This window comes from Triticum aestivum, chromosome 3B (assembly GCF_018294505.1).
Source record: "Triticum aestivum cultivar Chinese Spring chromosome 3B, IWGSC CS RefSeq v2.1, whole genome shotgun sequence".
Classification (NCBI taxonomy): Eukaryota; Viridiplantae; Streptophyta; class Magnoliopsida; order Poales; family Poaceae; genus Triticum; species Triticum aestivum.
In genome coordinates this window covers 161,181,813-161,253,100 of record NC_057801.1, presented here as the reverse complement: position 1 = coordinate 161,253,100, position 71,288 = coordinate 161,181,813, and the positions used below count along the sequence as shown (strand labels likewise).

Genomic DNA, 71,288 nt, shown 5'->3' with positions numbered 1-71,288 from the left:
AAGAATCACCATTAAGAAAGCTCGACTTGTCGTTAAGATGTTTTCCGACAAGTTCAAGGAGTTGACTACGGTGAGGCTTTCTCACTCGTAGCCATGCTAAGAGTCTGTTGGAATTGAATTAGCAGTTACTGCATTATTTATGAAATCTTGCAGATAGAATGTCAAAAACATTGTTTCTCGACAGTTTTCTTGAGGAAAGGTTGTATATGATACAACCAGAAGGTTTTGACAATCCTGAAGAACGCTAACAAATATGCAAAACTCCAACAATCCTTCTAAGGACTGGAGTAAGCATCTCGGAGTTGGAATGTACGCTTTGATGAGATGATCAAAGATTTTGGGTTTATACAAAAGTTTATGAGAAACTTGTATTTCCAAAGAAGTGAGTGGGAGCACTATAGAATTTCTGATGAGTATATGTTGTTGACATATTGTTGATCAGAAATGATGTAGAATTTCTAGAAAGCATATAGGGTTATTTGAAAAGTGTTTTTCAATGGAAAACCTGGATTAGGCTACTTGAAGAATAAGCATCAAGATCTATAAGATAGATCAAAATGCTTAATAATACTTTCAAATGAGCACATACCTTGACATGATCTTGAAGGTGTTCAAGATGGATCAGTCAAAGAAGGAGTTCTTGCCTGAGTTGTAAGGTATGAAGTTAAGAGTTAAAGCTCGACCACGGCAGAAGAGAGAGAAAGGACGAAGGTCGTCCCCTATGCTTCAGACGTAGGCTCTATAGTATGCTATGCTGTGTACCGCACCGGAAGTGTGCCTTGCCATGAGTCAGTCAAGGGGTACAAGAATGATCCAGGAATGGATCATTGGACAGCGGTCAAAATTATCCTTAGAGGAATAAGGAAATGTTTCTCGATTATGGAGGTGATAAAGAGTTCGGCGTAAAGGGTTACGTCGATGCAAGCTTTAACACCTATCCGAATGACTCTGAGTAGCAAACCGGATACGTATAGTGGAGCAACCATTTGGAATAGCTTCAAGTGGAGCGTGGAAGCAGCATTTACAATATGACATAGAGAATTGCGAAGTACATACGGATCTGAATACTGCAGACCCGTTGACTAAAACTTCTCTCACAAGGAAAACATGATCAAACCCCAGAACTCATTGAGTCTTAATCACATGGTGATGTGAACTAGTTTAGTGACACTAGTAAACTCTTTGGATGTTGGTCACATGGCGATGTGACCTATCAGTGTTAATCACATAGCGATGTGAACTAGATTATTGACTCTAGTGCAAGTGGGAGACTGTTGGAAATATGCCCTAGAGGCAATAATAAATTAGTTATTATTATATTTCCTTGTTCATGATAATCGTTTATTATCCATGCTATAATTGTATTGAAAGGAAACTCAGATACATGTGTGGATACATAGACAACACCATGTCCCTAGTAAGCCTCTAGTTGACTAGCTCGTTGATCAATAGATGGTTACGGTTTCCTGACCATGGACATTGGATGTCGTTGATAACGGGATCACATCATTAGGAGAATGATGTGATGGACAAGACCCAATCCTAAGCCTAGCACAAAGATCGTAGTTCGTATGCTAAAGCTTTTCTAATGTCAAGTATCATTTCCTTAGACCATGAGATTGTGCAACTCCCGGATACCGTAGGAATGCTTTGGGTGTACCAAACGTAACAACGTAACTGGGTGGCTATAAAGGTGCACTACAGGTATCTCCGAAAGTGTCTGTTGGGTTGGCACGAATCGAGACTGGGATTTGTCACTCCGTGTAAACGGAGAGGTATCTCTGGGCCCACTCGGTAGGACATCATCATAATGTGCACAATGTGACCAAGGGGTTGATCACGGGATGATGTGTTACGGAACGAGTAAAGAGACTTGCCGGTAACGAGATTGAACAAGGTATCGGCATACCGACGATCGAATCTCGGGCAAGTACAATACCGCTAGACAAAGGGAATTGTATACGGGATCGATTGAGTCCTTGACATCGTGGTTCATCCGATGAGATCATCGTGGAACATGTGGGAGCCAACATGGGTATCCAGATCCCGCTGTTGGTTATTGACCGGAGAACGTCTCGGTCATGTCTGCATGATTCCCGAACCCGTAGGGTCTACACACTTAAGGTTCGATGACGCTAGGGTTATAAAGGAAATTTGTATATGGTTACCGAATGTTGTTCAGAGTCCGGATGAGATCCCGGACGTCACGAGGAGTTCCGGAATGGTCCGGAGGTAAAGATTTATATATGGGAAGTCCTGTTTTGGTCACCGGAAAAGTTTCGGGTTTTATCGGTAACGTACTGGGACCACCGGGAGGGTCCCGGGGGTCCACCAAGTGGGGCCACCATCCTCGGAGGGCTGCATGGGCCAAGTGTGGGAGGGGACCAGCCCCAGGTGGGCTGGTGCGCCCCCCCCCCCACAAGGCCCAAGGCGCAGGGAAGAGTGGGAGGGGGCAAACCCTAGGGCAGATGGGCCCTAAGGCCCACCCCAGGTGCGCCTCCCCTCTCTCCCCTTCTGGCCGACACCCAGATGGCATCTGGGGGTTGCCCCCACCCCTGGGGAGGGAACCCTAGAGGGGGCGCAGCCCCCTCCCCTTCCCCTATAAATAGTTGAGGTCTAGGGGCTGCCCAACACATGAGTTTCTCTTCCTCTTGGCGCAGCCCTACCTCTCTCCCTTCTCCTCTCCCGCGGTGCTTGGCGAAGCCCTGCAGGATTTCCACGCTCCTCCACCACCACCACGTTGTTGTGCTGCTGCTGGACGGAGTCTTCCTCAACCTCTCCCTCTCTCCTTGCTGGATCAAGGCGTGGGAGACGTCACCGGGCTGTACGTGTGTTGAACACGGAGGTGCCATCCATTCGGCACTAGGATCTCCGGTGATTTGGATCACGACGAGTATGACTCCTTCAACCCCGTTCTCTTGAACGCTTCCGCTTAGCGATCTACAAGGGTATGTAGATGCACTCTCCTTCCCCTCGTTGCTGGTTTCTCCATAGATAGATCTTGGTGACACATATGAAAATTTTGAATTTCTGCTACGTTCCCCAACACGGACGACGAAGAAATTCAAAGCCCACCCACCACCCACTTCGTAGCCACTGTCGATGATTTAACCGACATGCTCGACTTCGACTCCGAAGACATCGACGGTATGGACACCGATGCAGGAGACGACCAAGAACCAGCGCCTATAGGGCACTGGAAGGCCACCTCGTCATACGACATATACATGGTGGACACCCTAAAGGAAGGGAATGGCGATGGAACAATGGAGGATGACCCCTCCAAGAAGCAGCCTAAGCGCCGGCGTCAGCGGTGCCGCTCTAAATCCCGCCAAAGCAAAAACGGCGATTCTGGCACGAGAGATAATAACACCCTGGACAGCGCCGAAGACAACCCCCTCCAGCAGGATTCAGCACAGGAAGATGGAGAAGCCAGCCCTCATGAGAGAGCGGCAAACAGAGAGGTAGAGGACGATAATTACATGCCTCCCTCCGAAGACGAGGCAAGCCTCGATGACGACGAATTTGTCGTGCATGAGGATCCCACTGAACAAGAGCGTTTCAAATGCATGCTTATGGCCATGGCGAGCAGCCTCAAGAAAAAATAGCAGCAGCTTAGAGCTGACCAAGACTTGCTAGCCAACAGATGGACTGAAGTCCTTGCGGCCGAAGAGTACGAACTCGAACGCCCCTCCAAGAGCTACCCAAAGCGCAGGCTGCTACCCCGATTAGAGGAGGAAGCACCTAAACCTACATCACCAGCGCACGACGCGGCCGACCAGCCACCTCGTGGCCGCGACAGAGAGGCCTCTCGGCCATCCACTCAAGCCGCACCCCGGCGTCGCTCAAAAAATACCAAGGCACGGGGAAATGCGCCAGACCTGTGAGACATATTGGAGGACAAGGCAAGGCAAACAAGATCGATCTACGGATCACGTGGGCGCCCCACGACACGTGACGATAACCGTCACGCCGGATATGGCAAATACGGCCAGGCCGAACACAGCAGACAAAGCTCATTTGAGCTACGTCGTGATATAGCCCAGTATAGAGGCGCCGCACACCCACTATGCTTCACAGATGAAGTAATGGATCATCAAATCCCCGAGGGTTTTAAACCCGTAAACATCGAATCATACGATGGCACAACAGATCCTGCGGTATGGATCGAGGATTATCTCCTTCATATCCACATGGCCCGTGGTGATGATCTACATGCTATCAAATACCTCCCACTCAAGCTTAAAGGACCAGCTCGGCATTGGCTTAACAGCTTGCCAGCAGAGTCAATTGGTTGCTGGGAGGACCTGGAAGCCGCATTCCTCGACAATTTCCAGGGCACCTATGTGCGACCACCAGACGCCGATGACCTAAGCCACATAATTCAGCAGCCAGAGGAATCGGCCAGACAATTCTGGACACGGTTCCTAACCAAGAAAAATCAAATAGTCGACTGTCCGGACGCAGAGGCCCTCGCAGCCTTCAAACATAACATCCGTGACGAATGGCTTGCCCGGCACCTAGGACAGGAAAAGCCGAAATCCATGGCAGCCCTCACAACACTCATGACCCGCTTTTGCGCGGGAGAAGACAGCTGGCTAGCTCGTAGTAATAACATGACCAAGAGCCCTGGTAATTCGGATACCAAGGACAACAATGGCAGGTCGCGTCGCAACAAGCACAAGCGCCGCATTAACGGCGACAATGCTGAGGATACGGCAGTTAATGCCGGATTCAGAGGCTCTAAACCCGGTCAGCGGAAAAAGCCATTCAAAAGAAATACTCCGGGCCCGTCCAGTTTGGACCGAATACTCGATCGCTCGTGCCAGATACACGGCACCCCCGAAATACCAGCCAATCACACCAACAGGGATTGTTGGGTGTTCAAGCAGGCAGGCAAGTTAAGTGCCGAAAACAGAGACAAGGGGCTGCACAGCGATGACGAGGAGGAGCCCCGGCCGCCGAACAATAGGGGACAGAAGGGCTTTCCCCCACAAGTGCGGACGGTGAACATGATATACGCAACCCACATCCCCAAAAGAGAGCGGAAGCGTGCACTCAGGGACGTATATGCGTTGGAGCCAGTCGCCCCAAAGTTCAACCCGTGGTCCTCCTGCCCGATCACTTTTGATCGAAGGGACCACCCCACTAGCATCCGCCACGGCGGATTCGCCGCATTGGTTCTAGACCCAATCATTGACGGATTTCACCTCACTAGAGTCCTTATGGACGGCGGCAGCAGCCTGAACCTGCTTTATCAGGATACAGTGCGAAAAATGGGCATAGATCCCTCAAGGATTAAACCCACAAAGACGACCTTTAAAGGCATCATACCAGGTGTAGAGGCCAACTGTACAGGCTCAGTTACACTCGAAGTGGTCTTCGGATCCCCGGATAATTTCCGAAGCGAGGAGTTAATCTTCGACATAGTCCCGTTCCGCAGTGGCTATCACGCCCTGCTCGGACGAACCGCATTTGCAAAGTTCAATGCGGTGCCGCACTATGCATACCTCAAGCTCAAGATGCCAGGCCCTCGAGGAGTCATTACGGTCAATGGAAACACCGAACGCTCTCTCCGAACGGAGGAGCATACGGCGGCCCTCGCGGCGGAAGTACAAAGTAGCCTCTCAAGGCAATTCTCCAGTCCGGCTATTAAACGTCCGGACACCGTCAAGCGCGCCCGGAGTAACCTACAACAAGACCGCCTGGCACGTTCCGAGCAAGCGTAGCAGTGCGGCCCCAACCCCAGCCCTCGCGAAATTGCGAAACCAGTACCACGCGTACATAATTACGCTCTGGAAATACCATGGGCATAAGGGGAGGGGCACAACCACGGCACGCCCAAAATGCGGCTCAACCGCACTAGGGGCTCCCGATTTTGTCATTTCTTTTTTCTTACTTTCAGGACTCCACTCTCCGGAAGGCCTGTCCGGCAGTACAATCGCCGAACACACGATGCAACAGCCAGGGAGGCAGCAAGCTACGTCGAATGTCCAGGTGGTCTCTATAACGAGCTAAATACCTGTCTTACATAAAGTCTCGCAGCTTGCCCCTGGAGGGGGACATGTCAAATAATCCCATCTCTTGCTTATCGCACTATTTGTATCGTTCTGCTTTCACAGCAGCCTTTTAATAAACAATACATAGCTCTTGTCTATTATTGCATTCATTTTTTATGTAAATATGTTCAGTTATGACATTATGCAACCGTACACTTTGGTACGGCCAATACACCAGGGGCTTAAGTACCCCAGAATATGGTGTGAGAAGTCCGAACACTCTCACGAGTGCGGCACCCCGAACTTATAGCATTATATGCATCGGCTCCGAATCATGTCTTGGGTCAATAGTTGGGTTTGCCCGGCTCCCATGTTTTGGTACCTTACGTTCCGTTATATCGGCTAAGGTAGCGCTGGGAGAACTACTGCGATTGTGCCCCGGTTGAGCTGGGTTAAGCACCTCAGTAGAGAAAGCTAAAACTGACCGTCATGATAGGGCGAGAGCCGGTCGCTGTTCGAGAGGTTTTCGAGTCCCTAAAGACTTATGCCGCTTAGAGCGAGGAGCTGGCTTTGTCCGGCCTAGGCGTGGATAGCGCCCCGAACTCGGTCTTCCGAATACTAGGGGCTTCGCCGAAATTTAAAATTATAGAATTCTATGGCTAAGTGAGAGTGATAAAGCATTATAGTCCGATTGCCTTGTTCGTTGTGCTGAGCGCCTCCCTCGAAGGACCCAAGAATGGGAACAAGAGCGCTCAGGTTTATCCCGAACACCCCAGCACTCGTGGCATGGGGGTAGAAGCCGACGACTCGCCATCTCTCAGATTTAATAAACGGCCGCACAGAAGGTAATATTTTAAATTCAAAAAGCGTTGCTTAGCGCATATGAACAAGTTTTCAGCGCACAGGATAACACGAGCGAGTTTACTCAAAAATTACATCCTTGGAACACTCATTCGCCACAAGGCAGGCACCCTTCAGGACGCCCTCATAATACAACTCGGGCTTGCGATGCTCCTTCCCCTCCGGTGGCCCATCTGTCACCAGCTTCTCAGCATCCATCTTGCCCCAGTGTACTTTAACACGGGCAAGGGCCCTACGGGCGCCTTCGATGCATACGGAGCGCTTGATGATTTCAAGCCATGGACAGGCATCCACCAGCCGCCTCACCAGCCCAAAGTAGCTCCCAGGCATGACCTCCCCAGGCCATAGCCGGCCTATAAGGCCCTTCATGGCCTGTTCGGCTACCTTATGGAGCTCGACCAGCTGCTTCAGCTGGTCGCTCAAGGGCACCGGGTGTCCGGCCTCAACATACTGGGACCAGAACACCTTCTCCGTCGAGCTCCCTTCCTCGGCTCGGTAGAATGCGGCAGCGTCGGACACACTGCGGGGCAGATCTGCGAATGCTCCTGGAGAGCTCCGGACTCGGGTAAGTAACAAGTAATTCACTTTCACGTGCTTGCTTTGCATAAAGAATGCCTTACCCGCCGCTATCTTCTTCATCGCCTCAATTTCCTGGAGGGCTTTTTGGGCTTCGGCCTTGGCAGATTTGGCGCTCTCAAGGGCCGAGGCAAGCTCGGACTCTCGAGTCTTTGAGTCAAGCTCCAAACTCTCGTGTTTTTTCACAAGAGCGTGGAGCTCTTGCCGCACCTCCGCCACCCGCGCCTCCTGCTTTTCTCGCTCGGTGCGCTCCACGGCCGCATTGTCTTCGGCCTTGGACAGCGCTTCCTTCAGGGTCGCCACCTCGGTTGTGGCCCCTGTAATACTCACGTTGGTCCTGTCATTATTTGCAACCAGATCTTTTTATATACTTACATAAGGTACTACTTACCTTCCTTGTCCTCGAGCTGCTTCTTGGCAAGGCCGAGCTCGTTCTCGGACCGCTCGAGGCTCTGCTTCAATGCATCGACCTCCGCAGTCAGTGCGGCAGAGGTCAGCAGCACAGCCTGCATTCCCATATTGACATACTTATGTTAGACTCCTGCGTATATCTTTTTAGATCCTCAGTCCGGCTTTTCTTTCCGAACACCAAACTGAGCATCAGGGGCTACTGTCTCTGCGGTAATATTTTTACATGTCTTAAATACATACCTCAAAGCCTGTTAGAAGGCTGGCACAGGCTTCCGTCAGCCCGCTCTTGGCGGACTGAACCTTCTGGATCACCGCACTCATAATAGTGCGGTGCTCCTCGTCGATGGAGGCGCCGTTAAGCACCTCCAGCAAATTATCCGGTTCCTCCGGTTGGATGGAGGTCACCGGCATCGTAGGCTTGCCCTTCTTACTAGGGGGTCGCCTGCGGACAACGGAACCACTGAAGGTTCCGGTGCGGTGTCTGGCCCAGGGCCGGACTTGGAGCCCTTTGGGGTTTCACCCCCTTTGCGCCTGGAGTCCGGGAGGTCGCCTTGCGGCGCCTCCAGGACCACCTCCTCCTGGCTTGGCCCCTTTTGGGACTCCACCTCGGCATCGTCCGTAGGGCGAGGGGAGGTAGCAGTCGGGAGTGAAAGACTATTCACATCCGACGAATCCAGGGAGCCGCTCGACGAAGCGTCGAGCCGGGCCTTGGGCGGACTGCATGATTATATTCGGCGTCAGAAGATACTGTGCAATAAAGGAACGCCATGAGTTATTCTGGTATCCGGATACTTACGATTTTGCCAGGGGCTTGGCCCTGGATGGCCACTCCTCTTCGCCGTCGTCGGCGTTGGTGGAGTAGTCCGGAGGAAGGGTCTTTCCCTTCTTGGACCCTCCGGCCCCCCTAGTTGGGGCGGCCTTCCTTTTCTTTCCTCCCCCCGTTGGAGGGGGAGAGGCCTCTTCTTCCTCCTCCTCGTCTTCGTGGGAGGAGTGCGCTTTGGAGTCATCGGACGATGAATCCGACACCACCAGGCGCCGGGAACTCTTTCGAGTTCCCGTGGCCTTCTTCTTGGCCTTCTTCTCCGGCACCACGTAAGGTGCCGGGACCAGCAGCTTCGCCAAGCGGGCATCTGCTGGGCCTTCGGGCAAAGGAGCCGGACAGTCGATCTGTCCGGACTTCTTCTGCCAGTCCTGTCAAAGGAACGGGAGCTTAGATCCCGCATAGAGTCAAACTATGAAAAACAAGTATCCCGTAAAGGGTAAAACAAGCTTACTACGCTGGCTTGGCGCTTCACGCAGAATCCGCGATCCTCGGTAATGGGAGGGGGAACCTCGGCGCCCTTGAATAGCACCTTCCAGGCATCCTCGTGCGTTGTGTCAAAGAGCCTGGACAAAGTTTGGTGCTGGGCCAGGTCGAACTCCCACAAGTTAAAAGCCCGTCGTTGACACGGGAGGATCCGGCGGAGGAGCATGACCTGGACTACGTTGACAAGTTTAACCTTCTTGTCCAGCAGGTTTTGGACGCGGGTTTGGAGTCCGGTCAGATCTCCCGAATTACCCCACGACAGGCCCTTCTCTTTCCAGGAGGTGAGCCGTGTGGGGATGCCAGATTGGAATTCGGGGGCCGCTGCCCATTCAGGGTCACGCGGCTCGGTGATGTAGAACCACCCCGATTGCCACCCTTTGATGGTTTCCACAAAGGAGCCCTCGAGCCATATGACGTTGGGCATCTTGCCCACCATGGCGCCTCCGCACTCCGCTTGCTGGCCGCCCACTACCTTCGGCTTGACATTGAAGGTCTTCAGCCATAAGCCGAAGTGGGGCTTGATGCGGAGGAAGGCCTCGCACACGACGATAAACGCCGAGATGTTGAGGATGAAGTTCGGGGCCAGATCGTGGAAATCCAGGCCATAGTAGAACATGAGCCCCCGGACAAATGGGTGGAGTGGGAAGCCCAGTCCGCGGAGGAAATGGGGGAGGAACACCACCCTCTCATGGGGCCTGGGGTGGGGATGAGCTGCCCCTCGTCTGGGAGCCGGTGCGCAACGTCGTTGGACAAGTATCCAGCTTTCCTCAACTTTTTGATGTGCCCCTCCGTGACGGAGGAGGCCATCCACCTGCCTCCCGCTCCGGACATGGCTGGAGAAGGTTGAGGTGGGAAGTGCGGACTTGGGCGCTGGAGCTCGAGTGCGCGGAAATGGATAAGCGAAGGAGGAAGAAGGCGTAGATGAAAAAGGTGGATCCTTATCCCCTTATATGGGCGGACGAAACTATGTGCCCCCACCAGCCTGGTAAAACTCACTTATCTCCCAAGCGCCGTGATTAATGGCACGGTTGGGTTACCCACGCCCGTATTGATGAGAATCCCGGAATAAGGGGACACGATCTCTGCTTCGACAAGACGTGCCAAGGAAACCACCTCGCTAAACGCGCTGAGGTGGGACAGTAAAACGATTCGAATAAAGGCTTGGCCGTGGCGTGATGTCACGCTGCGGAATACGTCAGCAGATTAGATTTGTACAAATATTATTCTCTCTACGGTGGTATGTGGAACTTATTTTGCAGAGCCGGACACTATCCTTGTGTTCAAAATCTTCTATGAAGTATTCGGAGGAGGAACCCGCCTTGCAATGCCGAAGACAATCTGCGCGCCGGACTCGATCGTCATTGAAGCCTGGTTCAGGGGCTACTGAGGGAGTCCTGGATTAGGGGGTGTCCAGATGACCGGACTATAACCTTTGGCCGGACTCCTGGACTATGAAGATACAAGATTGAAGACTTCGTCCCGTGTCCGGATGGGACTTTCCTTGGCGTGGAAGGCAAGCTTGGCGATACGGATATGTAGATCTCCTCCCATTGTAACCGACTCTGTGTAACCCTAGCCCTCTCCGGTGTCTATATAAACCGGAGGGTTTTAGTCCGTAGGACGAACAACAATCATACCATAGGCTAGCTTCTAGGGTTTAGCCTCTCTAATCTCGTGGTAGATCTACTCTTGTACTACCTATATCATCAATATTAATCAAGTAGGAGTAGGGTTTTACCTCCATCGAGAGGGCCCGAACCTGGGTAAAAATATCGTGTCCCTTGTCTCCTGTTACCATCCGCCTATACGCACAGTTCGGGACCCCCTACCCGAGATCCGCCGGTTTTGACGCCGACAATGACCGTCATACTGGATATACTAACAACAAATCCAGTCGGGCCGAACACGGCAAACCTTACTTATTTGAACTACGTCGTGACATAGCCCGGCATAGAGGCGCCGCACACCCCCTCTGCTTCCCTGATGAAGTAATGGATCATGAATTCCCTGAAGGGTTTAAACCCGTAAACATCGAATAATACGATAGCACAACAGACCCCGCGGTATGGATTGAAGATTTCCTTCTCCACATTCACATGGCCCACGGAGATGATCTACATGCCATCAAATATCTTCCCCTTAAGCTCAAAGGACCGGCCCGACATTGGCTGAATAGCATGCCGGCGAACTCCATTGGCAGCTGGGAAAACCTGGAGGACACATTCCTCGACACTTCTAGGGCACTTACGTGCGACCACCGAATGCTGATGACTTAAGTCACATAACCCAACAGCCCGAAGAGTCAGCCAGGAAATTCTGGACTCGGTTCCTAACTAAAAAGAACCAAATCGTCGACTGTCCAGATGCCGAAGCCCTAGCGGCCTTTAAGCATAACATCCACGACGAGTGGCTCGCCCGACACCTCGGCCAAGAAAAGCCCAAGTTCATGGCAGCCCTCACGACACTCATGACCTGCTTTTGTGCGGGCGAGGACAGCTGGCTGGCTCGCAGCAGCACCACGCCAAGAAACTCCGGCACTTTAGATATCCGCGACAGCAACGGCAAGCCACGGCGCAACAGGCATAAGCGTCGGGACAATGGCGATAACACCGAAGACACGGCAGTCAATGTCGGATTCAGCGGCTCCAAGTCCGGTCAGCGGAAAAAGCCATTCAAAAGAAACAATCCGGGATCGTCCAGTCTAGACCGCATACTCGACCGCTCGTGTCAAATTCATGACACCCCTGATAAACCAGCCAACCACACTAACAGAGATTGTTGGGTGTTCAAACAAGCCGGCAAGTTGAATGCCGAAAACAAGGACTAGGGGCTGCATAGCGAGGACGACGAGGAGCCCCGGCGGCCGAACACAGGGGGGCAGAAGAAATTTCCTCCCCACGTGAAAACAGTAAATATGATCTATGCCACCCACATTCCCAAGCGGGAATAAAAGTGTGCACTACGGGATGTCTATGCGATGGAGCCAGTCGCCCCAAAGTTCAACCCATGGTCATCCTGCCCAATCACTTTTGATCGCAGAGATCATCCTACCAGTATCCGTCATGGCGGTTCAGCCGCATTGGTCCTCGACCCAATCATTGACGGATTCCACCTCATGCGAGTCCTCATGGACGGTGGCAGCAGCCTGAACATGCTTTATCAGGACACATTGTGTAAAATGGGCATCGATCCCTCAAGGATCAAACCCACCAAAACCACCTTTAAAGGTGTAATCCCAGGTGTAGAGGCCTGTTGTACGGGCTCAATAACACTGGAAGTGGTCTTCGGATCTCCGGATAACTTCCGGAGCGAGGAGTTAATCTTCGATATCGTCCCTTTCCGTAGTGGCTATCATGCACTACTTGGACAAACCACATTTGCTCGATTCAATGCGGTACCACACTATGCATACCTCAAGCTCAAGATGCCAGGACCTCGCGGGGTTATAACAGTCAATGGAAAAAGGACCGCTCTCTCCGGACGGAGGAGCACACTACGGCCCTCGCAGCAGAGGTACAAAGAAGCCTTCTCCGGCAGACCGTCAACTCGGCGATAAAAACCCCGGACACTGTTAAGCGAGTCTGCAATACTCTGCAACAGGCTCATCCGGTGCGACTAGAGCTCAACTAGCAATTCGGCCTCCGTCCTAGTCCCATCCAGGCGGCATTCGTACCGCGCGTACACAACTACGCACTCAAAATACCATGGGCATAGGCGGAGGTACGACGAGATGCAGTCCATGGTGCGGCTCAACCGTCACGAGACCCGCATACGTTTATCATCTTCTTTCTTTTTTAGGACCCTACTTCCGGGAAGACCCTTCAGAGAGTCTGATCATCGGACTCACCACAGGAAGGAAAACCAAGGAGGCAAGAGGCTTTGCGTACACGGGAATACCCAGGTGGTCTCTGTTAACGATCGTTATACCTGTTTTACATACCCACACCCAGCCTGCCCTTGGATAGGACATGTCAAATAGTCCTATTCTTTGCTTATCGCATTACTTGTACACATATGCTTTGACGTATTATGTAAATAAACAACGGGAAACAATATACAACATAAGCTTATTATTACTTTCTTCATATTTTCCCTTCACTGTTTATTTAATATTGCACCCATACACCTTGGTATGTTCAGTTCGCCAGGGGCTTTATTACGCCCCGTAACACGGCAAGAAAAGTCCGAACACTTTTGACAGTGCGGCACCCTGAACTTATAGCATTATATGCATCAGCTCTGAATCATGTCTTGGGTCAATAGTTGGGTTTGCCCGGCTCCCTTGTTTTGGTACCTTACATTCCGTTCTATCACCTAAGGTAGCGCAGAGAGAACTACTGCGATTGTGTCTCGGTTCTTCCGGACGAGCACCTCAGTAGAGAAAGCCGAAAACTGACTGTCATGATGCGGCGAGAGTTGGTCGCTGTTCGGGAGGTCTTAAATCCTTAAAGATTTTTTCCGCTTCAGGCGAGGAATCGGCCTTGTCCGATCTAGGCGTGTATAGCGCCCCAAGTTCGGCCTTCCGAATACTAGGGGCTTCGCTGAAGTTTAAAATTGTAGACTTCTATGGCTAAGTGAGAGTGATAAAGCCGAATAGTCTGATTGCCTTGTTCGCTGTGCTAAGCACCTCCTTAAAGGACCAACAATTTGGATAAAGAGTGTTTGGGTTTTCCACGAACACCCCAGTACTAGTTACACGGGGGCAGAAGCCGACGACTGGCCAACTTTCAGAATTTTATAAATGGCCGCACAGAAGGTAATATTTTAAATCAAAAAGCGTTGTATAGCGCACACAAACTTGTTTTCATATTACAAGACGACATGAGTACATTCACTCGAAAATTACATCCATGGTACATTCATCGGCCACAAGGCGGGCGCCTTTCATAACATCGTCATAATACTTCTCGGGGTAACGATGCGCCTTGCCCTCCGGCGGTCCATCCTTCACCAGCTTCTCTGCATCCATTTTGGCCCAATGCATTTTCGCGCGGGCAAAGGCTCGGCGGGCACCCTCAATACAGACGGGGTGCTTAATAACTTACAGCCGTGGACACGCGTTTACCATCCGCTTTATAAGGCCGAAGTAGCTGTCGGGCAGGGGCTCGCCAGGCCACAGCCGGACTATGAAGTCCTTCATGGCCAGTTCGGCCGCCTTGTGGAGTTCGACCAATTGCTTCAGTTGGTCACTCAGGGGCATTGGGTGTTCGGCCCCAGCATACTGGGACCAGAACAACTTTTAATAGGGTCCCCTGATACTCTGTTTGGTGTTCGGAAAGCCTGTTAGGAGGCTGGTGCAGGCTTTAGTCAGTCCGCTTTTGGCGGACCGAACCTTTTCAATCACCATACTCATAAGAGTACGGTGCTCTTAGTCAATGGAAGCGCCGCGAAGCACTTCCAGTAAATTATCCGGTGCCTCCGGCTGGACGGAGGTCATCGGTACGGCCGACTCGCCCTCCTTAGCGAGGGGTTGCCTACGTGAATCCGGAACCTTTGAGGGTTCCTGCGCAGTATCCGGCTGGGAGCCAAACTTGCTGCGGCTCCCGTCAGCATAATCCATGGGGATCTTACCCTCCATGTGCCCGGCGTCTGGGATTTCGCCTTGGGGCATCTCCAGAACTGTCGCCCCCTGCTCCGGTATCCTTTGGGACAACACCTCTGTGTCATCCGCAGGCCGTGGGGAGGTGGCCGTCAGGAGTGAATCGCTATTCATCTTTGATTCACTCAAGGACCCATCCGAAGAGGATACCTCGAGGTGGGACCCGGCCGGACTGCATATGCGTGTTCGGCGTTATAACAAACAATGAAGCTAAAACACATAAAACATACTATAGAGTATGGATGCTTACGATTTCGCCAGGGGCTTGCCCCTAGGCAACCACTCCTCCTCGCTGTAGGCGGCCGTGGTGGAGTAGTCCAGAAGGGATGTCTTTCCCTTCTTCGGCGTCCTAGCCTCCCCCTGTGGGGTGGCTTTTCTCTTCTTTTCCTCCCCATCTTCATGGGAGGAATCTGCCTCGGCGTCCTCGGACGACGAGTCTATTACGGCCCGGCGCCGAAGACCTTTTCTGGTCCCCGTGGCCGCCTTCTTGGACCCTTCGGCCTCCCCAGATGGGGCGGTCTTCCTTCTCTTATCCTTCATGGTCGGGGGAGGCATTTTCTCTCCCTCCCCCTCGTCTTCGGACGAGGCGTCCGATGTGGCCTTGCGTCGGAGACCTTTCCTGGTCCCCGTGGCCTTCTTTTTAGCCTTCTTCTCCGGCACCTTGTAAGGCACCGGAACCAGCATCCCCGTCAGGAGTGTGGTGGATGTATCTTCGGGCAGTGGATGTATCTTCGGGCAGCATCTCCGTTCCACCATCGCCACATATTCCTGTTTTGTCAGCATGGTGGCTTAGAATCCTCCCATGAATATACTGGGAAAGGCATGTTTTGTGATATTGAGAGAGCTTACCGGATTGGCAGGGCGCTTTGCGCTGAGTCCGCGGTCCTCAGAAGTGGGAGGAGGTACTTTGGCGGCCTTGAACAGCACCTTCCAGACGTCTTTTTGCATCATGTTGAAGAGCTCTCATAGCTTTTGGTGTTTGGCCGGATCGAACTCCCACATATTGAACGCCCGTCTTTGACACGAGAGGATCCGGCGGAAGAGCATGACCTGGACCACGTTGACAAGCTTGATCTTCTTGTCTATCATATTTTTGATGCAATTCTGGAGTCCGGTTAGCTCTGGAGGTATGCCCCAGGCCAGGCCCTTCTTTTCCCAGGAGGTGAGCCGCATGGGGATGCCGGATCAGAATTCGGGGGCCGCCGCCCAGTCGGCGTCGCGTGGCTCGGTGATGTAGAACCACCCCGATTGCCACCCCTTCACAGTCTCCACGAAGGAGCCTTCGAGCCAGGTAACGTTGGGCATCTTGCCCACCATGGCACCTCCGCACTCCGCTTGCTGGCCGCTCACTATCTTCGGCTTTACATTGAAGATTTGTAGCTATAGGCCGAAGTGGGGCTTGATGCAGAGGAAGGCCTCGCACACAACGATAAACGCCGAGATGTTGAGGACGAAATTTGGGGCTAGATCATGAAAATCTAGCCCATAGTAAAACATGAGCCCGCGGACAAATGGGTGAAGTGGAAATCCCAGTCCGCAGACGAAATGAGAGAGGAACACTACTCTCTCCCAAGATTTCGGAGTGAGGGTGACCTGCCCCTTCACAGGAAGCCTGTGCGCGATGCTTGTGGCCAGGTATCCGGCCTCCCGAAGCTTGGTAATGTCCTCCTCCGTAAAGGAGGAGGCCATCCACTTGCCTCCTGCTTCGGACATGCTGCTAATGGTCTAACGGAGAAGGTGAGAACTTGGGCGCTGGGGCTCAAGGGTGCGAGAATGGACGAGTAAAGGAGGAAGAAGGTGTGGGTGGAGATGGGGGATCCTTATCTCTTTATAAAGGCGGTAGAAACTGTGCGCCTCCCCACTTGCCTGTTAAAATCGCTTATTTTCCAAAGCGCCACATGATTGGGTTACCCATGCCCGTATTGATGAGAATCCCATAATAAGGGGACACGATCTCTACTTTGACAAGACATGCCAAGGAAACCGCCTCGCAATATGTGCGGTGGCTGGTTGAGAAGAAAACGGTTCAAATAATGACCGGGTCGTGGTGTGATGTCATGATGTGTAAAGTTGTCAGCAGATTTGATTCATGGAATATTGTTCTCTCTACGGTGGTACGTGGAATCTATTTTGTAGAGCCGGACACGGTCCTTGTGTTCAGAATTTGCCTTGGAGTATTCGGAGATGGAACCCGCCTTGCAATGCCAAAGACAAACTGCACGCCGGACTCATTGTCATTGAAGCCTGGTTCAGGGGCTACTGAGGTCGTCCTGGATTAGGGGGTATCCGTACAGCCGGACTATATACTTTGGTCGGACTGTTGGACTATGAAGATACAAGATTGAAGACTTCGTCCCGTGTCAGGATGGGACTCTCCTTTGCGTGGAAGGCAAGCTTGGTGATTCGGATGTTAGATCTCCTTCTCTGTAACCGACTCTATGTAACCCTAGCCTCCTCCGGTGTCTATATAAACCGGAGGGTTTAGTCCGTAGGACAACAACAATCATAATCATAGGCTAGCTTCTAGGGTTTAGCCTCTACGATCTCATGGTAGATCAACTCTTGTAATACTCATATCATCAAGATCAATCAAGCAGGAAGTAGGGTATTACCTCCATCGAGAGGGCCTGAACCTGGGTAAACATTGTGTCCCCAGCCTCCTGTTACCATTAGCCTTAGACGCATAGTTCGGGACCCCCTACCCGAGATCCGTCGGTTTTGACACCGACAGTGAGTGATAAATACAACCATCTCGTTGGATCTGGGAGTAGGGATAACCTGCCCTTGAGCAGGAAGCCTGTGAAGGATTTCCGTAGTCAAGTACCTTGCCTCCCTAAGCTTCGTGATGTCCTCCTTTGTGACAGAAGAGGTCATCCACCGGCCTTGAAGGCTGGATCTGGACATGGTCGGCGGTCCGAAGCGCTGGGGCTAAACCTTGGGTGTTGGAACTCGAGGTGGGAGAAGGAGGGGATTAAGCATGGAAAGAAAAATACAAGTCTTGGCCTCTTTATAAAGAGAATGAATATGAAACGTCCTCCGCGTGGCCTTTGAAACTTGCCTATTCCCAAGGAATCATACCAACGGAACGATTGGGTTATCCACGCCCGTATTGATGAGAATCCCATAATAAGGGGACACGGTCTCTGCTTCGACAAGATGTGCCAATAAAACCGCCTTGCGAAATGTGGAGTAGCAGGTTGGAAAAATGGTTTGAATAATGACCGGGCCGCGGTGTGATGTCACGCTATGGAAAAGCTGTCAGCAGATTAGACTCATGGAATATTGTACTCTCTACGGTGGTGTGTGGAATTTGTTTTGTAGATCCGGACACGATTTTTGTGTTCAAGATCTACTTTGGAGTATTCGGAGAGGGAACCCGCCTTGCAATGCCGAAGACAATCTGCGCGCCAGACTCATCGTCATTGAAGCCTGGTTCAAGGGCTACTGAGGGAGTCCTGGATTAAGGGGTCCTCGAACAGTCAGACTATATACATTGGTCGGACTATTGGGCTATGAAGATACAAGATAGAAGACTTCGTCCCGTGTCCGAGTGGGACTCTCCTTTGCGTGGAAGGCAAGCTTGGCGATTCAGATATGTAGATTCCCTTTTCTGTAACCAACTCTGTGTAACCCTAGCCCCCTCCGATGTCTATATAAACCGGAGGGTTTAGTCCGTAGGACAAGAACAATCATAATCATAGGCTAGCTTCTAGGGTTAGCCTCTACGATCTCGTGGTAGATCAACTCTTGTAATACTCATATCATCAAGATCAATCAAACAGGAAGTAGGGTATTACCTCCATAGAGAGGGCCCGAACCTGGGTAAACATCGTGTTCCTCGCCTCCTGTTACCATTAGCCTTAGACGCACAGTTCGGGACCCCCTACCCGAGATCCGACGATTTTGACACCGACACCGAGCAGCCGTACAGTGCGGTGGTTTTTAAGAGCTCAATGACAAACGACAAAGGAAATTTGGCTTCCCTTACAATTTTGCTCGTCATTATCGCACACGGTTCATCTCGGTCACTTCCGGAAAGAGTGTGCGTTGAGCCTATTGTGTGTTGCGCGTTATGATTGGCCGGAACCCCAGCCACGCGGATCGCGCATGTGCATCGTAGGATACGCCGCGGTCGAACGACAATCCATGTCCCTCACATCACATCCGTGCAGCTGTAGCTGGATTGGATTTATATGCGCCAAATGCCTAGAAAATGCACATAATCACTTAAATATGGTAAATGTGCCCAGAAAAATGCCAAATTTGAACACGGTGATTTGCAGGGTGTATGTTCTTCGTGGGAAAAAATACTCCATGGCAAAAAACAAAGAAAATTTGGATTCCCCTTCAATCTTGGTGATTTCCCTCTTGAAAGCATGGAACTTCCCCGGCGATGGTTCGATTCATGAAGGGCGTGCATGACGACATAAGCCAAACCTTCTCAAATTTTCACCAGGGCATGGTGAGGGTATACCATGGCACCATGCCAAGTGTCATGTTTTTCAATCATCTATTCATTTTTTCTATAGTTGAAAACCCAATAAACAAAAGTTTGTGGTTGACTATTGCCACACATTTCATTGAAATATATGTCCATTCCTTGTAAAAGGCATGAGAATTTACTAAATGGCACGAGTATCGTTTTCCAAACCGTGCTTGTGCACCCTTTCATGAACCGATTGTTTGAACTTGAATTATGTACATTAATGCCTAGAAAATGCACATAATCCCCTAAATATGGTAAATGAACCCAGAAAAGTGACAAATTTGAATGTGCTGATTTGTAGGGTGTATGTACATCTTAGGAAAAAAACTCATGGACAAAGGACAAAGGAAATTTAGATCCCCCTTCAGTCTTGGTGATTTCCCTTTCAAAACCATGAAACTTCCTCGGTGATGGTTCGATTTATGAAAGGTGTGCATGACGACATAAGGATAACATGCTCAAATTTTTACCAGGGCATGGTGAGGCCATACCATGGCACCACGCCCGGCGTCATGTTTTTCAAGCATTTATTTCATTTTTTGTATACCCAGTAAACAACACGTTTATGGTTGACTATATATTGCCACACATTTCCTTGAAATATCTGTCGATTCCTTATAAAAGGCATGATAATTTATTAAATGGCACGAGGATGGTTTTCCAGACCATTTTTGTGCACCTTTTCATGCACCAATTGTTTGAATTTGAATTATGTGCATTAATGCCTAAAGAATAGAAATAATCCCCTAAATATGGTAAATGAACACGGAAAAGTGTCAAATTTGAACGTGGTGATTTGCAGGGTGTATGTTCATCGTAGAAAAAACTCTTGGACAAAGGACAAAGGAAATTTGGATCCCCCTTCAATCTTGGTGATTTCCCCCTCGAAACCATGGAACTTCCTCGGTGATGGTTCAATTTATGGAAGGCGTGCATGATGACATAAGGATAACATTCTCAAATTTTTACAAGGGCATGGTGAGGCCATACCATGGCACCACGCGAGACGTCATGTTTTTCAAGCATTTATTTTTGTATAGTTGTTACGCAGTAAACGACGCGTTTATGGTTGACTATTGCCACACATTTCCTTGAAATATATGTCCATTCCTTGTAAAAGGCATGAGAATTTACTAAATGGCACGAGGATGGTTTTCCAGACCGTTCTTGTGCACCTTTTCATGCACCGATTGTTCGAATTTGAATTATGTGCATTAATGCCTAGAGAATGCAAATAATCCCCTAAATATGGTAAATGAACATGGGAAAGTGTCAAATTTGAACGTGATGATTTGCAGGGTGTGTGTTTATCATAGAAAAAAAACTCATGGACAAAGGACAAAGGAAATTTGGATCCCCCTTTAATCTTGGTGATTTCCCCCTCGAAGCCATGGAACTTCCTCGATGATGGTTCGATTTATGAAAGGTGTGCATGACGACATAAGGAAAACATTCCCAAATTTTTACCAGGGCACGGTGAGGCCAAGCCATGGCACCACGCCAGGATCATGTTTTCCAAGCATGTATTTCATTTTTGTATACATTAATTCCCGGTTCGTTTGGCCTTTTTATACATTATCTGAATTTCTGGGCATCTAATATGCATAATTCAAATTTAAACTACAAGCAAATGCTCTAGTGCACCAAAGTTGGTTGAGAAATCACATGTGTGTCCTTGGGTGAATTTCTAGGTTCCATGCAATAAATGGGAATGAAATTCAAACATCAGGGCATCGTGGCTCGGCTGGAAAGATTGAGAAACTTGGTTTTTTAATTCATGTAAATCCAAAACACGCCTGAAAATCATGAAACTTGGCATGGTGGCATGACATGGCACCAACATGCTACGGTAATTTTTTTGGCCGAATTGCGACAAGCTTTGGTATAAGCTGCTTGCAAACAGGAGCTTCTCTCAAGAAGGCAAAATGACATACGTATACGTACTGCCTTCTCCCGCCTTAATTTGTTTACACAGGTAGATTAGACCAAATAGAAGTATCATGCTAAATTTTGGAATTATTCCGGGTACATTTGGCCGTTTTTGTACATTAATTGAATTTCTGGGCATTTGATGTGCATAATTAAAATTTGAACTACAAGCACATGCTCCAGTGCACCAAAGTTGGTTGAAAAATCACATGTGTGTCCTTGGGTGAATTTCTAGATCCCATGCAAGAAATGAGAATGAAATTCAAATATCTGGGCGTCGTGGCTCGGCCGAAAAGATTGAGAAACTTTGTTTTTTAATTCCTGTAAATCCAAAAACGCCTGGAAATCATGAAACTTGGCATGGTGTCATGACATTGGCACCAACATGTTGTGGTAATTTTTCTGTCCGATTTGCGAAGGCGCACACATTAAAAATCAACAAAGTCATTTTGGAACAAGTGTTGTCACGTTACAAATTGGAAACATAACTATTACTGAAACCTTGGGCGTTCTACTTACCAATTACGTGCCGCCACGCGTCCCTTTTTTTATTGCCTAGGAGGTGTCGTGTGGGGTAGCTATTTGAGTACGGGAGGCGTGCGATCATACCCCTGCGCGTGCTCATCGAGAGGAGAGCCCTTTGACCCGTATCTGTCGTGCACCTCCCTCCCAATGTCTCCATTAATGGCGCCCGAGCCCGTGTTTCATGGCGTGGCTATGTCTCACTGGACTGAGATTTAAGAGAGAAAAGTGAAAAATCTGAAAAGATAGTTTTGCACGGATCTTGATGTAAGATCCGACAGACCTATATAGCATCGATTGCAACTTATCACAAGCATGATGAATATAAGGACGATGACAATAGATAATAATTGTCTTACATATCTAGGAAGATAACTAAAAAAGCCACATGCGGCTACGCCCGAAATACACAAGGGCAAAAGAAGAAGGAAGACGCATACAACGATCTGACTCGCTGATCTCTACTTTCTTGATGCGCTGCAGGTCGCGGAGACTAGTTCTCGCTGCGAGCGACGATGATCTCTGTCATCAGTTTCATGTCCTTAATACACTGCTCGGAAGCAACCGCGGATTCCTCCACCAGCCTTTCACGCTCGATGCGGAGCATGGCATTCTCGTCCATAAGTTTCTTGACGATGACGCCCGTCCTCTTCAACAAGGCAGCGGTCTCCTCCGCCTGCTCCGCCCTTCCGGTGATCTTTGGCCTCAGCAGGTCGTGGTCGGCCCAGAGTTATTCAAACGAGGCAATCAACTCGTCCTGCAGCTTCATCCAGCCGGAGATCTGATCCATCTGGCTATGTACAATCGCATGCATGCGCCTATAAGAATCCTCGCTTGCCCATGAGAGATTTTTCCCAGGCCGCCGCAGCACGGGAGGACATCTCTGCTGCATTTGCGGCATGGCAGGACATCTTTGCTGCTTCCGCAGCACGACTGGACCATTTGCTGCATCGACGGTGCGACAGGACCTCCGTGCTGCTTCGGCGGCGCAACGAGACCTCCGTGCTGCTTTAGCGGCACGGCAGGACATGTCGGCTGCTTTCCCGACTAAGCAGGGACATCTCTCGTGCTTCCGCTTCCATGCTCGCCTCTCAGTGGTGGTAATCTCTCAACCGAGAACTCAATCTGGCCATGGCAGACGCAAGAGAACGATGTTGAATGACTTGTTTGCTTTTGTGGATGAGGAGGTGAGGAAGGAATGTGCAGTCATCTTGGCATAGTACAGTATTTATAACTGAGTACTAATACGCACCTAAGTGGGAAACCGTTTAGGTTTTGATTGGTGTGAACAAGTTTGCAATTGGGAAGGTGACGGGACGCAGGCTCAAAATTTATTGACGATTCTATAATTTCTAAGTGCGCACTATTCTCGGACGGTGTAATGTGGGCACGCTTTCTCAGCCGCGTACGTGGCGTTTGGTGCACCGCAATCGGCAATGTCAGCACACATCTTGTTCCAAGAACCATGTGCGCTCGTTATTACCATCGCACACGCTTCTTTTAATTAGAATGTGTGCCCGTCTAGCGCACACACGTTGATCTGTCTAACTGTTTCTGTTTGTTGTGGCTAATCACAAACAGTTCATCTGTGTGAAGTGTATGCCATCAATCGCACACACCTTTGATCTGGCTGACCGTTTCTGTTTTGTTGCCTAATTGCAAATAGTTAATCCTTCTGAAGAGTATGCCCTCAATCGCACACACCTTTATCTAGCTGTCCGTTTCTGTTGTTCCTCCTCATCACAAATAGTTCATCCGAGTGAACCATATGTTGTGTATCGCACACGCCTTCATCTGGCTGCCCGTTTCTTTTGTTCCTCCTCATCGCAAATAGTTAATTGAAATAAACCGTATGCCCTGCATCGCACACGCAACTCAAATCTGAACCGTGTTTGATGCATCCGTCATCGCAAACATTTTAGGCATTTTTATAGTTCTCTGACACCACCATTTGCGATTATTTCATTGTACACAATTTCTCAAAGGGTCTCTGATCGTAGTGTCGCGTTAGCAGCATCCTGCAATAGTGGGACGCGTACAATGTGTGGATGAAGATGGCGCCTTGCATTCGTAAGGTGGCCTCGAAGGAGTTTGGAGTGTCCATGGGGAGGAGAAGCGAAGATAAGGATACCTTGTGGTGGAATGATGATGTCCAGAAGGCGATTAAAGAGAAGAAAGATTGCTTTAGACGCCCATACCTGGATAGGAGTGCAGACAACATAGAGAAGTATAAGATGGCGAAGAAGGCCGCAAAGCAAACTGCCAGTGAAGCAAGGGGTCGGGCGTATGAGGACCTCTACCAACGGTTAGGCACGAAGGATGGCGAAAGGGGCATCTATAGAGATGGACAAGATCCGAGAGAGGAAGATGAGGGATATTGGCCAAGTCAAATGCATCAAGGACGGAGCAGACCAACTCCTCATGAAGGACGGGGAGATTAAGCATAGATGGCGGGAGTACTTCGACAAGTTGTTCAATGGGGAGAATGTCATGCCCAAGATGCGACCCTATCCTAAAGGAACTCGAAGGTCCCACCAAGGATAGAAGCGCATCTTGAAGACGCTTTTGCAAGGTGGATATCATTACATCAACATTACATAATAGTGGGGATACATCCAATACATCCAATGACACATGAATACCACAATATATCATACATAAGGGCAACATTCGACTATGGATGAAACACAAACAGAAACTCAAACGACATCCACCCTGCTAGCCTAGGCTGCCGACCTGGAACCTATCCCCTGATCGAAGAAGAAGCAGAAGAAGAACTCCAAAACAAGCAAACATCGCTCTCGTGTCATGATCATCGCAAAACTTGTACCTGCAATTGTTGTTGTAGTAATGTGTGAGCCACGAGGACTCAGCAATCCCATTACCATGGGTATCAAGACTAGCAAAGCTTAAAGGGAAAGGAAGGGGTAAAGTGGTGAGGCTGCAGCAGCGACTAAGCATGATATGGTGGCTAACGCAAATAAGAGCGAGTAGAGAAGCAAACGGAACGGTCGTGAAGCTAGCAATGATTAAGAAGTGATCCTGAACTCCTACTTACGTCAAACATAACCCAAAACCGTGTTCACTTCCCGGACTCCGCCGAAAAGAGACCATCACGGCTACACACGCGGTTGATGCATTTTAATTCGGATCTGGTGTCAAGTTATCTACAACCGGACATTAACAAATTCCCATCTGCCACATAACCACGGGCACGGCTTTCAAAAGTTTAAACCCTGCAAGGGTGTCCCAACTTAGCCCATGATAAGCTCTCGTGATCAACGAAGGATATTTCTTCTCCCAGGAAGACCCGGTCAGACTCGGAATCCCGGTTTACAAGACATTTTGACAATGGTAAAACAAGACCAGTAAAGCCGCCCGATGTGCCGACAAATACCGATAGGAGCTGCACATATCTCGTTCTCAGGGCAACACCGGATGAGACTAGCTACGAGTAAAACTAGACTTCGAGTTTCCCCGAGGTGGCCCCGTAGGCAGCTCGGTTCGGACCAACACTCGAAGGAGCACTGGCCCACGGGGGCTAAAATAAAGATGACCCTCGGGCTCCGGAAACCCAAGGGAAAAAGGGCTAGGTGAGGCAAATGGTAAAATCAAGGTTGGGCCTTGCTGGAGGAGTTTTATTCAAAGCAAACTGTCAAGGGGTCCCACAAATCACCCAACCGCATAAGGAACACAAAATCCGGGAACATAACACCGGTATGACGGAAACTAGGGCGGCAAGAGTGGAACAAAACACCAGGCATAAGGCCGAGTCTTCCACCCTTTACCAAGTATATAGATGCATTAATTAAATAAGAGATATTGTGATATCCCAACATAATCATGTCCACCATGGAACAATCTTCAACTTCACCTACAACTAACAATGCTATAAGATGGGCTGAGCAAAAGCGGTAACATAGCCAAGCAACGGTTTGCTAGGAAGGGTGAAAAAGTTAGAGGCTGACATGGCAATTTGGGGAGGCTTGAAGAGCAAGTGATAGGTAGCGCAACATAGCGATAGAACGAAGAAACTAGCATAGCAATGATAGTAGTGAGATCCAGGGTAGCGGTCATCTTGCCTGGAATCCCACTAGGAAGAAAAACGAGTCCATGAAGAAGATGAAGCCATGAAGATGAACCAAGCGTAGACAAACGAATCCTCATGATCGTAACGAAATGGGAACTATCGAGAGAAGCACACAACATGGTAAACACACCACACGTATACAAGACATGATGCACAACCAAGCATGATGCATGACAAGGCTACATGAAGCTACTCATGGCAAGAGATGATGCATACAAGAGCAACACATCAAAGCAAGTTTAAATGAGGCCGGAAACAACATATAACAATTTCGGTAAGTCCTCATATGCAAATTTCGAAATTGGTCCAGATCTGAATAAACCTAATGTTCAAGTTGTTAAACAGCAAGTTAAAATGCACCATGATGATCTACACGAAATTTTAGTCAAGTTACATATAAAGTTCGTTTAATTCGGAGTTATGGCCTAGAAGATATGAGCAAAACAAGTTAAACATAGCATTGATGCAAAATGCATACAAACATCAAGCAAACATCTCAAAACAAGGATTCAACATGATAATATAAAACTACATGCAAAATCAAGCAAGTTTCATATAGAGCACACTCAAAACGGAGCAATGGATCAACACACACACATGAAACAAGTTTAAAGGACAAGCTGTCCAAAACAGCAACTAGGCATCTAGCAAGCATCAAAACAACAGGCTACAGCACCTCAACATAAAAACAAAAGGCATGGACATGATGTACAGGTAAAGCATGACAAAACATGAACACTGAGCTAACTCCAGAAATCACTAGAACATGCTCAAAAATACATGGCAAGATTGCAAATAATAACAGTTTCAGGCTTAGCAGAAATAACATCAGGTTGCAATGTTTAGAGCTATCAAACAACATGCTACAGGAACTTATCATAGCAAAATAAGGCATGGCATGATACTCCTAAATGCATAGAACAAAAGTCCTTTACTGACCATGAGCCAAAAAGGATTAGAAGATATGATGGCACCCATGTAAACATGGCAAATGATATGACAGATTCAAACATGGCAGAAACAATGATAAATAGGCATGTTGGTCAGCTTGTACCACTCACCACAGATCAATACATGGCATGACAAGGTGACCAACAGCAAGATGACATGTTTATGAAGCTAAGCATGGCAAGAACAAGTTCATAGGGTGCATGGATCAGTAGCAAAGCTCATGGCAAAACTGAACTTAATGTTAACAGGCTGACAGCAACATTATTTAGCAAGTTGAGAGCAAGATTACAACAAGCTACAGCAGGCTATAAATGCAACCAGGGGCAAGAATGGATAGAGCATGACATGTATAACAAAACATCCTTAGTGAACATCTCCAGATTATACATGGAATGACTTGTAGCAGCAGGTTTACATAGCATCACTAAATAACAGATTAAGCCTAGCAAAATAGTAACAGCAAGTACCCTACTTAACAAGCTCGATGCACTCAGTACAAGACTCAAAAAAATACAAGACAAGCACCCTGTAAAGATGGCATGATGTAGTACAAAACACATGTAGAGATCAACCTCATAGGATGCACACACAAAATGCAACAAAAATGACAAATCACCAAGTTCTGTTAATAGACAGCAGTTAACATCATATAGCACACTTGCAACGATGATTAGGGCATCAAGATGAAGTCAAACAAGCATGGCACAATGGAATGAAATGAAGAGCATCTCATGATGAACATTTTGACATATCATATGCATGAAACAGAGCTATATGCAAGGAGTTATGGCATGTTGAACAGGGAGACAAAATGCACAAATCTCAGGGACTTAGGAATTTCGGGGTCAACCTTTTTGGATCTAGATCTAGCGCGGCCTTCGAGGTTCGCCAGAGATGTGGCCGGAGATGTCGTGGACGGGGTCGGGTAGGAGCGGGGACGGCGGATCTGGCGGGGCGCGGGGCCGGAAGGCGACGGCGACGGGGTGCCAGCGCGGAGGGCGGCGGCCAGAGGCGGGGTCGCGAGGCGGCGGCGGAGCTCCGGCGGGGAGCTCGCCAGCTGACGCGGTAGGACGGGCGAGGAGACGCGAGCGGCGCTGGGGCGAGGAGCTTGCCGGCGGGGTCGGCGAGGGAGACGGGTGGCGGCGGCGGGAGGCGCGGCACGCGAGGCGGCGGGAAGGCGCAGGGCGACCGGCGGCAGGGATCTCCGGCGAAGGCGACGAGAAGCACGGGCGGCGGCGCGGGCGCGATGGGCCGGGCGGGGAAGCGGGCGAGGAGGCAAGGCGCGGTGCGGGCGCCTCGGGCCCAGATCGGCCCGGGGCGGGCCGCGGATGGGCTCCGACGGGCCCGTGCGGCTGGAGGCGCGGGTAGGGGCAACGGGGAGCTAGGTGGCGCTGCGGGATAGGCTGGCGGCGCCGGTTGGTTGCGGCTCAGCCTATGGCTGGCTGCCACGTAGCGCGGGTGAGGTGAGGGAGGCGGCGCAGGCGAGGTGGCGGCGACAAGTGGCGGCGGGGCTGCGGTTGGGCGCGGATCCCGAGGAGGGTGGCGGCGGGACAGAGGTAGGGGAAGGCTAGGGGTTTGGGTTTGTCCAAAAATGGAGTGGGGTGTCCATTTATAGCGGGTATGTTAGGTTAGGTGGGTTTTTGGAGCCTCCGATCTTGATCGGACGGTTCCGGACGCGAGGGGGGTACTAGGTGAGCTGCAGGAGGGATTAGTGGGTTGTGTAGAGTGGGCTTGAGCTGAGGGGAGAGAAGGGACGTGAAGCCCGGGAAGGGTTTTCGGAGACCGAAAACATCTGACGTCTGTCCGACGAAAATGCCGCTATATGTTTAACGGTTGGGCTATCAAATGGACTCCAAGAACATGTGCGATAATGTTGTGACAAGTGTTTGAACAAGTGATGTCGACACTGATGACTTCCCAATTAAGATAGGATTTCATCAGGGGTCTGATTTGAGCCCTTATCTTTTTGTCTTGGTGATGAATGAGGTCACAAGGGATATACAAGTAGACATACTATAGTGTATGCTCTTTGCAGACGATGTGGTGCTAGTTGACGATAGTCGGACGGGGGTAAATAGGAAGTTAAAGTTATGAAGACAAGCCTTGGAATCAAAACGGTTTAGGCTTAGTAGAACTAAAAATGAATACATGATGTGCGGTTTCGGTAGTACTAGGTGTGAGGAGGAGGAAGTTAGCCCTGATGGGCAGGTGGTGCCTCAGAAGGACACCTTTCGATATTTGGGGTCAATGCTGTCGGAGGATGGGGGTATTGATGAAGTTGTGAACCATCGAATCAAAATTGGATGGATAAAGTGGTGCCAAGCTTCTGGCATTCGTGTGACAAGAGAGTGCCACAAAGCTAAAAGGCAAGTTCTACAGGATGACGGTTCGACCCGCAATGTTGTATGACGCTGAGTGTTGGCCGATTAAAAGGCAACATGTTCAATAGTTAGGTGTGGCGGAGAAGCGTATGTTGAGATGGATGTGTGGCCACACCTGGAAGGATCGAGACTGGAATAATGATATACGAGATAGTGTTGGGGTAGCACCAATTGAAGAGAAGTTTGTCCAACATCGTCTCAGATGGTTTGCGCATATTCAGCGTAGGCCTCCAGAAGCTCCAGTGCATAGCGGACGGCTAAAGCGTGCGGAGAATGTCAAGAGAGGTTGGGGTAGACCAAATTTGACATGGAGGAGTCCGTTAAGAAAAACTCGAAGGATTGGAGTATCACCAAAGAATTAGCTATGAACATGGGTGCATGAAAGCTTGCTATCCATGTGCCGCAGCCATGAGTTGATCGCGAAATCTTATGGGTTTCACCTCTAGCCTACTCCAACTTGTTTGGGACTAAAGACTTTGTTGTTGTTGTTGTTGTTGTTGTTGTTGTTGTTGTTGTTGTTATTGTTATATGTTTCCTAACACTTTGTAGTATCATGATTGATTATGAATAGATTGGGAGTGTCTTTGAAAAACACATTGTACAATGTACGGGCATCATGAATATACAAGTATTTTAAGAAACAGCTCTTGGGGCACTAGGACGGGACCTCCTATTTCCCAACGAGCAATGCTACATCTACGAACAAAACTAACGTAATCTTACGTGATTAGACAGCTGGCAATTTGTGATTGGGATTAGGGAGGAGAGGGGGCCCATCCCACTTAAAATCAGGGGGGGCGATAGAATTATGAATGAAGGTTACGTAAAATTTTACGTAAGTTTTCGTAAGTCTAGAATTATTGTTTCCCAACCTAGGCGGAGAATAGAGAGTGGAAACTGTGCCCACCCCTAAAGGGAATATATGGACCGACCCATATGTTGGGCGGGGCACCTTTGTATTTTTATTTTCTATTTTTGTTCTATTGGCTACTTTAAAAATTGTTCGGTACTTCATTTTTTTTATAAGTTTCATGTTGTAATTTAAAACATGTTCACAATTTAGAAAAATATTCCCGTATTTTAGAAAAATATTCACAAATTTGGGAATGTTCACAATTTTAAAAAGTGAAGAATTTGAAAAAATGTTTTGAGTCAAAAAAAATCATGAATTTCAAAATTATTCCTGAATTTCAAAAAATGGCATCAATCTAAAGAAATGTTTCCCAGGTTTTTATAATCATTAATTTGAAAAATTATTTCTGAATTTCAGAGAATGTTCACAAATTTTTAAAAAGCTTATGAATTTGTAAATGGTTGGGAAATTTGAAAACAATTGTTTGAAAATTTGCAATTTGTTCATAAATTTGAAAAAAAATCATAGATTTCAAAAAATATTGCAAATTTTAGAAAAGTTCATGAATTAAATAAAATGACTGTGAAATTTAAAAGAGTTTACTTTTTGTCGATTAAAAACTACAGAAAAAAAACATAAAACAAAGAGAAAATACGGGGAAACCCGGTAGAAAAACTTAAAAACCGGTGAAGAAATACACAACAACTTATGGAGAGAAAAACGTAAATGGGCTGGCCTATCTGCTCAGTAGCGTGCACGAGGGGCTACGTGCAGGGTGACGTGTCTATCTACCGCGCGAGGAATAGGATTCCCCCACTTGGAGGTCTCGCTCTCCTTGGCGTAGTAACACTTGCTCGAAAGGCCAAGTCAACCAAACATGGCCCATTTAGGATTCCGGTTTCCCGTTTCTCTCCACCATAACCCATAACGCGAGAGCTATATCTCGTTTATAGCGAGATACATGCTCTCCTCGCCCAAAGCTTCTCTCCCACATTGGACAGACCCATTTCTTTTTTTATCCATTCACTGGTGACGCTTACCTTCGCTCGCTCGATCGGATTTCGCTCAGGTTCGCTCATTGGTTTTCTGCGGTTTAGTTTTTTCTTTTTGGATTTTTTCTTTTCTTTTTTCCTTGTTTCTCTTCGGCTTTTCTTACTGTTTTTCGGTTTTCTTTGTTTCTTTCTTGTTTTTACTATTTGCAATCTTTTTGCATTGGTTTTATTTGGTTTTTCTTTTCCTTCGGGTTTCTTTATTCCTGTCTTGATTTTCATGTGTTCCATTCATTTTTCTTTGGTTTTTCATTTCTTTTTCGATTTTCTCAGGTTTTTTGTTTTCTTTGTTCCTTTTTTCACTAGTATTTATTCAGTTTTCTTTTTATCTTTGTTTCCTTGTTCCATCTTTGGCTTTCGTTGATTTCTTTGTTCTCTTTGTTTCTTAGTTAATTTTCATCTGTTCCTTTTTTAAACACATGCCTACTTTTTTCAGTACAATGTACATTTTTATTGTACATGAGAAACATTTTTGTTGACATATGCTGAACATTTTTGAAATACACCGTTAGTTTTTCTTGAGTACAATTTTTTAACACTTTTTTGAAGACATAGTCAACATTTTTTCCAATACATGATAAAAAACTAGCGGCAATAAATATTTTTTTCACACACAATGTAGTTTTTTGTAAACAACAGGAACATTTTTATATACATGGTCAACATTTGTTTCCTATTTTCTTTATTGTTTGTCGCTTTTCTTTGTTTCTTTATTGGTTTTCATTAGTTTTCGTCGTTTCTCTTTGTTTCTTTCTTGGTTTCCACTTTTCCATTCTTTTTATGGCTTTTCTTCGGTTTTCATTCTCTTTTTTGGTTTTATTACATTTCTTTGGTCATTTGTTGATTTTCATCGGTTTCTTCTTTGCTCAACATTTGTCAAAAAAAATTATTATACATTTTTCATATATGTCAAAAAGATAATATATATATATACATTTAACATATATGTCGAAAGTTTCTTTCTAAAAAACACATTATACAGTGTACAATGTATGGGCATGAATATACAAGTATTTTAAGAAACAGCTATGGGGGCACTAGGAGGGGACCTCCTTTGCCCAACCTCCCGCCCGCTATATATGGACCGACCCATATGCTGGGCCGGGCACCTTTTTTTTCTTTATTGTTTTTCTTTTGTTTGCTTCTTTAAAATATTGTTTGGTTTCAAAAAAATATAAATTTTATGTTCTAGAGTTAAAAAATGTTCAGAATTTAGAACAATATTCCCATATTTTAAAAAATATTCATGAATTTGGGAATGTTCATAATTTTAAAAAGTGAAGAATTTGGAATAATGTTTTGAATATCAAAAAATATTTTCATGAATTTGAAAATTATTCCTGAATTTCAAAAAAATGCACCAATCTAAAAAAACCAGGGATTTTTTAAAATTATTAATATGAAAAACTATTTCTGAATTTCAAAAATGTTCAAACTTTTTAAAAAAGATTATGAATTTGTATAAGGTTCACAAATTTGAAAACAATTGTTTGCCAATTTGCAATTTGCTCATGAATTTGAAAAAGTTCGTAGATTTCAAAAAGTTTGCAAATTTTACAAAAGTTCATGAATAAATAAAATGATTGCATAATTTTTAAAAGTTTGCTTTTTGTGGTGGACTAGAAAAATAGAAAAAGGAAAAGATAAAACAAAAGCATAAAACAAAGAGAAAGATATGGAGAAAACCGGTAGAAAACTTAAAAACCATGGAGAAATGCACAACAAACTTATGGAGAAAAAACGTAAACGAGCCCCTCTATCTGCTTTGTAGCGCGCATCGGGGGGTGCAAGCAGGGTTACATGCCTATCTACCGTGCGGTGAATATGATTCCCCCACTTGGAAGGTCTTGCTCTCCTCGGCATAGTAACACTTGCTCGAAAGGCCCAGTCAACCAAACATGGCTCATTTGGGATTTCAGTTTCCCGTTTCTCTCCACCATAACCCATAACGCGAGAACTATCTCTCATTTATAGCGAGATACATGCTCCCGTCGCATGAAGCTTCTCTCCCACATGCAGATATTGGGCAGGCCTGTTTCCTTTTTTTCATTCACTAGCGACTCGCTCCTTCGTTCGCTCGATCGGGTTTCGCTCGGGTTCACTCATTGGTCTTCCGCGGTTCATCTTTTTCTTTATGGATTTTTCCTTTTCTTTTTTCCTTTGCTTCTCTTTGGCTTTTCTTAGTTTTTTTGGTTTTCTTTCTTTCTTTCTCGTTTTTACTACTTGTGATATCTTTGCATTGGTTTTATTTGGTTTTTCTTTTTCTTCGGGTTTCTTTCTTTCTGTCTCGATTTTCATTTGTTTTATCCATTTTTCTTTGGTTTTTCCTTTCTTTTTTTATTTTCTCAAGTTTTTTGTTTCCTATGTTTCTTTTTTTCACTAGTATTTCTTCAGTTTTCCTTTTATCTTTGTTTCCTTGTGTTAAACATCAAGCAAACATCTCAAAACAAGGATTCAACATGATAATATAAAACTACATGCAAAATCAAGCAAGTTTCATATAGAGCACACTCAAAACGGAGCAATGGATCAACACACACACATGAAACAAGTTTAAAGGACAAGCTGTCCAAAACAGCAACTAGGCATCTAGCAAGCATCAAAACAACAGGCTACAGCACCTCAACATAAAAACAAAAGGCATGGACATGATGTACAGGTAAAGCATGACAAAACATGAACACTGAGCTAACTCCAGAAATCACTAGAATATGCTCAAAAATACATGGCAAGATTGCAAATAATAACAGTTTCAGGCTTAGCAGAAATAACATCAGGTTGCAATGTTTAGAGCTATCAAACAACATGCTACAGGAACTTATCATAGCAAAATAAGGCATGGCATGATACTCCTAAATGCATAGAACAAAAGTCCTTTACTGACCATGAGCCAAAAAGGATTAGAAGATATGATGGCACCCATGTAAACATGGCAAATGATATGACAGATTCAAACATGGCAGAAACAATGATAAATAGGCATGTTGGTCAGCTTGTACCACTCACCACAGATCAATACATGGCATGACAAGGTGACCAACAGCAAGATGACATGTTTATGAAGCTAAGCATGGCAAGAACAAGTTCATAGGGTGCATGGATCAGTAGCAAAGCTCATGGCAAAACTGAACTTAATGTTAACAGGCTGACAGCAACATTATTTAGCAAGTTGAGAGCAAGATTACAACAAGCTACAGCAGGCTATAAATGCAACCAGGGGCAAGAATGGATAGAGCATGACATGTATAACAAAACATCCTTAGTGAACATCTCCAGATTATACATGGAATGACTTGTAGCAGCAGGTTTACATAGCATCACTAAATAACAGATTAAGCCTAGCAAAATAGTAACAGCAAGTACCCTACTTAACAAGCTCGATGCACTCAGTACAAGACTCAAAAAAATACAAGACAAGCACCCTGTAAAGATGGCATGATGTAGTACAAAACACATGTAGAGATCAACCTCATAGGATGCACACACAAAATGCAACAAAAATGACAAATCACCAAGTTCTGTTAATAGACAGCAGTTAACATCATATAGCACACTTGCAACGATGATTAGGGCATCAAGATGAAGTCAAACAAGCATGGCACAATGGAATGAAATGAAGAGCATCTCATGATGAACATTTTGACATATCATATGCATGAAACAGAGCTATATGCAAGGAGTTATGGCATGTTGAACAGGGAGACAAAATGCACAAATCTCAGGGACTTAGGAATTTTCGGGGTCAACCTTTTTGGATCTAGATCTAGCGCGGCCTTCGAGGTTCGCCAGAGATGTGGCCGGAGATGTCGTGGACGGGGTCGGGTAGGAGCGGGGACGGCGGATCTGGCGGGGCGCGGGGCCGGAAGGCGACGGCGACGGGGTGCCAGCGCGGAGGGCGGCGGCCAGAGGCGGGGTCGCGAGGCGGCGGCGGAGCTCCGGCGGGGAGCTCGCCAGCTGACGCGGTAGGACGGGCGAGGAGACGCGAGCGGCGCTGGGGCGAGGAGCTTGCCGGCGGGGTCGGCGAGGGAGACGGGTGGCGGCGGCGGGAGGCGCGGCACGTGAGGCGGCGGGAAGGCGCAGGGCGACCGGCGGCAGGGATCTCCGGCGAAGGCGACGAGAAGCACGGGCGGCGGCGCGGGCGCGATGGGCCGGGCGGGGAAGCGGGCGAGGAGGCAAGGCGCGGTGCGGGCGCCTCGGGCCCAGATCGGCCCGGGGCGGGCCGCGGATGGGCTCCGACGGGCCCGTGCGGCTGGAGGCGCGGGTAGGGGCAACGGGGAGCTAGGTGGCGCTGCGGGATAGGCTGGCGGCGCCGGTTGGTTGCGGCTCAGCCTATGGCTGGCTGCCACGTAGCGCGGGTGAGGTGGAGGGAGGCGGCGCAGGCGAGGTGGCGGCGACAAGTGGCGGCGGGGCTGCGGTTGGGCGCGGATCCCGAGGAGGGTGGCGGCGGGACAGAGGTAGGGGAAGGCTAGGGGTTTGGGTTTGTCCAAAAATGGAGTGGGGTGTCCATTTATAGCGGGTATGTTAGGTTAGGTGGGTTTTTGGAGCCTCCGATCTTGATCGGACGGTTCCGGACGCGAGGGGGGTACTAGGTGAGCTGCAGGAGGGATTAGTGGGTTGTGTAGAGTGGGCTTGAGCTGAGGGGAGAGAAGGGACGTGAAGCCCGGGAAGGGTTTTCGGAGACCGAAAACATCTGACGTCTGTCCGACGAAAATGCCGCTATATGTTTAACGGTTGGGCTATCAAATGGACTCCAAATGCGGCAAAAATTGACAGGCGGTCTACCTACTCTAAAACAACACCGCACGCCAAGTTTCGTCCCATTCCGAGAACATTTTTATGCCACTTATAAAATAATATTTCGGACATGCCGCGGGCGCGTGCGAGAGGTCTGGACTCCGAACGGACAACAGAGAGAACCGGCGGAACCCGAACGGATGCAAGTTTTGAAAAACATGCAGATGAAATGCAGATGATGACATGGCAAAATGCAACACGCAAGCAAATGACATGGCAACGACGGCGAATAACTGGAAGACACCTGGCGCATCAGATTCGGGGCGTTATAGAGAACGAGAGTTCTACCATTGAACTGGACGACTCCCTTGATGAGGCCAGCATGCGCTTTGTGTAGCGAATCCAGGAGTCTGAGGTCAAGGAGGCTTTAAAAAGGGTGAAAGGAGGCAAGGCGATGGGCCCTGATTGTATCCCCATTGAGGTGTGGAAAGGCCTCTGGGACATAGCGATAATATGGCTAACCAAACTTTTCAACCTCATTTTTCAAGCAAACAAGATGCCAGAAGAATGGAGACGGAGTATATTAGTAGCAATCTTCAAGAACAAGGGGGGTGTTCAGAGTTGTACTAATTACTGTGGAATTAAGCTGACGAGCCATACAATTAAGCTATGGGAGTGAGTCATTGAGCACCGCTTAAGAAGAATGACAAGCGTGACCAAAAATCATTTTGGTTTCATGCTTGGGAGGTCGACCATGGAAGCCGTTTTCTTGGTACAACAACTTATGGAGGGATACAGGGAGCAAAAAAGGGCTTGCATATGGTGTTCATTGACTTGGAGAAGGCCTCTGATAAGATACCGCAAAATGTCATGTGTTGGGGTCATGTGGTGGGCTTGGAGAAATACAAAGTCACAACAAAGTACATTACCCTCATCAAGAACATGTGCGATAATGTTGTGACAAGTGTTTGAACAAGTGATGTCGACACTGATGACTTCCCAATTAAGATAGGATTTCATCAGGGGTCTGATTTGAGCCCTTATCTTTTTGTCTTGGTGATGAATGAGGTCACAAGGGATATACAAGTAGACATACTATAGTGTATGCTCTTTGCAGACGATGTGGTGCTAGTTGACGATAGCCGGACGGGGGTAAATAGGAAGTTAAAGTTATGAAGACAAGCCTTGGAATCAAAACGGTTTAGGCTTAGTAGAACTAAAAATGAATACATGATGTGCGGTTTCGGTAGTACTAGGTGTGAGGAGGAGGAAGTTAGCCCTGATGGGCAGGTGGTGCCTCAGAAGGACACCTTTCGATATTTGGGGTCAATGCTGTCGGAGGATGGGGGTATTGATGAAGTTGTGAACCATCGAATCAAAATCGGATGGATAAAGTGGTGCCAAGCTTCTGGCATTCGTGTGACAAGAGAGTGCCACAAAGCTAAAAGGCAAGTTCTACAGGATGACGGTTCGACCCGCAATGTTGTATGACGCTGAGTGTTGGCCGATTAAAAGGCAACATGTTCAATAGTTAGGTGTGGCGGAGAAGCGTATGTTGAGATGGATGTGTGGCCACACCTGGAAGGATCGAGACTGGAATAATGATATACGAGATAGTGTTGGGGTAGCACCAATTGAAGAGAAGTTTGTCCAACATCGTCTCAGATGGTTTGCGCATATTCAGCGTAGGCCTCCAGAAGCTCCAGTGCATAGCGGACGGCTAAAGCGTGCGGAGAATGTCAAGAGAGGTTGGGGTAGACCAAATTTGACATGGAGGAGTCCGTTAAGAAAAACTCGAAGGATTGGAGTATCACCAAAGAATTAGCTATGAACATGGGTGCATGAAAGCTTGCTATCCATGTGCCGCAGCCATGAGTTGATCGCGAAATCTTATGGGTTTCACCTCTAGCCTACTCCAACTTGTTTGGGACTAAAGACTTTGTTGTTGTTGTTGTTGTTGTTGTTGTTGTTGTTGTTATATGTTTCCTAACACTTTGTAGTATCATGATTGATTATGAATAGATTGGGAGTGTCTTTGAAAAACACATTGTACAATGTACGGGCATCATGAATATACAAGTATTTTAAGAAACAGCTCTTGGGGCACTAGGACGGGACCTCCTATTTCCCAACGAGCAATGCTACATCTACGAACAAAACTAACATAATCTTACGTGATTAGACAGCTGGCAATTTGTGATTGGGATTAGGGAGGAGAGGGGGCCCATCCCACTTAAAATCAGGGGGGGCGATAGAATTATGAATGAAGGTTACGTAAAATTTTACGTAAGTTTTCGTAAGTCTAGAATTATTGTTTCCCAACCTAGGCGGAGAATAGAGAGTGGAAACTGTGCCCACCCCTAAAGGGAATATATGGACCGACCCATATGTTGGGCGGGGCACCTTTGTATTTTTATTTTCTATTTTTGTTCTATTGGCTACTTTAAAAATTGTTCGGTACTTCATTTTTTTTATAAGTTTCATGTTGTAATTTAAAACATGTTCACAATTTAGAAAAATATTCCCGTATTTTAGAAAAATATTCACAAATTTGGGAATGTTCACAATTTTAAAAAGTGAAGAATTTGAAAAAATGTTTTGAGTCAAAAAAAATCATGAATTTCAAAATTATTCCTGAATTTCAAAAAATGGCATCAATCTAAAGAAATGTTTCCCAGGTTTTTATAATCATTAATTTGAAAAATTATTTCTGAATTTCAGAGAATGTTCACAAATTTTTAAAAAGCTTATGAATTTGTAAATGGTTGGGAAATTTGAAAACAATTGTTTGAAAATTTGCAATTTGTTCATAAATTTGAAAAAAAATCATAGATTTCAAAAAATATTGCAAATTTTAGAAAAGTTCATGAATTAAATAAAATGACTGTGAAATTTAAAAGAGTTTACTTTTTGTCGATTAAAAACTACAGAAAAAAAACATAAAACAAAGAGAAAATACGGGGAAACCCGGTAGAAAAACTTAAAAACCGGTGAAGAAATACACAACAACTTATGGAGAGAAAAACGTAAATGGGCTGGCCTATCTGCTCAGTAGCGTGCACGAGGGGCTACGTGCAGGGTGACGTGTCTATCTACCGCGCGAGGAATAGGATTCCCCCACTTGGAGGTCTCGCTCTCCTTGGCGTAGTAACACTTGCTCGAAAGGCCAAGTCAACCAAACATGGCCCATTTAGGATTCCGGTTTCCCGTTTCTCTCCACCATAACCCATAACGCGAGAGCTATATCTCGTTTATAGCGAGATACATGCTCTCCTCGCCCAAAGCTTCTCTCCCACATTGGACAGACCCATTTCTTTTTTTATCCATTCACTGGTGACGCTTACCTTCGCTCGCTCGATCGGATTTCGCTCAGGTTCGCTCATTGGTTTTCTGCGGTTTAGTTTTTTCTTTTTGGATTTTTTCTTTTCTTTTTTCCTTGTTTCTCTTCGGCTTTTCTTACTGTTTTTCGGTTTTCTTTGTTTCTTTCTTGTTTTTACTATTTGCAATCTTTTTGCATTGGTTTTATTTGGTTTTTCTTTTCCTTCGGGTTTCTTTATTCCTGTCTTGATTTTCATGTGTTCCATTCATTTTTCTTTGGTTTTTCATTTCTTTTTCGATTTTCTCAGGTTTTTTGTTTTCTTTGTTCCTTTTTTCACTAGTATTTATTCAGTTTTCTTTTTATCTTTGTTTCCTTGTTCCATCTTTGGCTTTCGTTGATTTCTTTGTTCTCTTTGTTTCTTAGTTAATTTTCATCTGTTCCTTTTTTAAACACATGCCTACTTTTTTCAGTACAATGTACATTTTTATTGTACATGAGAAACATTTTTGTTGACATATGCTGAACATTTTTGAAATACACCGTTAGTTTTTCTTGAGTACAATTTTTTAACACTTTTTTGAAGACATAGTCAACATTTTTTCCAATACATGATAAAAAACTAGCGGCAATAAATATTTTTTTCACACACAATGTAGTTTTTTGTAAACAACAGGAACATTTTTATATACATGGTCAACATTTGTTTCCTATTTTCTTTATTGTTTGTCGCTTTTCTTTGTTTCTTTATTGGTTTTCATTAGTTTTCGTCGTTTCTCTTTGTTTCTTTCTTGGTTTCCACTTTTCCATTCTTTTTATGGCTTTTCTTCGGTTTTCATTCTCTTTTTTGGTTTTATTACATTTCTTTGGTCATTTGTTGATTTTCATCGGTTTCTTCTTTGCTCAACATTTGTCAAAAAAAATTATTATACATTTTTCATATATGTCAAAAAGATAATATATATATATACATTTAACATATATGTCGAAAGTTTCTTTCTAAAAAACACATTATACAGTGTACAATGTATGGGCATGAATATACAAGTATTTTAAGAAACAGCTATGGGGGCACTAGGAGGGGACCTCCTTTGCCCAACCTCCCGCCCGCTATATATGGACCGACCCATATGCTGGGCCGGGCACCTTTTTTTTTCTTTATTGTTTTTCTTTTGTTTGCTTCTTTAAAATATTGTTTGGTTTCAAAAAAATATAAATTTTATGTTCTAGAGTTAAAAAATGTTCAGAATTTAGAACAATATTCCCATATTTTAAAAAATATTCATGAATTTGGGAATGTTCATAATTTTAAAAAGTGAAGAATTTGGAATAATGTTTTGAATATCAAAAAATATTTTCATGAATTTGAAAATTATTCCTGAATTTCAAAAAAATGCACCAATCTAAAAAAACCAGGGATTTTTTAAAATTATTAATATGAAAAACTATTTCTGAATTTCAAAAATGTTCAAACTTTTTAAAAAAGATTATGAATTTGTATAAGGTTCACAAATTTGAAAACAATTGTTTGCCAATTTGCAATTTGCTCATGAATTTGAAAAAGTTCGTAGATTTCAAAAAGTTTGCAAATTTTACAAAAGTTCATGAATAAATAAAATGATTGCATAATTTTTAAAAGTTTGCTTTTTGTGGTGGACTAGAAAAATAGAAAAAGGAAAAGATAAAACAAAAGCATAAAACAAAGAGAAAGATATGGAGAAAACCGGTAGAAAACTTAAAAACCATGGAGAAATGCACAACAAACTTATGGAGAAAAAACGTAAACGAGCCCCTCTATCTGCTTTGTAGCGCGCATCGGGGGGTGCAAGCAGGGTTACATGCCTATCTACCGTGCGGTGAATATGATTCCCCCACTTGGAAGGTCTTGCTCTCCTCGGCATAGTAACACTTGCTCGAAAGGCCCAGTCAACCAAACATGGCTCATTTGGGATTTCAGTTTCCCGTTTCTCTCCACCATAACCCATAACGCGAGAACTATCTCTCATTTATAGCGAGATACATGCTCCCGTCGCATGAAGCTTCTCTCCCACATGCAGATATTGGGCAGGCCTGTTTCCTTTTTTTCATTCACTAGCGACTCGCTCCTTCGTTCGCTCGATCGGGTTTCGCTCGGGTTCACTCATTGGTCTTCCGCGGTTCATCTTTTTCTTTATGGATTTTTCCTTTCTTTTTTCCTTTGCTTCTCTTTGGCTTTTCTTAGTTTTTTTGGTTTTCTTTCTTTCTTTCTCGTTTTTACTACTTGTGATATCTTTGCATTGGTTTTATTTGGTTTTTCTTTTTCTTCGGGTTTCTTTCTTTCTGTCTCGATTTTCATTTGTTTTATCCATTTTTCTTTGGTTTTTCCTTTCTTTTTTTATTTTCTCAAGTTTTTTGTTTCCTATGTTTCTTTTTTTCACTAGTATTTCTTCAGTTTTCCTTTTATCTTTGTTTCCTTGTGTTCATTTTTTGGCTTTCGTTGCTTTCTTTGTTCTCTTTGTTTCTTAGTTTGTTTTCATTGTTTCTTTTTTTCAATAGATATCTACTTTTTTCAGTACAATGTACATTTTTAATGTACACATGAAACATTTTTGTTGACACACGTTGAACATTTTTCAAAATGCACTGTTCATTTTTTCTTAAATACAATTTTGAACACTTTTTTGAAGGCATAATCATTTTTTTCCAATACATGATAAAAATATTGTGGCAATAGACATTTTTTCACACACGATGTAGTTTTTCTAATACAACAAGAGCATTTTTATATACATGGTCAACATTTTTTCCTATTTTCTTTACTGTTCATCGCTTTCTCTTTGTTTCTTTATTGGTTTTCATTAGTTTTCTTCATTTCTCTTTGTTTTTTTCTCGGGTTTCACTTGTCCATTCTTTTTTTTGGTTTCTTCGGTTTTCATTTTTTTTGGTTTGGTTAGATTTCTTTGTTTATTTGTTGATTTTCATCGGTTTCTTCTTTGCTCAACATTTGTCAATTTTTTTCATTATACATTTTTTCATATATGTCGAAAACATATTATATATACACATTTAACATTTTCTAAATACATGATTAACATTTTTCTGAAATTTTCCCATACACATTGGTATATATCTAATACATTTTTTATATACGCGTTTAACATTTCTCAAATATAAGATTAATATTTTGCAAAAAACTTTCGATCTATTCATCTCCAATCACGGCAGTACAACGAACACAAAAAATAATTAAAAAATCTAGTTCATAGACCACCTAGCGACGACTACAAGCACTGAAGTGAGCCGAAGGTGCGCTGCCGTCATCGCCCCTCTATCGCCGGAGCCGGGCACAACATGTTGTAGTAGACAGTCAGGACGTCGTTGTGCTAAGACCCCATAGGACCAACACACCAGAACAATAACCGCCGCCGATGAAGAGAAGTTTAGATCGAAATGATCCAACCTGAAGACACATGAACAAAGACAAAAAAAGACAGGATCCGAGCGGATCCACCAAAGACAACCAAAGACTGAATCCGGCGAGATCCACAGGAGTCCGGAGACACACCTCCACACGCCCTCCGACGATACTAGACACACTACCGGGACGAGGCTAGGCGGGGAGAACCTTATTCCATCTTCAAGAAGCTACCGCCGTCTCATCTTCCTAAACAGGACACAGACTGTAACAAAACCGGAAGAAGCACCTAAAAACGGACCCATCCCACCGGCAAGGTCCAGGATCCCCCGTGCACCCATGTCCCTAAGGCCACATGAGATGTGGCAAATCGGCGATGCAGCCGACGGGAGGCAGAAACCTTAGCCGCCTTTTCTTGGAGGAGAGACATGTTGTGTAATCCATCGGCGATGGAAAACCGAAAACCCACCATATTAACATTTTTTGAATACATGGTCGATATTTTTCAATGAATGTTATTTTTTAATGGCAATAGGCATTTACACACAATATACGAGCATAACTTGTTTGGTGCCAAAAATTGGCATGCCAATGTTTGACATTGCGGCAAATATTGGCTATACTTAGTTGGTTACCGATTTATCTTGCCTACCTCACACAAAGTTGCCGATAGTTGACAAGTATTGGTATTGCCAACATTTGGCTAGCCAAATATTGGCAGCAAACCGATCATGCTCTACATTTTCCATATATAGCAGAAACATTTTTTTATACACGTTTATCATTTTTTTAATACACGAGCAGCATTTTTAATAAAACATTTTTTGTTTTGTATACATTTTTCGTATACATGACAAACATTTTGATACGCATTTAACATTTTTCAAATGCTTGATGAACATTTAAAATAGTTTCTTGACATATTTTAAATGCTTTATTAATATTTTTTAATACATGGTCAACTTTTTTAATATACATTATATAATTTTTGTATATATTTTTCGTATACATAAGAAACATTTTCTCTATACAAATTTAACATTTTTCACATGTTTATATAAAAAAACTTTGTATATGTTTGGAAGTTTAAAATAAAATAGGGAAAGAAAGCAAAAAACAAAAAGAAAACACGTGAAAAAATAGAAAGAAAACAAGGCAGTGGTTGGCTCCCCGCGCGCTGGGCTGGCACATTGAGGCAGGTCCCTGACGCGAGCATAACCTATGTCTCGCTTTAGGCGAGAGATAGGCGCGGCCTAACCCATAGCTCCTCCTCTTGACCTATATCGTGCTCGGTCGGTCTTGACCTACCCAAAGCTCCAACCCGACCCAATAAAATCTCTCCTACACCCTGCCGCCGCCGTAGCTTAGCGCGCGTCGCCGCCTCACGCCTCTCGTCTCTCGCCTCTCGCCTCTCGAACGCGTCGAGGCAGCCGCCGCCGCTCCCGTTCTGCCCCATCGCGCGCCGCTCCCCTGCCCCAGCCGTTTACACCCCGTCCGCAACCTTGGGCAGCGGCTCTCGAGGTACGAGCTCTTTAGCCATCCAGTGATTTGTTGCCTGAACCCTAACCAATCAAACCCCCACGAGTTTTGGCCTAGATCCGCATCCAACGCCGTTCGAGAGATTGGGCCGAAGCTAGTTGTGTTACTTTTTCAAAGTTCGTTTTTTTCTCTGTCAAATCAACTGCGGTCTGCGGAGACGACCGATTCGTAGAGGTACCCGAGTTCGTGGATTTTAGGTTGCAATCTTGTTGGGAACATTTTGGGTAACTTGCTGGCTGTAGTGAAGAACCTAGTCAGCGGATGGGACGAGTCATTGTTTCGATCTTGTTGCGAATTGGAGTGATGCAATTGCACGCAAAGCCAGGCCTTGCCGGGATGTTTTTTAGCAATACCTCTCATTCGACCTAGTTCGTCCGTTGTCTAGCTGACTAAAGTGCTCAGAGGAACATAAGCAGAAGCACCATCCGATGCGCGTGAACAAAGGCATGTGGAATATCGACCAAAATGTTGTCTTTCTTGGTTGATTGGTTCACTCATCAATAGCTTTTCATAGGAAGATTGTATATGGCATATCTGTATTCACAGCGGTCAAACCGAAAGTGGAATAAGTGTACGATGGAATGTGGGAACATACCAGAATGTGGTATAATAGTTAGTAATTGAATTGCTGTCTGTTAGTAGCTCGGGCACAAACATAACATGTTAACAGTCCTTGGTTTCTAGTCTCTTAAACATGCATGCTTTGGTGTGTTTGGAATTTTGGATTTTATCAAACTTCTGGCAAGACTGATGCTTTTTTTTGTATTTCCTTCATGATGTAATAGGTGAATAAGGAGCTTTGAAGTCTGTGTATGAACTAGATACAACAGATATCATGGGTGATAGTTCAAATTCAAATGTGCAGAAGGCTGAGGAACTCAAACTTAGGGCAAACGATGCCTTCAAGGGTAAGGATATGTGTTATCTTCCTGTCGTATGTCTAGATTGTACAGCATTATTTTATCGTCTCATTGTTGTTAATGGGGCCTTACCATTGTACTCTCTCCGGTCCTTTTTACTCTGCGTGTAACTCCAGACCTGGATATCAAGGAGGGCAGTGTTCTCGTTTTTTGGACTGATTTGCAATGTTCAAAAAAGTGGAAAGCGTAAGCGAAGCGGGTGGCCACAACTTAGAGCAATGGCCGCAGCTTAAGCGCTTAAGCATTTTTCAAATTGGCCAGAATCCGAAGGAAGAAGGGGAGCCTTGGCGCAGTGGTAAAGCTGCTGCCTTGTGACCATGAGGTCATGGGTTCAAGTCCTGGAAACAGCCTCTTACAGAAATGTAGGGAAAGGCTGCGTACTATAGACCCAAAGTGGTCGGACCCTTCCCTGGACCCTGCGCAAGCGGGAGCTACATGCACCAGGTTGCCTTTTTTGCCAGAATCCGAAGGAAATAGTTCCAGAACAGACCCTAATAATAAGATAAATGGCATATTGCCATTATTGCGCAAGCAGCCAAGCATAAGTAGTTCAAAAACAGCCAAATTATTAAAAAAAATGCTTAATCTACTGCTTAGGGCCAAAGCGAAGCGTTTTGCCATCGCTCAGCGCTTGAGCGTCGCAAAATACTTTCTTGAACACTGCTAATTTGCCTTTCCTTAAGTAAGCTGCATGTACCAGGAGAGCTGGGCCGTTATAAATGGAGGTAAATGTGCATGCCGTGATTGGGCAGTCCTCCTTGATTGCCTATTTGGTCTCTTGGTTTCTCCCCCCACTAGCACAACATAAGGTGAATAGGAAGGAGAGCAGTTAATGCATGCATGCATTTGGTTGGATGGGAGGCAGATGATGTGGTGCTCAGAGAAAAAGGGACCGCACAGAGTAATACGGGAAGAATAGAAAAAACTTAGACGCAGACTAAGAAGGACCAAAGGGAGTACCATTGCACTAGAAACATGAAGCCCTTCAAGTTTGCAGTTCCACTCTACTCCCTCCGTCCGGTGAAGAGTGTACGTTTGCCTTTAAAATTTATCCACAAAAGAGTGTACTTCTGTAATTAATGTAGTCCAGTGCATAGATGTTTGTTACCTTGTGGCCCCAACACTTAATTTAAGGACCCAATCTGTTGGATTGCTTGCTGTATTTCATTTAATAGCTAAACTTGAGACACTAATTAATTAGTAAATGAAGTTAAGAGGCATATCCAGTTTTAGATGTGCTTTTGTGGCAATAAACTGAACTTGAATGGCTCTCTTTGACAACATTATGCTAATATCCAAATGAAGCATACGGGGTCCCTTAGTGTTAGGATTTCCTTAATGATTGTTGTTGCCTAACTATTACTATGTTTTCCCTCCAGCAAACAAGTTTTCTCAGGCTGTAGAGCTCTATGACCAGGCTATTGATCTAAATGGTTCAAATGCGGTTTATTGGGCAAATCGTGCATTTGCACATACAAAGCTTGAGGAATATGGAAGTGCTGTCCAGGATGCTACAAAGGCTATTGAGATTGATCCTAAATATTCGAAAGTGAGTATCTATGACCTGGACCTGCTGCTGGCAAAAAAAATATTAGGTTCTCACCTTTTGCAAAACTTTGTGCCCGTAGGGTTATTATAGACGAGGTGCGGCATATCTTGCTATGGGAAAATTCAAGGAAGCCCTGAAAGATTTTCAACAGGTATGTGTCATATTGTTTAATAAATCCACTTATATGTCTACTGGATATTGGTGTTCATTTGTATTTAGTCTGCTCTGGTTACATTTACTTTTTAGACAATGAGATTCCATATTGGCATTTGCTTTCCCTGCAACTAAGTAATATATGCAATTATATTTTCTTATTAGGTGAAAAGAATCTGTCCTAATGATCCAGATGCTACAAGAAAGTTGAAAGAGTGCGAGAAAGCTGTCCAAAAAATCCGTTTTGAAGAAGCAATTTCTGTAGGGGATACAGAAAGGCGCTCTATAGCAGATTCTTTTGATTATCATATAATAGGTATCTGGTCTTTGAATTTCCATATTTTCTGGCACTTCACTATCTCCAGGTTCGATATATACTATTTAATGTGGCCACAAATGGGACACAAGCATTCTTTCCTTGTGCTATTAGTATGTTCTTTCATGATAAATCTATTTGCTTGTATTCATGAGTTCTTATATTGGTTTTAGAGTGCCTTCCATATTCTGCTCTTGGTTGCTTCTATTGTTTTTTTTTTAACTTTCACAGTCTTCTAATGCTCGGCATATTATGCACACAATCTAAGTGAAGCAACATACTCCCTCTGTAAACTAATATAAGACGTTTTAGGTCACTACTTTAGTGATGAGTAGTTCTTAGTGAAACATCGTATGCTGTCAGTGTTGGTATATTGCTAACATTACATGTTCTATTAGTGAAATTGAGCTTTAGTTATTAAAATAGCTGATAGGTATTTTGATCTCAGCTATAGTGGAGTTAAACAAACATTGTTAATATTACAGAAGTTGAACCACAGTATACTGGAGCAAGAATTGATGGGGATACAATAACATTAGATTTTGTCAAGCAGATGCTGGAGGATTTCAAGAAGCAAAAATGTATACATAAAAGGTACAGTTTGTAATTGTCATGGCAATCATGAATCATTTTGTTTTCCTTTTAAAAGTTTTCTTGGATGCTTTGATAAGCTATAAGTTGGCAATATGGTATAGGTATGCATTACAGATTGTGTTGCAAGCACGGGACTTGCTGCGGGCAGTGCCTTCCCTCGTTGATGTGAATGTTCCAAATGGTTGTCACTTTACGGTCTGCGGTGATGTTCACGGCCAGGTATTTGCCTTAACAAGTGAAGTCTTTCTCTAGACATAGCTCTCCTTAACCATTTGGGTATGCATTTTGAAATGCTTTAATCTTGTGAAGTGGTAACAGAACCCTTTATATTCACACATATAGTTGGAATGAGGTCGAAATCACTAGTCTTAATGACATTCTAATTTTGATTGTGATTTCTTTTGTTGTTACCTATTGGGGGGCTTAATGCCCTGCTGTTCTATTTCTATTTACAGTACTTCGATCTGCTAAATATATTTGAGCTCAATGGACTTCCCTCTGAAGACAACCCTTACCTCTTCAATGGAGACTTTGTGGACAGAGGATCGTTTTCACTTGAAGTCATACTTACTCTCTTTGCGTTCAAGTGCCTCTATCCAACTGGTAATTATCTTCAATTATTATTTTGTTCATGGTCATAAATTGGACTAGTCGGGTCTGCTGTAGTATGTATTCTACTGCTACATCCTCCTACCAGTTCAGCTTTAATTAAGTGGAACTATGAGTTAAGCATGGCTAGAATTTTCTATAATCAGGTATGTATCTAGCAAGAGGAAACCATGAAAGCAAGAGCATGAACAAGATATACGGTTTTGAGGGAGAAGTGAAGTCCAAGTTGAGTGATACGTTTGTTGAGCTGTTTGCTGAAGTATTTTGTTGCTTACCTCTGGCTCATGTAATCAACAAGAAGGTCTTTGTAGTTCATGGGGGTCTGTTTAGTGTTGATGGAGTGAAGTTATCGGACATCAAGGCCATTGACCGTTTCTGTGAGCCTCCCGAAGAAGGTATTTTTTCTCACTTCACTATTTACAGTTGTCCATTCTTGAGTGGATATATGATTTTTTTCTTCATTCCTTCTTAATGAACTGCTTTTATAAACACCTGAGTTATGGTATGATTGCATTTTTCCTTGCTTCTCGTCTGAAGCTGCGAACATATCATCTACTCATCGTTGACGTCAAAGATGTCAAAGTACCTTTTCTTTATTCTGTTTTTAGAAACTGAAAAAAAAGTCACCATATCAACCTCAATTTTGTTCATTTGTGCAAGATGTCCATGGGATTACAACCATTGCATTTCTGATGGCTATATGCTATCATTGTAGATTCTATTGTGAATTAACTACAATGTTCTGCAAAAACATATACTTGTTAACAAAACTTGCGATGGAAGTAATGTATTTTGCATTTATGTGTGTGTATGTATATGTGTGTTTTGGCTATTTGGCAAAGTTAACTCTTGCTTTTTTGTTGACAGGTTTGATGTGTGAAATTCTATGGAGTGACCCTCAGCCTCAGCCTGGGAGGGGTCCAAGCAAACGAGGTGTAGGGCTTTCTTTTGGTGGAGATGTGACGAAGAGGTTTTTAGAAGATAACAACCTGGGTAGGCCCCATAACAAATTGTCGTTCACTCGTTCTTATATTGTTTTAACATGCCAGATATATTTAGTTTACGCTTGTTGGAGTATGTTTCTTGTTTCTATATAACGTTCTTCTCTTGCATGTTTTCTTCTAATTTGGTTGATTGCCTGGCAGGCCTTGTTGTCCGATCCCATGAAGTGAAGGATGAAGGGTATGAAACTATGCATGACGGAAAGCTTATTACTGTCTTCTCAGCTCCCAACTATTGTGACCAGGTATGCTAAATCACGGGGAAAAAACTACACCGCTTGCATTCCTTGAAATTTTCTCTTGAGAAGTTGAGATGTAGTTCTGGCAAGCCAACTGTTCTCAGTTTCATGTTATGGATGCTGACTGCACCATGCTGTTCTAAATTTCCGATGCAGATGGGCAACAAAGGTGCATTTATTCGGTTCAATGCTCCAGATTTAAAGCCAGATATTGTTAGTTTCTCAGCAGTGGTATGTCCTTTTTGACCTTTTGCATCTAAGCTTCTCGCAAATAGTTTGGTTTGTATGACATCTAAGGTTCTTGCAAAGTGCGTTGATTCTTGTTGAACTTGACTGGCATGGTATATAGTTTGAAAGTTGCAGATACCTATTTCAAGCACCTCTTAACTGCTTATGCCCTAGTCATTCATTTGATCAATTATGCTGAACTTTTCCCTACCAAAATATGGTTACTTCATGTGCTAATATTAAGGCTGATCACACTTCTATTATTGCAGACACACCCTGATGTCAAGCCGATGGCCTATGCAAACAATTTCCTCCGGATGTTCCAATAGCAGCAGCCGGAACCTGTCTGGCCAATTTTGATATGCAAACTTTTCTGCGCCCAGCTCATTTTCGTACCAAGTTCTCATCCAAGTCATGCGTTGAGCAGCAAATATTTTGCTACAACAATTTAGATGCTGCTGTGACCCCTCCTGCCCTTTGTTAATTATTGGTTCTAGCACAGTGATTTAGGTGTCTGTAGTTGTACATTTGCTATATCTTTCTGCCCTTGTCAGTTCAGTGGGATTATGTTGCTCTGCTCAGCTTTCACCGTGCTGACACCCCAGGATTGATGCCTTTTCGCTCTTGATTGCTTGTGTGGATTGTTGTAATACATTTCATACACAAAATGCTACCTGCAGCATGTAGCGGACTATGATTATTTTGTACTGAGGGTGAGCACAGGATTGTGCAATGTAGTGTTGTGTCAACGCCACAATGCGGCCTTGTAACACTTTATTGTTTAGTTTGCTTGCCATTTTTTATGTTTATTTTCTTTCTGATGTTTATTTAAGTTTCTGGCCAGTTATATATATCTGCATTGCACTTGATTTTCAGCTGGTCGGTAAGATGATTGGGCTGACACATGTTTTTCAAAAAAAAGATATAGGAGATGCTTTCAAGTTGGTAATTTCCTATTTCTGAATTTGAACATTTGGCTGTACTGTTGAAGTAAAATCTCACCATCTGAGTTCCAAGTCTTTGTAATGCGAATTAAGTTCTTAGTTGTGATAACAAGGCATGGTAAAACTTGTCCAGATTGATTTTATATTTTGATGCCAGATACTAATTTCATGGGCAAATGGGAAACAAAGGAGAAACTTTACTTGGAATCGGGTTTATGTCGGTGAAAAGACCCATGCGCATGTACATTTCTCACCATGTAACATCACAATCTAATTGCCACTGGTTAAAGCAAATTTTCCATCCTAAATTTAACCCCTTACAGCGGTCTGAGAAACGACGCAGTCGACCCGCTCCTGGCGATCGGCTTGTCCGGGAGCCGTATGAGGTTGTAGGTCCAGGCTGCCGCCACCGTCCCGCACACCGGGCCGACGACGTACACCCACACACCGCCGTACCGGCAGGCGACGATCGCCGGCCCTAGGCTCCTCGCAGAGTTCATCGACGCCCCCGTGATCGGCCTGCACGTCCACGAAGAAGAATGCAACGTCGACATGTTAGGAGTTTGAGGTAAGATCAAGACCACGTCTATGCTTTAGATCGGCTTGTACCCGGCAAAGAGCACGTTCAGCACGACGGTGGCACCAACTGCGAGACCAGCCAACTCACCAACCTGCAGGAGCTATCACATATCAGCAGAAGTTCATCGTTTCCGATCTCCAAGTGCTGGGTGGCGTGAAGCGGTGGTCTTACTGCTCTGTCGTCCGTGCCCACGCCCGAGACGACGAACATGAGGTAGAAGGAGATGATGAACTCGAGCGCCACCGCCTGCGTGCTCGAACCGGACGGCATCGTCCCGAACGAGTGCCCGTGCGCGCCGCCGAACGTCAGTCGCAGCGTCAGGCTCGCCAGCGTGGATCCCAGCACCTGAGCCAGCACGTAGGACGGCACCTGCAACACACCCACATATTTTTCGGATAATCTACAATGTTTCTGATCGTATCACATTTCATCGCAATGAAGATCCGTGTGTTGAAACTACCTGCTTCCACGGGAAGCGGCGGCAGGTGGCGAAGGCGATGGTGACGGCGGGGTTGAAGTGCGCCCCGGAGACGTGGCCGACGGAGTAGACCATGACCATGACGACGAGCCCCCACACGACGCAGATCCCCGGGAACGTCACCGCGCCGCCCGTGCTCTGGTTCACCACCACGGCGCCGCACCCCGCCAAGATCATGAAGTAGGTGCCCAGAATTTCGGCAAGAATCTGCTCAAACCCGCGTCAAATGAGCACGATTCTTCCAGCAAAATTTGCTGCATCTACGCGGTACAGAACTACTCCAGATACTGCAGCCACATGTATACCTTCTGCATGAATTGGACGGACATCAGGCCGCTGCCGTCGCATCTGCTGCTGTCACTAGTGTTGCCCCGGTCTTCTGAATTCTCAGACGTGGCCTCTTTCTCGTCTCGCCCTTCCTCCATGGCTCCGGTGTCGCCTCCGTCGTCTCTCTTAGGTTAGTGGCATACTGTCCTCTCCGTTGCGCGCACTACCCTACTTCTCCTTCTCCTGGTCTGTACTCCTTGATAGCATTGATGTCCTTCAAGAGTGTGTATATCTCCCATGGAACCATATATTCTTCTTGGACTGATTACCTACTTTACTTGACTGGATGTGGCTTAATGCAACCACTGAAGTAGGCGTGTGCAAAAAGCCAAAAACGTAACCAACTCAACCACCAAGGGCTAAACATGATTAAAAAAAACGTTTCAAAAAACATGATAAAAATTAGGGTCTGTCTAGTCTTGGCACAATATTTCACGCCAAACTGAATCCATCTTCAGTAAAATAAAGTTTTTTTTATTTCTTATATCTATCCACACAAAGTTATATGAATAATTAGTCTTCAAAACTAAAATGGATCTGCATGCTTGTACCATCCTAAATATTTGAAAGGAAAAAAAAGTTTGCATCTGTTGGTTTGTTCATGAATGGAAGACGAACTATTGTCTGACAAAGGTGCATCAATTGTTAAAATCCTGATCATTTGTACATGGAGATTCAAATGTACACTGAAACAAAACAAAAAAGCCCGCTCTTTTTTTTTATCTCTAAGCAAATAGAGAGAAAATGTAACTTTAGGCACCAAATTTTGGTTGTGTGGTACAAATTGAAATGTGAATTAGCAATTTAGAAACAAATTGTCTGTAAATAAAACTTATAAGCAACTTCAATATGTGTGGGCAAAACGCCACATGTTTACAATACATTATGTTTCATATCTTATACTTTTACAGCTTACTCCCTCCGTTCCTAAATATAAGGCTTTATAGAGATTCCAATACGGATTGCATATGGATTAAAATGAGTGAATCTACACACTAAAATATGTCTATATACATCCCTATGTAGTCTGTATTGAAATCTCTAAAAAGTCTTATATTTAAAAATGGAGGGAGTACTTTAGATGTCACATTATTACCTACATCCCATAAGACCCCTAGCCGTTAGATCACCGCGGAATGGACGGTTCGTAATCACGTGGAGCACCCTGCAGTTTCTCTTTTCTAAAGTGTTGACTATTTGGGGCCTCTTTGAACTGAAGGAACTTTGTAGACTCTCCACGTGATTTTTTGTAGAACTCCATTTTATGGGGGTCCTTTGGATCAAAATCCTTTTCGTACACGTGTCCCTAAGGACCAAGCCACAGTAGTTTTTACTGTCATGCACGTACGACGAGTAATCCTAACCTCACTGCTCCAAAGAGACGACATGAATCTCATGAAAATTTGACTTCATGTCTTGCATGAAGTTTCTCCTCTCTCGAAGTTCCATGGTAAATTGAAAGAGCGTGTTTGCAAATTTCCGTGTTTGGATCTCTTAGAGCATCTCCAATAGCAACCCAATAATTTCTTGCCCTAAAACTGGTGTTAGCTGCAGAGAGAGAAGTTTTAGGTTTTTGGAATGTTTTATGCTTTTCTAGCAGCCCTACAACTGGTGACCCAAAATTTAGTCTTCTTCTCTAATCCACAATTGCATACGTATTCAAACAAACTATGACATGGTAATTAAAATTTTGCAACATCACAACACAGATAATCAAGAACATTTCAAATTCAAGTTTATATCCACAATATTTCAAATTCAATTTTGAATATAAGCCTAAAATCAAAAACATTGTGCATCACAAACACAAACAAAAGTGCATTGGACATGAATGCATAGAGCAGTCATATTTCATTGCCTCCATTGTCATCACTAGTGCTTGCATTATCTTCATTGGCGCCATTGTTTCCATTGCCACCTATGCCACTCATGCCTCTAAACCCTCCCATGAAGCCTCTCATAGACGCCATCATCAATACTTCATCGCACCAAAGCTCTAAGCATGTCTTGGCCTTCTCATCGAGGGTATTTGGGTCCATAAACATGAGCTCTTGCCCATTTTACATGCTCTTGATTCTTTCTTCGTAGGCTACCTTCCCTTGCTCCTCGACCCTCATCTCCTCAAAAGTTGCTCTCCTTTCCTCGGTCGCCGCCCTCCTCTCCTCAGTCGTTGTTATCCTCTCTTCGGTCTCCCTCCCCTCCTCCATTTATTTGGCCTTCAAGTTCTTCCTTTCCTTGGTCACCCCCTTCCTCATTGCCATAATGTTGGCCATTGATTCCTTCATGTCATTGCCTCCTCCTTGAAGGAAATATGCCCTAGAGGCAATAATAAAGTTATTATTTATTTCCTTATATCATGATAAATGTTTATTATTCATGCTAGAATTGTATTAACCGGAAACATAATACATGTGTGAATACATAGACAAACATAGTGTCACTAGTATGCCTCTACTTGACTAGATCGTGAATCAAAGATGGTTAAGTTTCCTATCCATGGACAAAAGAGTTGTCATTTAATTAACGGGATCACATCATTAGAAGAATGATGTGATTGACTTGACCCATTCCGTTAGTTTAGCACTTGATCGTTTAGTATGTTGCTACTGCTTTCTTCATGACTTATACATGTTCCTGTGACTATGAGATTATGCAACTCCCGTTTACCGGAGGAACACTTTATGTGCTACCAAACATCACAACGTAACTGGTTGATTATAAAGGTGCTCTACAGGTGTCTCCGAAGGTACTTGTTGGGTTGGCGTATTTCGAGATTAGGATTTGTCACTCCGATTGTCGGAGAGGTATCTCTGGGGCCCTCTCGGTAATACACATCACTATAGGCCTTGCAAGCAATGTGACTAATGAGTTAGTTGCAAGATGATGTATTACATAACGAGTAAAGAGACTTGCAGGTAACGAGATTGAACTAGGTATTGAGATACGGACGATCGAACCTCGGGCAAGTAACATACCAATGACAAAGGGAACAACGTATGTTGTTATGCGGTTTGACCGATAAAGATCTTCGTAGAATATGTGGGAGCCAATATGAGCATCCATGTTCCGCTATTGGTTATTGACCGGAAACGTGTTTCGGTCATGTCTACATTGTTCTCGAACCCGTAGGGTCCGCACGCTTAAGGTTTCGATGACAATTATATTATGAGTTTATGAGTTTTGATGTACCGAAGATTGTTCGGAGTCCCGGGTGTGATCACGGACATTACGAGGAGTCTCGAAATGGTCGAGACATGAAGATTGATATATTTGGATGTCGGAAGTGTTCCGGGTGAAATCGGGATTTTACCGGAGTACCGAGGGGTTACCGGAACCCCCCGGGAGCTTAATGGGCCATAGTGGGCCTTGGTGGAGAAGAGGAGAGGCGGCCAGGGCAGGGCCGCGCGCCCCTCCCCCCTAGTCCGAATAGGACAAGGAGAGGGGGGCGGCGCCCCCCCTTTCCTTCCTCTCTCTCCCTCCTCTTCCCCCCTTCTCCAAGTCCAACAAGGAAGGAGGGAGTCCTACTCCCGATGGGAGTAGGACTCCCCATGGCGCGCCTCCTCCCTGGTCGGCTGCCCCCTCCCCCCTTGCTCCTTTATATACGAGGGCAGGGGGGCATCCCATAGACACAACAATTGATCGTTGATCTCTTAGCCGTGTGCGGTGCCCCCCTCCACCATAATACACCTCGATAATATTGTAGCGGTGCTTAGGCGAAGCCCTGCGTCGGTAGAACATCATCATCATCACCACGCCGTCGTGCTGACGAAACTCTCCCTCAACACTCGGCTGGATCGGAGTTCGAGGGACGTCATCGAGTTGTACGTGTGCAAGAACTCGAAGGTGCCGTACTTTCGGTGCTTGATCGGTCGAGCCGTGAAGACGTACGACTACATCAACCGTGTTGTGCTAACGCTTCCGCTTTTGGTCTACGAGGGTACATGGACACACTCTCTCCTCTCGTTGCTATGCATCACCATGATCTTGCGTGTGCTTAGGATTTTTTTTTTGAAATTACTATGTTCCCCAACACTCCTATCTTCAACTTGTCCTTACAGATCTTTCTTCCATCGAGCCTCTTCTTATTAGTAACTGAGTTGGGAGTGGGACTTCTTTTTTCCATCCTTGACACTTGATGCATCATCATCGATGTCAAGATGTGTTGCATCTTGCTACGTCTTGATCTTGCGTTGGTTTTCCTTGAAGAGGAAAGGGTGAAGCAGCAATAGTAGCGTAAGTATTTCTCCCAGTTTTTGAGAACTAAGGTATCAATCCAGTAGGAGGCTCCTCACAAGTCCCACGAACCTACACAAACAAACAAAGAACTCGCAACCAACGCGATAAAGGGGTTGTCAATCCCTTCACGGCCACTTGCGAAAGTGAGATCTGATAGAGATAATATGATAAGATAAATATATTTTTGGTATTTTATGATATAGATGGGAAAAGTAAAGATACAAATAAAAGTAGATTGAAAGCTTATATGATAAGAGATTGACCCGGGGGGCATAGGTTTCACTAGAGTCTTCTCTCAAGATAGCATAAATATTACGGTGGGTGAACAAATTACTGTCGAGCAATTGATAGAAAAACGAATAATTATGAGATTATCTAGGCATGATCATGCATATAGGCATCACGTCCATGACAAGTAGACCGACTCCTGCCTGCATCTACTACTATTACTCCACACATCGACCACTATCCAGCATGCATCTAGAGTATTAAGTTCATAAGAACAGAGTAACGCTTTAAGAAAGATGACATGATGTAGAGGGATAAACTCATGCAATATGCTATAAACCCCACCTTTTTATCCTCGATGGCAACAATACAATACGTGCCATGCTGCCCCTGCTGTCACTGGGAAAGGACACCGCAAGATTGAACGCAAAGCTAAGCACTTCTTCCATGGCAAGAAAGATCAATCTAGTAGGCCAAACCAAACCGATAATTCGAAGAGACTTGCAAAGATAACTCAATCATACATAAAAGAATTCAGAATAGATTCAAGTATCTCTCATAGATAAACTTGATCATAAACCCACAATTCATCGGATCTTGACAAACACACCGCAAAAAGAGTTACATCGAATAGATCTCCACAAGAGAGGGGGAGAACATGGTATTGAGATCCAAAAAGAGAGAAGAAGCCATCTAGCTAATAGCTATGGACCCGAAGGTCTGTGGTAAACTACTCACAACTCATCGGAAGGGCTATGGTGTTGATGTAGAAGCCCTCCGTGGTGGATTCCCCCTCCGACAGAGTGCCGGCGACGGCTCCAAGATGGGATCTCGCTGATACAGAAGGTTACAGTGGCGAAAATATTTCTTCGGTGGCTCCCCTGATGGTTTCGGGGTATATGGGTATATATAGGAGGAAGAAGTACGTCGGTGGATGCCCGAGGGGCCCATGAGACACGGGGGCGCGCCCTCCACCCTCGTGGCCGCCTCAGGAGCTTCTTGACTTGCACTCCAAGTCCTCTGGATCACGTTCGTTCCAAAAATCATGCCCCCGAAGGTTTCATTCCGTTTGGACTCCGTTTGATATTCCTTTTCTTTAATATACTGAAATAGGCAAAAAAAAAACAGCAATACGGGTTGGGCCTCCGGTTGGTAGGTTAGTCCCAAAAATGATATAAAAGTGTAAAGTAAAGCCCATAAACATCCAAAACAGGTAATATAATAGCATGGAACAATCAAAAATTATAGATATGTTGGAGACGTATCACATCTCCAACCGAGCTATTGGACCCGTTCTTATTAGGAATTTCATTGTACTCGCGGTTCTTCCAATTCTTCTCATTTCTAATCTCCACTCAAAATGGTGCCCAATTGAATCCCTTGCATTTCTTCTAACCTCTTTGCCTTTGCCCTTAAACAATTCACTAGCAATGTTGAGGTACATTCCACAAGTGAGAAAAGTAGTTAGCCCGCAATCCATAGAAAGAGATGAAGAAATAATGGATGAATGCAAACAAGCAATCACCTTATTGTCAGTGTTTGTACCACTTGCGTTCATACAGTGAACTTGTGCCAGGCATGCCGGCCACTTTTGACCCTCTTGACAATATAGTTTGCCATCGATGTCGGAGCAACATTTGCGATCAATAGATTCCACTAGTGTGCGTGCCTTGAAGTACTCATATATACGCTCCTAGCAAGTTCGCATTGGTTGATTGGATAAAGACCAATTTTCTTCCATGATTTACACAACAACTTGACTTCTTTTGTAAGTGCAGTTTGCACTTCTCCCCTTTGGAGATGCACCAACAAAGCCCTCCTCTTCCATGTCAAGAAGGTGCTCTTCTTGCGTTTCAAATTCTTGAGAGGGAATTTCTTGAGATGCAACACAAGTGTATTGCAAAAAATAAATCATCATCCGCACTACATACATCAACTTTGACTTGTGCTCAAATCAGGCCAGAAATGGCTTTTGCTGGATACCATGAGTCTAGTCTAGGCTAGTCAAAGCTCGCCGATGGACATTTGCTTCCAAACGATACTAGTCCTACATCCTAAAGCTCGGTTCACTTGAAATACTAGCCCCGCGAGGAGCGGTGCCCGCAGCAGCAGGCGGCGGCGACTCTGCAGCCTACGACAAGGCGTGGCGTACTCACGCGCTACTAGGGAGAACTTGGAAGTGTAGATATTTTTCTCGGGTGGTGAGGTGAAGATCCTTCCGCATTGTCCGGCTTCTGGAGGGCAGGATTTGCGGGCGGCACAGCTGAGCTGCGTTTTTCTTTGACTCGGCGCGGCACGCTCAGGTAAAGGGAGAAAGCGACGGCAGTGCGGCGCGGCCACGACGTCAAGGCACAGTCACGCCCGCCGGCTCCGGACAAGACACGGCCGCGACGCCGTCCGCTCCTCGACCAGGAACACCGTGTTGACCCCTGGCACCGAGGACTTCGCAGCCACCGGCCTGCCGACTACATCGACGGCATGGAACAAGCATCGTATGAGCAGTGGAGGTTGATAATCTTCGTGATTTCTGACATCAATTTACATCTGTCGCAACAACAGCACAATGAGCTTACATCACGGCCAAAGCGAGGTCGCCAGCTGATTTTGGCCGCCCTCTCTAGCACTTGTAATCCGCACAAATAAATAACACAATTACCACCACATCAAGTGAAAAGCTATCTGAAGGAACCACACGCTTGGTCTCTCTTTCAGAAACTAATGGAACACCAATAAGAAGAAGAAGAAGAAATGAGCTACAACAAGAAAGAATCCCGCCCGAGTTAGGTGTTGTTAGCATCAGCTCCTCGTCCTGGAGCTCCCGAGAGTGAGCTCCAGCTCGTCCGACCCGGAGTCCTCGTGGATCCTCTCGCCCTCCCACGCCCTCACCAATCCGGCGGTGGCCTGCTGAGCGCCACCGTTGGTGCTGCTTCCAAACGCAAACTCGTCAGAAACCACGTCCATCATGTGAACGTCCGGGTGCCGCGCCATGCCGGGGATCACCGGCGAGCACGTGCCGCTCTGCCCCGGCGTGCACATCCTCGACGAACCTCCGCCCGGGATCGCTTCTTTGAAGACGCTGAATGGGTTTGACGACATGAGACTGAAGGTGGGCGATGAAGGGCTCGTTGACGAGATCTGGATACCGGCCAGCCATGCCGGGTCAGGAACCATTTGACGCCCGGGGCTCGGCGGGGTGGAGTTCACCACGCACGGACTGTTTGAACCGTGCCATGGTGGCTGGATCACCGACTCGTCCCAGTCCGTCTTCATGCGAGGGGTGCGAGCGGTCGGTGAGCTCAGTGGAGGAGTCACCGGGGCGCTGATGGAGCCACCGTGAATCAGCAGCGGGGGAAGATGCGGCCGCTTATTCGACGCCGTCGAATTGGAGAACGTTTGGAGCCATGGTAGGATGGGAGTTGCATCGACGCCGTTTACCATGTTGTTGGAATGCGGGAGGAAGGGCGACGATGCGCCGCTGGGGAATGAAGAGGAAGTAGGGCTCGCATTGTATGATGCCCGCGGACTCGGCTGATATGAAGAGCATGGACTTGGTGACACGGAGCACCCAATCCCATCCATGCGTTCTGCAGGTCTGCATCCCTGTGAACAAAAATAAACGAGCACATTGTTAGTTTGTGCTCCATGTCTTCTCCGACTAGCTGAAAGTAAACCAGGTGTGGTGTTTCCGCAGCAAAACTGCTAGTACCTACTCAACAACATTTCATCACGGTACAAGACACTCTCTTATGAACTTCTTTTTTCCGGATAATCCCTGACTACTTAGCACTACATTGCAAGTAGTAACACGCATATAGAAATAATGAATGAATGTATGATACATAGCCATGGCATGGCTCATGGCGCAAATGTTAAATGTGCTATCCTGACGAACACGGATAGCTATTTGAGAAAATTCGACTTGTGTGTAGCAAAGATCAGGCAAGCAGAAGATGGTCAAACATCATCATGCCCACAGTGAAACTCACCATGCGACTCTGTGGGATTGTTTGAAGCATTGGTGCAACTATAACATGAACACGCAGCAAGGCATTAATTCAGGAGCATATTAGAGTTGCTTCAGCGCGTTTCTCGCCCACAGATCTTACGAGCGGAGCCGAACACGAATCCGGATCCACCAAATGCTAGCATCGCGATAGGATTTGCAGCAGGGGAGCAGCACGGCACCGATACAAGATGCTCAATTCGTCGCCGCGCTAGGAGAATCTAGCTTTTCTTTTCCCCAGCGGCAGCAGTACCCCGATGCCCCGAAATTCCGCGAACGCGCCTACCGCCCACCCACCCACCCCGCACTCCAGTCCGGCACACCCGTGCACGGACCAGACTGGCGTCTCCCACCACACCACCCTTTGCCCATCGCCACCCACGTGCGACCCACCTCCAAAGAAATGGAAGAAAAATAAAATAGGAAAGGTACGACTGGACGCCACACGGTTCACACCGTGCTGCAGGTACCCAAGCACCAGCTGGCCTCGCCGTACCACGCCGAGATCCACTGCGCGCGCCGCCTGCTCCGCCGCAAGCCTTCGCGCGCTCGACGGGCTAGCTCGCTAGCCGGCTAAGCTACGGCGCCGCTGGCTGGCCTCCCGTGGAGGAGCGAGGCAGAGGGATCGATCAATAGGTTGTGTACTAGCGGAGATCCAGCCTTGCGGCCGGGGGAGAGAGCGGGGAAGGCGTGGTAGTACGAACCTTGCGGTAGGTGGTGCCGTCGGGCTCGACGACCCAGCCGGCCTCGTTGCAGAGGGCCTTGAGGACCTCGTTGTTGTCGCAGTGCTTGGGCAGCTTGTACCCGCCGTGCGCCCGCAGGCCGGAGAATATCTTGGCGGCGATCGCCCGCCGCCGCCGCTCCCTCCGCTTGTTGTTCTCCCTCTCCCTCCACGTCGGCATCCTGCCGCCCGCTCCCCCCGCCGCCCCGAAGTCCGCCCCTCCTCCTCCTCCCCCCGTCGCCATGCCCGGTCAACCCTCCGCAGCACGCACAGCTCGGCTCCCCTGCCGAGCTCGAAGTCAGGAAGGAGGGAAGCAGAAGAGGTCGCCCTCTCGAGTGGGCGAAGGAGCGAGAGCAGATCACACGGAAGAAGAGAGAGAGAGAGAGACAGAGAGGGTGGGTGGGGGAGCAGTGGCGTGAGCTTTGAAAAGCCCCGGCTCGCGACGCGGCCCGCACCGCCCCTCGATTTCCTCCTATTTACGCCCCTGCCACCGCTGGAGAGCGGTCAACACGGCCGCGCGGGGAGGGGCAGAGTGGTAACTGCACCGCACCGCACAGGGCGAGGCAGCGAAGTGTGGTGTGGGGCGGGGGGGCAGGCAGAGGGCAGCCCACGAAGCGTGTTGCTCCGCCGCGGGGGCGGTCCACGTCAAACGAGCGCTGCACGTGGGCGCCCACGGGCCGTGGGGCCCGCGGCCCGGGTCGTCGTGCGGACGGGCGGGCGGGCAGCCCGTGGAGGAGGTGGGGCACGTGACGAGCCTGTTGCTTTTCGGGGCCACGCACTCGTTTCCTTTGCTCGCACCGCCCGTTCCGGAGATAAATTGATTGGTTTGTTTATTTTGCGGCGTGTTTGTGAGCATTTTTGGCCCCGCCTCGGCGGGCGGGGGAGGAAAGTAGACGGGCTCGGAGCGCGAGCGCGGGCGCGGCGCGGTGTCTGCGATTGCGCGCGAACAGCAGGAGCCGGGGGATGGGACGCACCGGGAGCATGGGTGGGGCTCGGAGGGGTCGAAACGTGGCGCCCCAGGCTCGACGGGCATCTTTCTTTGCCCGCGTGCGTCGCAGGGGGAGGCGGGGACGGAACGGCCTACTAGTATAGTTTGGAGTCAAACTACACGATTTTGGCATTATTAAAAGTCTAGGCTTTTTTTTGTTCGAAAAAACGCAGCAATATATACCAATAAATATGATTCCCAAACAGTGAAGATCTCCTTCGGTTTGGAGGAATTTTATAGGAATTTGATATAATAGGATTTTCTTAGGAAAATTTACTTCAAAGTTTTTAGGAATAATCCCTATTTCTATAAAGGAGTTCTTCTTGTCCTCCACATTGCTAGAAAAAAAACATTAGCCTATGAACAATTCAATTTAAATTAGAAGTTTCCATAAACAATTTCGGAAAGCAATTCAGATATAACTAAATTCTACTAAATCAAAGACAACTATTTCGAGGTGGATGGAGTAGTTTATAAATATCAAATCTTGTAGTTCTAAAGGCACAAGTTAATCTAATCTCAAAACATGGGTCATTGATTCGCAAAAAACACGAGTAATCGACTAAGTAATTGAGAGCAAGAGACAAGAGTAACCTAACCATTTTTCATGTCCGTTTGGCCCTCGTGTTGGCTATGCGTCCGCTTGATCGACGGTGCAAGGTGTAGATTGCCCCTTCAACAATTCTGGACTTTAGATTGGAAGCTCCACATCGATGGATCGGAACCGCCCTAGACGGTGCTTGTGTAACAGTAGAAGAGGCGGCGGGCGACCGGGCATCAGGCGTCGATGTCGTAGCAGTCACGAACCTAGCGACGACTCGACCTATATGTGTGTCCTGGCCTTATTATCTCCTGCAATGGGCTTTCCCTTCTTTTGCTGGAATTTAGGTACATGTGGTTGGATGGTTAGGAGGACAGTGGTATCCCGAGTCCACCAGAGTTCAAATCTCGGTGCTCGCGTTTATCCTGAATTTATTTCAGGATTTCTAGCGATACGCGTTCAGTGGGAGGAGACGTTCCCGATATCAAGATGACATGCCGGCTCGTTCTCTCGAAGGTGCTCATAGGGGTAGGGTGTGCGCGTGTGCGTTCATAGGGGTGAGCGCATGCGTATGTATTGTGTTAAAAAAGTTAGCTAGAATTTAATCAGAGAGTACCCACCCCCTCCCCCTTGAATTTGTCCCTGGATTTGAGATACATGTCATCTCATTTCTTGTGACTTTCCAATTTCTATGGTTGCCTAGCCTATTAACCAAATGAGGTTTTACTTAGAGCAACTCCAACGCGCCGACTCAAATGGACGTGTGTTTTGTCCGCAATTTATCTATTTGGGTCGGTGTGTCTGCCCCTTCCGCGTTTGGGTCGGCAGTGCGTCCAACGCGCAGATACATTTTTGTCCTCGCGCCCGCTTTGTGGCTTTTTTAAAAGCTATTTTTGCAACATATAAAAAAATCAGCCGAAACTCACATAATTCGAACAAAATATAAATATCTTGTAGTTTCACAACCAAATGAATATTTCATAGTTTACAAGCCAAATAAAAATTAAATTATCTCGAATACATTTAAAAAGAAAAAAGCTGATACATCTACTGATTGCCAACGTGAGATCACATATGCTCAACAAAATCATCTTGCAGTTGAATGTGAGTTTCTTAATCACACATTTGATGATGAAATTCGGTGAATTGTGCAAGCATTGCCGCTCCTCCATGCTCAGCCACAACATTGTCATCCTGAAATTGAAACCCTTGGTCATAGATATCATCCGGACGCTTATCCTCTACGATCATATTGTGCATGATCACACAAGTAGCCATCACCTCCCACAACTTCTTGATGCTCCAAGTTCTAGCAGGATACCGAAGGATGCCCCATCGAGATTGAAGAACACCAAAGGCATGCTCCACATCCTTCCTAGCACTCTCTTGGTCTTGAGAAAATCTCTTCTTCTTCTCTTCTACGGGGTTGGGGATTGTCTTCCCAAGAGTAGTCCACTGGGGATAAATACCATCAACCAGGTAGTATCCTTTGTTGTAGTGGTGGCCGTTGATCTTAACATTGACCTCCAGGCAGTTGCCTTCTGCAACCCTTGCAAACACTGGAGAGTGTCGAAGGACGTTGATATCGTTGTGAGATCCATCCATGCCGAAGAAAGAGTGTCAAATCTAAAGAAAATTGGCGTAAGCTATGAACAACTCAATTTAAATTAGAAGTTTCCATAAACAATTTCGGAAAGCAATTCAGATATAACTAAATTGTACTAAATCAAAGACAACTATTTTGAGGTGGATGGAGTAGTTTATAAATATCAAATCTTGTAGTTCTAAAGGCACAAGTTAATCTAATCTCAAAACATGGGCCATTGATTCGCAAAAAACACGAGTAATAGACTAAGTAATTGAGGGCAAAAGACAAGAGTAACCTAACCATAGATGATATGCACGAGTAGAACACAAAGAGTTGTGGGCGGTGATCGTCATACTGCTTACCACCAACGTCTTATTTTGATTCGGCGGTATTGTTGGATGAAGCGGGCCAGACCAACCTTACATGACCGCGTTCACGAGAACGGTTCCACCGACAGACATGCAACTAGTTTTGCATAAAGGTGGCTGTCGATGTCAAAATCGGCGGATCTCGGGTAGGGGGTCCCAAACTGTGCGTCTAAGGCTAATGGTAACAAGAGGCGGGGACACGATGTTTACCCAGGTTCGGGCCCTCTCTATGAAGGTAATACCCTACTTCCTGCTTGATTGATCTTGATGATATGAGTATTAAAAGAGTTGATCTTGTCGGATTTCGGGTTCCGGCAGACCCTTAAGGTTCGAACTCTAGGGTGCGTGCGAAGATCTTTTCCCTACCGATCTACTCCCTCGCCTCGCCCCGGTTCTAAGTTAGCAAGATGAACAACACAAGGGACGCGAGATTTATACTGGTTCAGGCCACCATTATGTTGTAATACCCTACTCTAGTGTGTGGTGTGTGGATTGCCTCTTGGGCTGATGAGGAACAATATAGGGGGAAGAACTGCCTCGCGAGGGGAGGAGTTCTTGTGCTAGTGTGGGTGGTTCTGGCTAAGTTTCGATTGGTCGATCCCCTTGCCTTGGGAGTGGCTAGTCCTATTTATAGAGGCCTTGGTCCTCTTCCCAAATATTGAGCGGGAAGGGATTCCACATTGGTAGGATTTGAAGGGGGACAGCTAGTACAAGCTATCCTGACTAAAGGTAGTCTTCGACTATCAAAAGCACTGGCGACGCCGCCGCCTTGGGCTCCACGGTGACCTCCGTCTTGCCGTCCTCCTGGTCCTGGTCTCGTTGCACCGATAGGGAAACCTTTGCCTGATGCCTTGGTACTCCGCGCTGGCCGGCACCCGCCTGGTCTCGATCGTCATGGCTTGTGTCATGTGCACCTCGTGTGGTGCTCCTCGCCTTGATCTCTCCGCCTCCTCGCGAGCCTGCCTGGAGAGGCCGCTTTTGAGGAAGCCTTGCATCGTCCTCCCCGTGAGGCTTGGCCCCTCACGAGGGTCTTGAGCTTGGGTTGGTGAAGACAAACCGAACTGGGCCACTGGTGAGCCACGCCGCAGGCCGAAGGCAGGCAAGTCTAGATACCCCCATATCCAGGACGCTGACAGTAGCCCCCGGGCCCAAGGCGCGCTCGGACTTGGCTTAGCGGCGAAGCCAAAGGTCAAGTGCGGAGCGCCTCGGGCCCCAACAGCCTGAGGCCTTGGGCGACGCGTGGAGACTTGATTGGACGTGGGCATCTCCGCTTCCCCATGCCGCCTCGGCAACTGCCTGACTGACAAAAGGCAGGCTTGGGTAAGGCTTACTTTCATTGCTCTCTTGCGCCGCACCTCATATCCCCTTCCTTGCTTTCTTGCTTTCGAATCTCCAGATCCGCTCCATCCGCTCCCGGGAGCAAGCTATGGGACCCCGCAAGACCAAGCCCGACGCGCCCCTGGCTTGGTACTCGCCGGCCCTGGATGCTCCCACCGTGTCGGAGAAGAATCTTGCTGCCGTACGCCTAATGACAGTGGTGGAGGGCAGCGAGATGGGGGCGACGGAGTTTCGGGTCGGTTCCGCTGAGGCAGAGGCCAAGGGGAGCACCTTCTACCCCCTCTTCATGAACGCCATTGTTGCTAGCCTGGTGCCTCCTTTCTCTAAGTTCTTCTACGCCGTCCTCCGCCATTACAGGTTGCAGGCCCTTCACCTTCATCCTAATTTCGTCCTCCTTCTATCGATTTTCGCCTATTACTGCGAGGTGCACGTCGGGGTGATGCCGTCCGTGGCTTTGCTACGCCACTTCTTCTCCCTCTGAATCAACGGCGAGCACACCTCGGCGTGTGCCAACTTTGTTACGTATGGCAAGACCAACACGATCTCGAAGACCGGTAAGAGGGCTGAGGGCTTCCAGAGCAAGTGGGTCATGGTGGACGCTAGGTGCATCCACTCCAGGCTGGTGCTACCCACGAGGATGCCCCAGCCTGACGAGGGGTGGTCCCGTGCGAAGCTTGACGACAACCGGGCGAAACCGGTGCTGGCAAAGATGAACGCCAATCTGAAGCCCGACAACATGAAAGCAGCAAAGTTGACGGGGGCCACACTCCTGAGGGAGTTCCTGATGCAGGGGGTGGCTCCCCTGCAGGAGCACCCGCGCCCGCTGTGGACGCTCGGGGGTGCCGACGACAGGCTCCGCCTGAACCCGATCGCCCTAGAGGACGATGACCTGGCCTCCGCCCTTCGCCTCTTGGCCGAAGAAGACCCAGGGGATGTGGAGGGTGTCCCTACCCCCTTGTTCCTTCACGAGGACCGTGCGCTGGTGGTGAAGGCCATGCCCACCTTCGACAGCCGCGGTCTGGTGCTGGCGGTGCCTCCTGAGGGCCAGAGGGCGATGGTGCCGGTGGAGGTGTCTTCTGATGGCTCCCGCGAGGGAGGGGAGGAAGGCGAAGAAGATGAGGAGCTCGACTCGGAGGATACCGCTGAGGGGATGGGAGAAACATCCCCCCAGGGCATGGCCAGCATCCTCCGCACCATGCCGGATGATGATGGAGCTGACGCCATGTGGGAGGAAGATTCACAGGTGATCCTGAAGAGGGACAGGTCTGCGCTGATCCCTTAGGGGGCTGCTCCGGTTCAGGCGCCGCTTTGGGCTGTCCCCAGCCCTCCTGGTGCGCCTTCTCCCGCTGCTGGACCTCCCGAGGCCGCCCTCCGGACCAGGAGGCTTATGGGCTTTAAGCTCGGCAAGAGACAGGCGGACTCCGCCACACCTGATCAGTAAGTGCTCACTCTCCATCTTGCTCTTGTTTTTGCTGCTGAAGCTTGATGTTCTCCATCGTTGGGTTAGGCCGCCACTTTCGGTGAAGAAGAACAAGGGGATAAGGTGGCTCGACCGAGGCAGGCTCATCTGCCGCGGTCGCGCCTCCGCCGGTGGGAAAGGGAGGCAGTGGAGCTCACACCTCCCCTGCCCGATCGTCTCCGCGAGGCATGACGGGGGGCTCTGGCATGGTGCCAGCCCCCGCGGTCCCGCTGCCTCTAGAGGTGTCGGTGCCTGCTGCCATTGCCGAGGCTGACCGGGCTCAGGAGCCTATGGTCTCCCGAGCCATGATCATGCTGCCGCCTCCTCCTCCTGCTCCACTGGTTCCAGACTCCTCCGCCTCCTCTACCATCTTGGACCGCACCTTCGTCGAGCTGGGCCAGCTGCGAGAAGACCTCCAAGGCGCCAACCCCTGCCTGGCGGCTGGGCTCTTGGAGCTAATTTCCGGCTGGGTTCATTCTGACGCCTCTGTCCGAGCGGCGTTGGACCAGGCTGCCGCGGCTTCTGAGGAGAAGAAGCTTGCCGCCACCCAGGCTGCAATGGCTCGTGATGTGGCGTTGAAGGACGTCATAGCCGCCTAGGACCGCTGCAAGGCGCTAGAGGGCAAACTGCAGGGCCTGCATGATGAGCTCGCCAAGGAGGCCCGCGACCGCCAGGCGAAGGAGGAAGAGATGAAGGCTCGGGAGGATGCCACCAGGGAACGCGACACCGAGCTGGCCGTCGAGTGTGGCCGACTGAAGACGCTGGAGCAAAGGCTGGGGACGGAGAGGGCTGAGTTGGACGCCAAGGCGAAGGTCTTGGCCGAGGACCGAGTGGCCTTCACGAATCTAGAGGAGAGAGCTCGCAAGGCGCTGAAGATGCTCTATGAGAGCGGCTTGGAGAAGCCGCTGGCTGGCACCGAGGACGGCCCCGCCGAGCTGGTTCCCTTCTTGGTTCAAGCGCTTGAGGATGTCGTGGATGACATCGGCCCCATGTCCGAGGCTGAAGCTTGTGTCCTTTCTTCTACAGTGCTGACGCGCGTCCTCAGCCACGTCTACCTTCGCGACCCCAACGCCAACCTCGATGGGCTGCTGGAGCCTGTGAGCGGCGAGCTTGCTGCCGCCGCTGCTGAGGCTGTGAAGGGCCGAGCGGAAGCCCTGCTGGAGAAGTTCTGCGCCTTTGCCATCGCGCCTAGGGCAGGTGCTGCCGACTCCATGGCTTTGGGAGGTGGAGCTGGTGAGGGCAACACCACCATGAAGGCAGGGCTCCTGGCGAACGACGACGCTGCCCAGGGACGATCTCCTCGCGGCTTCCTTCCTGTTTTATTTCCTGCAATATGCACTGTGCCTCGTGGAGGCATTTAAACTTGCGTTTGGCGTCATGAAGACGATTATGGTTTGTAATATTTGCTTCTGGATTTTACGATTTCCTTTCTATTTGCTTTGTGTTTCACGTCAGCAGAGCCCGGCCCCGCGCATACCTCAGCCGCCGTTAGCCCCGACCGAAAACCAGGATGGGACCAAGGAGTGAGGGGCTACGTGACAAGTTAGGCTCCCGAGTCACGATGCTCAGGAGTCCCCTTTGACGTGCAAACAACAAATAGGGAAGGAAAATAGGGGCAGGTCTAGTGTTCTATGTCGGCAGGGCCCGGCCCCGCGCATACCTCAGCCGCCGTTAGCCCCGACCGGAAACCAGGACGGGACCAAGGAGTGAGGGGCTACGTGACCAGTTAGGCTCCAGAGTCGCAATGCTCGGGAGTCCCCCTTGACGTTCAAACAACCTTCATACCTTGGCTCTGCTCGAGGAGGGACGCGCGACGACTAGGCCCGAGGGACCTGGTTGGGTGGCGTGTGCTCGGGCGTGACCCAGGTGCAGCCCTCGTGCCCAGCCCCTTCGCGTGATGCTCCCAAGGGGAGGTGCTGCGATGAGGCCGGACACTGAGCTCTGGGCTCCCTGAGGTTGATGCGGCCATGGGCCGCCCTCAGTTGTTTATCACCAGTGCGGAGCATAGCTCTTACGTATGTGTACGGGCATAGCCGCTCCTCGGCAGTGTCGTCAGCCAGCGCGGAGCATGGTGCTTCCACTGGTGCGTGGGAGGGGGCTCCCCTCCGGGAGGAGCCCCCGGGGCGTGTATAGCCCCGCCCTGACACGTGGCCGGCACGGTAGGGCTGGACGAGGTGTATTTGGGCACCCGTGAGCCAGCGCGGGACTCACGAGGCCCTACCTCAAGGCGGGTTGCGCCTGATCTTGAGCCTTGGGCGGCTGTATGCTCCTGCAGGATGGTAAGATACAAAACACTCTGTGTCCTCAGGTCCCGGCCCTCAAGCAAGCTCAGCCGCCGCTGGTATGCCAGGTCGCGATGCCGTGGTCAAGGCCAGGGGGTGAGGGCTGGAGAGCCAGTAAGAGCTCTTGAGTCGCGATGCTCAGGAGCCCCCCTTTTAACACGCAAACGATTTGCATGGGAGAGAGAAAGCCCGTAATAGGCGACAAGTGACAATCATCGGCAGATTAAGCATGCAAGGCAAATCAGCTTAGATAATGCAGGAGAGGGTACAAGCCACTAGGTCTGGCCCGAGCGAATTAGGGGATGATGCAGCCCGAGGGGCGCCCCCTAGCAAAGTAAGCCTAAGACATAAGCAAAATGGGATACATGCCGCAGGGACAGACCCACGCGGCCTGAGGATGGTGCAGCCCTGGGGGCGCTCACAGCTGAAATGAACTTGGAAGATGTCACCTGATTCTGTTGCAGACAAAGGGGTGTTGGAGTAGCTGAAGATACGCAGCGAAGAGCTCGGCCCTCACGAGCCACCATAGTCCTGAACCTCGGGAGGTTCTGGGGCCTCTGGTGGGTCTTTGAGAGCCACCTCTATCTCTGCCAGAACCTCGTGATGCCTGGCCTCCTGAGCCACCAGAATGCTCCGCAGGTGTCGCTGGTGGACTACAGCCATGTTCGGCAGGCCGAAGGGCATGCGAACATAGTTGTGCGGGGGACCCTCACAACGTCCCATGCGCGAAGGCCAGAGGCGCTCCTGAGACGCGGCTTGATTGAGCCCTGGTACATCGATGCAGACGCGCAACCCGCCATCCTCGCCTGGATGGGGAGCCACGCCAGGAAGGCAGCAATCGTCGCGTATGATTCTTGATTCTTGAAGGTCCTGAGTGATCTCGTTGATGAACTCCTGAGGGTTAGGTCTTACTTGTCTCCTGCCTTCTTGAGGGGAACATGCTGCGAAGCACGCCTCCAAGTGGTGCCCGAGCGCCTCCCTCGTGATCCTTGCAAAGACTGAGGCCCTCCAGAAGAGAGCCCCCGAGCCCTGCCCAAGAAGGGCGCTAGGCGCGCCTTCCTATGCGATGGAGGGAGGCGCCCCTTGCGTGGGCGCAGATCTTGGTGCCACACCTCTCGAGATGCCAATCTCCAGGGGCCTTGAGCTGGGCGATGTTTTCTTCTTCTTGGGAGCTACCCCAGGGGGGTTCTCGCTCTTGCAGTCTAGGTCTTCAAATGCGGCAGCTTGAAAGGCGCGCTCGAGCGAGCACTCCACATCTTTCTCTTCACAGGGGACTGTGATAACCCCGCCGCTTCCTGGCATCTTGCGAACATTGTTGCCGTGGTGGGTTATCGCCATGAACTTGGCCAGGGATGGATAATCGAGGATGGCATTGTATGGCAGTCGAATATGAGCAACGTCGAAGTCGATGAGCTCAGTTCGGTAGTTGTTGTGCTGTCCGAAGGTGAAAGGGAGGCGAACCTGCCCTATCGGAGTGGTGGAGCCATCAGTGACTCCGAAGAAAGGCTTGGTAGGCTGGAGCTGATCATAGGGCACTTGGAGGTTGTCGAACATCTCGATGGACAGGACGTTGAGGCCTGCACCACCATTGATGAGAGTCCG

General features: G+C 47.3%; 3 protein-coding genes across 3 annotated transcripts; 1 reads left to right on the top strand and 2 right to left on the bottom strand.

Moving 5' to 3' along the window:
* The first annotated feature begins 43,727 nt into the window (after positions 1-43,727).
* LOC123069167 (serine/threonine-protein phosphatase 5) lies at positions 43,728-50,414 on the top strand. Its single transcript, XM_044491947.1, has 13 exons — positions 43,728-43,978; positions 44,782-44,904; positions 46,296-46,465; positions 46,545-46,616; positions 46,784-46,934; positions 47,420-47,528; positions 47,630-47,747; positions 47,984-48,131; positions 48,284-48,532; positions 49,005-49,130; positions 49,283-49,383; positions 49,534-49,608; positions 49,875-50,414. Exons 2-13 carry the CDS (start codon positions 44,832-44,834, stop codon positions 49,932-49,934), a joined length of 1,452 nt encoding a protein of 483 aa, XP_044347882.1. The 5' UTR covers positions 43,728-43,978; positions 44,782-44,831; the 3' UTR covers positions 49,935-50,414.
* A 183-nt stretch (positions 50,415-50,597) lies between these two features.
* On the bottom strand, positions 50,598-52,112 carry LOC123069168 (aquaporin NIP1-2). The gene is made up of 5 exons (XM_044491948.1): positions 51,913-52,112; positions 51,590-51,814; positions 51,301-51,498; positions 51,159-51,220; positions 50,598-51,068 (listed from the first exon to the last, which is right to left on the bottom strand). The coding sequence occupies exons 1-5, from the start codon at positions 52,030-52,032 to the stop codon at positions 50,867-50,869; spliced, it is 807 nt and encodes a 268-aa protein (XP_044347883.1). The 5' UTR covers positions 52,033-52,112; the 3' UTR covers positions 50,598-50,866.
* Positions 52,113-58,893: 6,781 nt separating this feature from the next.
* LOC123069166 (protein BZR1 homolog 2) lies at positions 58,894-61,500 on the bottom strand. The gene is made up of 2 exons (XM_044491945.1): positions 61,106-61,500; positions 58,894-59,998 (listed from the first exon to the last, which is right to left on the bottom strand). The coding sequence occupies exons 1-2, from the start codon at positions 61,364-61,366 to the stop codon at positions 59,195-59,197; spliced, it is 1,065 nt and encodes a 354-aa protein (XP_044347880.1). The 5' UTR covers positions 61,367-61,500; the 3' UTR covers positions 58,894-59,194.
* Positions 61,501-71,288: the final 9,788 nt, after the last annotated feature.

What these genes read in the sequence shown, in the direction of transcription:
- LOC123069168 (XM_044491948.1), bottom strand. Translation starts at nt 52,032, where the DNA reads ATGGAGGAAGGGCGAGACGAGAAAGAGGCCACGTCTGAGAATTCAGAA. An exon ending in CCGTCCAATTCATGCAGAAG is followed by an intron (nt 51,815 to 51,912) that starts GTATACATGTGG and finishes GGGTTTGAGCAG; the next exon opens with ATTCTTGCCGAAATTCTGGG. An exon ending in GCCGCTTCCCGTGGAAGCAG is followed by an intron (nt 51,499 to 51,589) that starts GTAGTTTCAACA and finishes GGTGTGTTGCAG; the next exon opens with GTGCCGTCCTACGTGCTGGC.
- LOC123069166 (XM_044491945.1), bottom strand. Translation starts at nt 61,366, where the DNA reads ATGGCGACGGGGGGAGGAGGAGGAGGGGCGGACTTCGGGGCGGCGGGG. An exon ending in ACGGCACCACCTACCGCAAG is followed by an intron (nt 59,999 to 61,105) that starts GTTCGTACTACC and finishes TTTTGTTCACAG; the next exon opens with GGATGCAGACCTGCAGAACG.
- LOC123069167 (XM_044491947.1), top strand. Translation starts at nt 44,832, where the DNA reads ATGGGTGATAGTTCAAATTCAAATGTGCAGAAGGCTGAGGAACTCAAA. An exon ending in TTTTGATTATCATATAATAG is followed by an intron (nt 46,935 to 47,419) that starts GTATCTGGTCTT and finishes TTAATATTACAG; the next exon opens with AAGTTGAACCACAGTATACT. An exon ending in CTGTGAGCCTCCCGAAGAAG is followed by an intron (nt 48,533 to 49,004) that starts GTATTTTTTCTC and finishes TTTTGTTGACAG; the next exon opens with GTTTGATGTGTGAAATTCTA.